Source organism: Macrotis lagotis, chromosome 5 (assembly GCF_037893015.1).
Source record: "Macrotis lagotis isolate mMagLag1 chromosome 5, bilby.v1.9.chrom.fasta, whole genome shotgun sequence".
In the NCBI taxonomy this organism is placed as follows: Eukaryota; Metazoa; Chordata; class Mammalia; order Peramelemorphia; family Peramelidae; genus Macrotis; species Macrotis lagotis.
In genome coordinates, this window is record NC_133662.1 from 186,029,815 (window position 1) to 186,101,903 (window position 72,089).

General features: G+C 35.2%; 2 protein-coding genes and 1 long non-coding RNA gene across 5 annotated transcripts in view; 1 reads left to right on the plus strand and 2 right to left on the minus strand.

The window, feature by feature from the left end:
* Nucleotides 1-1,076: 1,076 nt before the first annotated feature.
* On the minus strand, nucleotides 1,077-19,551 carry TTLL2 (tubulin tyrosine ligase like 2). Of its 2 annotated transcripts, none has more exons than XM_074188035.1 (2): nucleotides 19,498-19,551; nucleotides 1,077-3,232 (listed from the first exon to the last, which is right to left on the minus strand). In XM_074188035.1, exon 2 carries the CDS (start codon nucleotides 3,217-3,219, stop codon nucleotides 1,522-1,524), a length of 1,698 nt encoding a protein of 565 aa, XP_074044136.1. In that variant the 5' UTR covers nucleotides 3,220-3,232; nucleotides 19,498-19,551; the 3' UTR covers nucleotides 1,077-1,521. The 2 variants fall into 2 exon arrangements, with proteins under 2 accessions (XP_074044136.1, XP_074044135.1); XM_074188034.1 differs by having other exon boundaries at nucleotides 19,143-19,541.
* A 47,243-nt stretch (nucleotides 19,552-66,794) lies between these two features.
* LOC141488189 (uncharacterized) overlaps nucleotides 66,795-72,089 on the plus strand; it is a 50,106-nt gene continuing 44,811 nt past the window's right edge. Inside the window, exons 1-2 of the long non-coding RNA XR_012468608.1 lie at nucleotides 66,795-67,030; nucleotides 71,256-71,310. This is a non-coding gene — a long non-coding RNA (uncharacterized LOC141488189). The remainder of the gene's footprint in view (nucleotides 67,031-71,255; nucleotides 71,311-72,089) is intronic.
* The window catches only part of LOC141488188 (protein unc-93 homolog A-like), a 63,474-nt gene continuing 63,091 nt past the window's right edge, over nucleotides 71,707-72,089 (minus strand). For both annotated transcript variants that reach the window (XM_074188037.1, XM_074188038.1), the window contains one exon: nucleotides 71,707-72,089. This exon is cut by the window's right edge and continues 3,507 nt beyond it. The gene's annotated coding sequence lies outside the window, so the exon portion shown is untranslated.

Sequence of the window (72,089 nt, forward strand, 5' to 3'; positions counted from 1 at the left end):
AGTTACACTCATGTTACCCCTAACTAAATCGTTTTCAATGGTTCTTCATTACACATTGAACAAACCTGGAGTTCACAGTCCATTGAGCTATAACCTTGATTTACATATCCAATCTTAAATGTTCCTACCTTTCCCATACTTAATTCTGTAACAGACTCAGCTCCTCTTTAGTCTGGGAGCATTCTCCATGACATCCCATTTCTAAGCATTTCTATTCCCTCTATCTGTAAAACCCTTTTTCTTTCCTGAAGCATCACTTATCCAATTCTCACTTGTCCTTCAAAGATCAGCTCAAATGTTATCTCTTTCATAAGCACTTCATTGCATCCTTTGCCAGAATGAAATATTTTTTTCTTGAATTAGATAGTTTGGTAAAAATCATGGATTTGGAATTAGGAGACCTTTGTTCAAATCCTGCCTTTTACTATGTATTTGGATAAATTATGACTCCTTCCTGGATTTCCATTTCTTCATATATAAAAATGAAAATATTGGATGATGTGACCTTCAAGATTTTTCTGGATCTACATCTATCATCATATGATTCCATGATTTCTCATATTTCACTTGTGTAACCTAATGAAATATAGAAATATAGCTCTTTTTGCTCATCTTATGTCCCATATTGGAATGTCCATTCTGCAAGGGAAGAAGCAATGGTTTGTCTGATTTTATATCTCACACAAAGCCAAGCACAGTGCTGTTAATAGTATTTCTTTAACTATTGGTTGAACAAGTCAATGCATAAATGCTTACAATCAAATTGTATAAACAACAAGGGTTTTAGTATATAGATGCTCTTTGTTCCCACATAAAATGTAATAGGATATGATGGAAAATGATTTGTCTATTTCTTATTTTGGTAAGGTTGAGGACAGGTAATCTTTTTGTGTCCTCTTTCCTTAGTTTTGTAGTAACCATTTGCTTAGGGAAAAACTTTGCCTTATCATAGGATGTTAGAGGTGGAAGAAATCTTAGAATTCAGTGAATCCAATTCCATTATTTTTTGGATGAGGAAATTGAGTTCACGAAGTGATTTACCCAATATCACAATATAATAGTAGTATTGAGTAATTATTTGAAAGTATTTATTATAAAGAAATTGGTTATTAAGAGTCACATGAAAAGATCTACTGAAATATGGCTTGTATAAAATATTCCTTTAAGTCTTGTTTCCCTCTTCAAAGATCCTTTAACATGTTAGCTTGATTATTAACCAGTCATTTTTATTTTCTTTTAAATTACATAGGATCACTGCAGAAAGCCTTGTCCAAATACATGTAGGCACCACTTTCCCAGTGAATCTGAGGAAACCTTGTATATAATAAAATAATTGATTTAAATCCATCAAAATGTAAATGTTATCATATCTAATGAGATTGTCTTTTTATCTGAGTTTGACAGTCTGGGATAGTAGCCAAAAATCAAATACAACTTAAAATTGTCATGATTCACGTGACAAATGGAAATTTCAGGGACTGACTTGCATTCAGATTGTCCCTTAGTCATCAAAATTCCTTGTCATGTTTTCTTAATTTTGTCCTCTGCCTCTGGTTGTTTATTTATAAGCTTTTGGAGTTCACGGACTATTGTTCGGTGATCCAATTCATTCTTGGTAGCTGCAATAGTAGCTTCATTGAAAGGGAAAATGAGAACAAAATCACCTGCCTGGGAGTGTGGCCTCAAGCCCTTGCCCGACAGGAAATATGGGGTGGTGTTTTTCTTCTTTTTCTGGTATGACTTGAATGTAGTCTGTCTATTTCTTGTCTTTGGAAAGGCTGACGGTAGAGAATCTTTTGAAGTCTTCCTTTCTCTTGATTTCATAGTTAGCATTTCCTTAGGAAAAACTTTGATTTTTTTAGATAAGGGAGATAAATCTCTGTTATAGGTTTTTCCTTTGAACTCTAATAAAGAGACAATATTGGAAGAGATGAGTGGCTCCTTGCTATGAGTTGTGAATCCAGATGATTCATGAACTCTCTTTTTTTGTCCAAACCAAGAAGTATTTGTACATTGTCCTGAAGTTTCATGGTCTCTATCTTTTTTATCTTCTGTCCAGGAAATTTTACACCAATGTTTTGAAGTTTCACAGGTTCTATTTTTATTACCTCTAGTCCAGGAAATGTGAGGCTGGTGACCTGAAGCTTTGCTAGCTTTATTTTTTTTTCTTAGATGAGTTTCCTTGAAATGCATCAATTCAATGATATCATGGATAAGCTTTCTCTTCACTGACACATCAGTGGAACAGTCTAACGATAAGCCAGGGCTAGAGTTCACTTCTAAAAGCCATGGTTTGAATTTGTCATCAACCAAAATGTCAAATCCAAAGAGCTCAAAGCAATTGGAAGCAAAGGAGACAGAGGGAGTAATAGAGAGAATTGTGAGGATCACCAGGTGGCTGATTCTTTGCCACAGAAACAGGTCATCCACACCCTGATTGCGAAGATAAACAAAGAATTTACTAAGGGTCCATTTACAACCGCAGCCAACCCCTTCTTTATTCTTCTTATAGGAGGCCCCAGTTTTATTGATGCTGCTGTTGGTCAGATGAGCACAAATGTTCTTCAGGTTACTGAGATCAAACTTTTCAGTGGCAAACCGTACCAGTCCTTCCTGATAGAGGTAAATGGTTAAGGGCTGGAAACCAGCAACACAAACATAAATACGTAGATCACATTTATACCTGGCAATGAGGAAGGGGTTGGTAATATATTTCTGCACCACTGTTGCACAATCAAAGAGCAAATCTTTAAGATCACTGAAAATTATTATTCCCCTCCCACGAGATAGTTTTGCTGGCTTGCATATCCAGTAGCTTGGCTTGGTTCCAAGGGTCTCTTTCTCCCTGGAATATTCAGCCAAAAACTTATTATAGTCTCTGGGCATGATAAAACTTAGTGGAAAGAATGCATAAAGTGATGCTCCATAAATCCCTTTCATTTGCTTCAAAAGTCTTGCCAAGCAGTCCTTCCTAGTAAGACTGAAGGTCCCTGGGTGATGATTAAGTCGTTGCCATGGTTTAACATTGTTATGGTCGATCATAGGGAAACCTGTAGTCCGCCAATAGAGATTCCAATCTGCTACATCCTGCACCTGTTCATTATATTTATTCCAACCTCGTTCTAGTAGAACATTTGTTACTACTTCAGGAGTATTTTCATCTACACGAAAGATCAATGGTTTTAACAAAATCTTTGAATTTTCTTCATCTGTCATCATATTTTTTTCTTTACTAAAAGACAAAAGGGGATTAATACAATGAATTCTTCATGTCATTATTATAATCTAACAGAATATCTAAGCATAATAATACTTCAAAGTATTTTGAATTGGTTGTTTGCACCACTCCAAAAGATATCAAAGGGAACAAATGAGTCCAGTTTTACAGTTTAGACCTAAACAAATCCACCTATAACTGCATGTTGATTAGAACTTATAGAAGTTATCAAAAAGGATAGACTAACTTTGCTATTGGGTATGAATGAGAGCTTATGAGTAAATGTGACAGAGTCAAACTTTGCAGTTGGGCATGAGAGGCAAGATGTCCTTACTTTCAACTGTTGCTTTCAAGACCAGCCACACATATTGTTTCCTATTGGAATAAGTGCATAAGTGAGGGATCATGATTCAGAGCAAAGAATTAAGATGGAATTTAATGTGTAATTAGATAAACTGGTAATGGATACATCTGATGTTATTTAAAAGAAGATCCTTAGGATGACAAAATGGCAACAACTGCATTTTAATTAGTTCCAAAGGCATAAAAAAGGAAGAGGTTCATCACGATTTAGTGGGTGGTTGCAACCACCAACAGAACTGAAGAAACTTATGAAAATATAAGACATATATATATATACTTGGATTCAATAAAAAGCTCATTTTCAGGAAAAACACTAATAGAAATGTTCAAAAGTGGGATGAGGCAATCATCAGGAAATTAGTATGAGGAAACCTTTTACATTAGTTTAAGAGTTTTATAGTTCAGAAATGACTTTTTTTGACTCAGAACAATATATTGTAATAACATTATTCTATCAAACATGGTTACAAATAACTTTTGTTTATTTCTAAAATCAAGTCCCTTCTCAATGAAAATAATGTGCTGACCACTCATTAAGAATATTACAGAGTAGGAGTAATTAACCTTTTTTTAGGTCATGGATCCCTATAAGCATAATAATAATATTTTTAAATGTATGGGACCAGTCACTTACCTCCCATAGCCTGTTTCCATATGTATAAAATAGGGACAAATTTTTTCTATAGTACTAACTTCAGAGTTCATTGCTAGAAGCAAATGAATTAAGGAGAAAAGAGCGGAAATAGGGATTTATCTATATAGAGCTGGCACTATGTTAAGTTCGTTTACAAATATCTCATTTGATCCTCACACCAACCCTGAAAATTAGCACTATTACTGTTAAATAAACTGAGGCAAACAAGGGACACATTATTTGCCTTTGTCATATAGCTAGAAAATGAATGAGAATGGATTTGAACTCGTCTTCCTGACTCCAAGCCAACATTTTATCCATGTGCCACCAGCTGCCATCTAGGCCTTCACTTAGATCAAGGTATGGATGGCATGCTGAGAAAATTAAACAAAGATAAAAAGAATGGCTCATATACTTGATATAAAATTCAAAATTCAAAAACATTTAGGCAGAATAGCATATTGGGGTAAATCTAATAAGATAAAATTTAATAGAAATAAGTATAGTCATACTTGGGATCAAAAAATCAAAGATGATGGTTCCTTTGGAATGGGCAGAAGGGAGGAATAAAAACAATTAATCAATGGCATATTGTAGTGACCAAAAAATTAAATAATATTAAGTTGCATTGATTTCATGGCATAGTATTAGGACTAGGGAACTGCTTACAACACTATAATCTGTACTGTCAAATACTATATCTGAAGAATTATGTTTGGTTCTTGATGTCATACGTTTTAGGAAGGATGCTCATAAGACGGAGAGGTTTTGAGGGATAGCAATCAGTGTCATCAAAGGCCTTGAGATCATTATATACCATTATAAGTTGAAGGAACTGGGGGGTGAAATGGCTTATAGGGAACATGATGTCTATTTTCAAGTATAGGAAGGATTATCATGTGGAAAGAGGATTAAATTTTTTTCTGCTTGACTTTGGAGAGCATAACAAGGAATAACTGATGGACATTACAGAGAGAGACATATTTAGGCCTAATATAAGGAAAAACTTCCTAATCCTTGAAGTTACCCCACAGTGAAATGGGTTTCCCTAGCCATCAGTGGGTCCTCCCTTAATAGAGAGATTTAAGCAAAAACTGGATAATCATTTGTTTAGGTATTGACTGTATTAATTTGCCACTGGGATCCTCTCCGATTTTGTCATTCAAGTTCTAAATGGGGATCTCCAGGAGACATGACTGATTGAAATCATTGGTTCAGGCTCCATGCTCTGAGGTCCCTGCATAGCAGTGTGGTTAGTGGAGACTGGTAGAACTTGGGGATGAAGAAGATGGTTATACAAGCAGTTGCTAAAAACATTATGAGAAAAATATGTATATATAATTTATTAACATCCTTCACTAACACTACTGCCACTATCATCTCCATGGCAAAGAGATGGGACTATCCCATGCTCCTCTCCACATAAATGTTTTCTCCTCCCTTTCGTTCCTTTACAATTCAAGTCTTACTCAGATGCTCATCTTAACTTGATTTTTAACTACATGAAAATGGAAAGTGGGAAGTGGGGACAACATACTATGGTAATTTGCCCCAAACCTATAGTCCTTCATCCCACCTAGAAATTTCTTAGGCCTAGAATGATCTTTGAAAATCATCAACACTACTACTCTTCTACCATATTTTTTGGTTTATTTCCAACCTAATGAAATTTCTGAATTTGAAGACTAGACTGAAAGAGAATGGAAAGCTTGATAGTTGATGCAGAGATAGGTTGTATCTTTTTTCACTTTTGGCTTGTAGAAGGGGCAATTCATTTACTGGTTACCAGGGAGATGGTGTTAGAACTATCCAGTAGTTAATGTCCTGAAAGGAGCCATAAGGTTAGTAGAAATGAGGAAAGTTACTTTTCACTTAAGTTCTCTCTTCCTTTGTCACACTGCCCTGATATAAAGGATGCTGAAGAACAAATGTTAATTCTTATAGACTTATGGTAATGTTAAACACATTATGTTAAAAAAAAATTGGATTGGGGAGGCTAGGTGGTGTAGTGGATAAAGCACCAGCCCTAGAGTCAGGAGTACTTGGGTTCAAATCCGGTCTCAGACACTTAATAATTACCTAGTTATGTGGCCTTGGGCAAGCCACTTAACCCCGTTTGCCTTGCAAAAAAAAAAAAAAACCTAAAAAAAACCCAAACAAAAACCCAATTGGATAGCATGACCTTGTTTTGTAACGAGGCAATATTTTGATTTTATGTAGAATACATCAGTGACATTTCTAATTGAGAAATTATGTTCTAATTGTCTGCCTCTGGCTTCTATAGGAGAAAGTTGTGGGATAGGGGGAAAAGAATCTAAATTATTAAGATAAATTTAATGAAAAAGAAAATTTTGTTAAGTGATTCAGAGAGGTTTGAATTTGTCAAGAAGGTTGGAGTTTGAAACTTGGGAATGATAAATTTGAAGAAATTTGGGGAAAATTTGAAGAAAAATTCAAATATTCAGATTCTACCTCTAAGTTTTGTGTGATAAAGTTAAAGGATAAAGAGCAAGATCAAGGACATCTGATGAAGATTAAGGAGGATTGAGGAATCAGAACCTGAATAGAATACCTCAAGGTGAAAGACTGAAGAGAAAGAAAAGGAGAAAATAATTGAAAAGGTAGAGCTTAAGAAAAGGGAACCAAGACTCTATCCTTGGGGGACATCAGTGATGAGTGGATATGACTTGAACAGATCCTGCTAAAAAAAGACCAAGAAAGAACAGTTTAGAGGGGGTTGGAGAAGAAGCAACAGAGAATAGTGTCACACAAACTTAGAGCAAAGAGGGCACTAAGGAAAAAGGTCAATTAACAGTGTCAAAAGCTTTATCTCCATAGAATGATCTGGATTGAAAAAAAGCTACTAGATTTGGCCATTAAGTCATCATGGGAAACTTTAAAGAGAGCAGTTGAGGTCCGTGATGAAAGCCAGATGACAGAAGATCTGAATCAAATGATAGAAGAGCCAGTGGAGACACAAAATGTAGACGGTTTTCTTGAGGAGTTTTGCTATAAAAGGGAGGAGACTGGATCTAGGACATTAGCCAACAGGGATGGTAGCATCTGATGAAAGTTATAATGAGAAATGAGATACAAAATTTCTGTAATATTTACCCACTGGCTCAAATGACTCTAATCTGTTTATAGTAATGGGGTTATTTATCTGGAGCAAACTTCTGAGCTTGTGACAATAACTTGGAATTTCAATTTGTAATGAATCAGTGATTAAAATTGCTGTTCCAAAGTCAATGCATATGTGTATGTGGATATATGTTAACACATCACAGGTTTCTGTATGATTGACCATGGCAATATTAAGCCATGGCAATGACTTAATCATTCCTCAGGGACCATCAGTCTTACCAGGGAAGAACTACTTGGCAAGAAATTTGAAACTCATGAAAGGGATTTATGGACCATCTCTTTTTGCATTCTCTCCACTAACTTTTATCATGATCAAGGTCTATAATAAGTTTGTAACTGAATATTCCAGGGAGAAAGAGGCCCTTGGGACCAAACCAAGCTCCTGGATATGCAAGCTAGCAGTACTGTCTTGTAGGAGGGGCATCATGATTTTCATAAATCAGGCTAAGAAGTGTCCATATATTTTCTTTGATAGATTAGCAGTAAGATTACATGAATCTTAGATGTTTTGCAGTCACCTAGTCCCTAAGTCTGGAAGAGGTTGTTTGGGATGGAATGGCATATTTGTTTTTTGTTTTTTTTAGGTTTTTTTGCAAGGCAAATGGGGTTAAGTGGCTTGCCCAAGGCCACACAGCTAGGTAATTATTAAGTGTCTGAGCCCGGATTTGAACCCAGGTACTCCTGACTCCAAGGCTGGTGCTTTATCCACTATGCCACCTAGCCGCCCCTGGAATGGCATATTACTTCCCCTCCTTAATGAATTAAGAGGCAGTTGGGCATAAGAACTTTGAAATTAGGGCAATCTGCTTTCAGACCACATATCTGACATATCCTATTTCTGTCCCCCAGAAATTCATTGAACCTCTGCATTCAATGACCCAAGATATGTTCTAAAACCCTATAAATTGAAGAACATCCACTTTTTCTTCTTCCCTCTCCCTTACCCACCAAATCTTAATGATCCTTCTAGGAATGGAATAATTACTTTAGAATTCCCTTCAAGGATTGCAAAAATCTACTCATCAAAATGTATTCTTATATTCCTGTTAGACAGAATCTGAACTCCTGAACTCTTTTATCCTAGGAAACTCTCTACATAGCAAGGTGCCTTCAGGGGGACATACATAAAGGTAAGCATGATTGTGACCAATGCAAGAACAAGCATACATTCTAGACTCCCCAAAGGGACTTTTATTTTATTTTCATTTATTTCATTGAGTTACACTCACACTTCCAGAAAAGGATGGATAGAAATAGCTTTTGGTCATGCATCATTTCCAAGAAAGGAATTTAAAAGCAGCTGTTTTGGGGGGAAAAATTTATTTAAGGTAATGGGGTTAAGTGATTTGCCCAAGTTCACACAGATAGGCAATTAAGTGTCTGAGGTTGGATTTGAACTCAGGTACTCCTGAATCCAGGGCCGGTGCTCTAACCTCTGTGCCACCTAGTTGCCCTGGAAACAGCTCTGTTCCAAAATGCCAACTACCCAGTTGGAATGCCCAGGCTGGGAAAGAAAAGTCAAGGTATAAAACAGAAGAGATACTGTTTAGCAATACCTACTATTGAGAACCTCTGTACAAAGTCCATGGTCCATTGCCCTAAAGGAGTAGACTAAGAGTATCTATGGATTCTATTTCAATTTAACTTTACAATTGCAAGTGAACTATATTATCCCATGTTCTCCTTTTATTTTTCTGCCTCTTTAACCTTAAATATTTTCCTTTAGGGGCAGCTAGGTGGCGCAGTGGATAGAACACCAGCCCTGAAGTCAGGAGTACCTGAGTTCAAATCCAACCTCAGACACTTCTAATTACCTAGCTGTGTGGTTGGGCAAGCCACTTAACCCCAATGCCTTGCAAAAAATAAAAAATAAAAAAAATTTTCCTTTATCCACATTATTGCTTTTAAATCTTTTAATTTTAAAGGACTCATGTTAAATTTTTATATATAGAAGTGACAAAGCACATAAAGGCAGATAGAATAGTGGAAAAAGCCTCAAGGACCTAGGTTCAAATTCTTCCTCAACTATTTCTCAGTTCTGTGATCCCTAGGCAAGGTCACTTACCTTCACTTTCCTCATCTATAACATGAGTGTAAGTAATTATAGCACCTATTTTACAGGGTTGTTGTAAATACTAAAAGGGTTAACATGCAAAGATCTTTGCATACTTTTAAATGTTATATAAATGTGAGCTATCATTACTGAAGCAAGTCTCCTTTCAAAGACTCAATAAGAGGAAATTGCTCCCTCATATATAAAGTCCTTTTGCTTTCCCCATTGTGCTCTTTCAACACTTTATTTCTATATAACAACCAGAAGCATTTCCAGGATGATTCTTTGTAAGATTGTTTTTCTTTTCTTGACCCCCAAAATCGCCAAATTGGGCTCATGTCAATTGATTTCACATATTGACTCTGTCAGTCAATAAGAATTAACTGAGAGTTTAATATGTGCTAAGTGCTGTGTTGGAACTCATGGTAAATTACTATAGTAATCAAAGAAAACTATTTCTGTAGTTCACCTTTAGACTCAAGGCTCCAGTATGCTCTCAAGGCTGTTGATTAATGTTTATGGTTTTATGGCCTTCTATTTAATTATAAGCAATGTTATATAGCCTTCAGAAACAGCAATCTGAAAGACCACACAGGGCGATAGCAGTGGAATTTGGCTGAGACTCACTAAGCAAAGGGGAACCATTTAAAGATTTTTCTAATTAACAAGTCAAGAACAAAAATAATTCATAATATGGCTCAAACGATATTTTTCTTTCAATTTGACATCTCTCTTTGTTGTTAATTAGTTATTGTTATCCCCTAGCCAGATGTGATAGTAAATTTTGTAAAGTGCAAAGTAATAAGTTTTTCTACCCTGAATCTGGAACCAAAATACAGTTTTAAAATTTAAAATAGTAAGCTTTGGTCTGCATTCAGATTCCATTGTTCCTTCTCTGGATGTGGATGTCGTTTTCCACCACAAGTCTTAGAATTTTTCTTGATCCCCGAACTTCTGGGAATGGTCTAAATGCATCATAGTTGATCATTACACAATGTTTCTGTAAAAGTGTACAATGTTCTAGTTTCTCTCCACTCAGCATCAGTACATGCAAATCTGTAGACTTTTCTCAACATCCCCTTCATCATTTCTTTATTTTTTATTGTAATTTTATTTTATTTTTTCCAATAACATGCAAAGGGAGTTTTCAATATTCATCCATTTGCAAGTTTATTAGGTCCACATTTTTCTACCGTTTTCTTTTTCCTCCCCCCTCTCCATGGTGGTGAACAATCTGGCAAAAGTTGTACATTTATAATTGCATTTAACATATTTTCATAGGGGTAGGTAGTGGATAAAGCCTTGGCCATAGAATCAGGAAAACCCAAGTTCAAGTCCAGTCTAAGACACTTAATAATTACCTAGCTCTGTGACCTTGGGCGAGTCACTTAACCCTATTGCCTTAAATAAATAAAATTAATATATTTCCATATTAGTCATATTTTAAAAGAGAAATTAGAGCTAAGGGAGAAAAACATGGTAAGAAAAAACAAAAAAATTTAAAAATGAAAAACAAAATATGCTTTGCTCTGCATTCAGACCTCATAGTTTTTGTTCTCTGAATGTAGATGGCATTGTCCATAGCACATCTCTCAGGATTGTCCTTGACCTCTGGATTGCTGAAGGGAATTGCATTCATCATAATTGATCCTCTTACAATATGGTTATTAATGTGTACAAAGTTCTCTTGGTTCTGCTCACTTCACTCATCATCAGTTCATGTAAGTCTTTCCATATCTTCTCTAAAGTCCCACTACTCATAATTTCTTATAGAACAATAGTACTCTCCATTTGATGGATATCCCCTCAATTTCCAATTCTTTGTCACTACAAAGAAAGCTGCAACAGATATTTTTGACCATTTGAGACTTTTCTCATTTTTGGTGATTTCTTTGGCATATAGAGCAATGGTATTGCTGAATCAAAGAGTTTGTAGAGTTTTATTGCCCACTGGGCATAGTTCCAAATTGATCTCCAGAATGGTTGGATTGGTTCACAACTCTCCCTACAATGCATTATTGTTCCACTATTCCCACATCCTCTCCAAAATTGATTATTTTAAGGAAAATTTCATTTATTACTATGCTCTCTACTGCACTTTTAGGAATGATTTCTGTATTTTTTTCAAAATACTCAAAATGGGGGGCAGCTAGGTGGTGCAGTGGATGGAGCACTGGCTCTGGGTCAGGAGGACCTTAATTTAAATCTGGCCTCAGACAGTTAATAATAATTGTCTAGCTTTGTGACCTTGGGCAAGTCACTCTTTAATTATATTATTTTCCTAAAATTGAACCTTACCTGTCTACCTGAAATAAATCCTAACTGATCATGGAGTATTATGATAGTAATAATTTCTTGTAATCTCTTTGCTAAAGTTTTATTTAAAATTTTTTACAACAATATTCAATAAGAAAATAGGTCTATAAGTTTGTCTTTTTGACTCTTCCTAGTTTAGGTATAAGTATCATGTTGGTGTCACAGAAGGAATTTGGCAAAAATCTTTCTTCTCCTATTTTGAAAAATAATTTATATTGAATTGGAATAAATTGTTCCTTAAATGTTTAGTAGAATTCTCTTGTATTCCACCTGGGCCTGGAGACTTTTTTCTCATGGAATTTATTGATGGTTTCTTCGATTTCTTTTTCTGAAATGGGATTATTTAAGTATTTTAATTCCTCTTCTATTAATCTGGATAGCTTATATTTTGTAAATATTCATTTATGTCACTCCATATTAAAATTTTAATCTCATTTGTGGTAAGTTCATCCTTTTCATTTTTGATGCTCGTAATTTGGTCTTCTTTTTTCTTATCTATTTTATTAGTTTTTTGCATAAAATCAACTCAGTTTTATTTATTAGTTCAATGGTTTTTTTAAATTCAATTTTTAAATATAAATTAAATATTTCTCCTTTAATTTTTAGAATTTTAATTTGATATTTAATTGGGAATTTTTAATTTGTTCATTTTTTAAGCTTTTTTAGTTGCATTCCCTATTCTTCAATCTCTTCTTTCTGTATTTTATTCATATAAACATTTAGAGATACAAAATTTCTCCTAAAAATTGCTTTGGTAGCATCCCACAAATTTTGGTATAATGTTTCACTGTTGTCATTGTCTTGGATGAAATTGCTTGGTTATTGCTGTGATTTGTTGCTTGATCCACTCATTCTTTAAAATTAGATTATTTAGTTTCCAATTAATTTTTAGTTTACCTTTCCGTGGCCTTTTATTACATATAATTATTATTGCATCATGATCTGGAAAGAATGCATTTAATATTTCTGCCTTTCTGCATTTGATTGTGAGGTTTTCATGCCCTAGTATATGATCAGTTTTTGTTTAAGGGTAATGCACTGTAGAGAAAAAGCTATGTTCCTTTCTATCCTCATTTAATTTTCTCCAGAGGTCTATAGATCTTTTTTTTTTAAATTCTATTCACTTTTTAAACTTCCTTCTTGTTTATTTTGTGGTCAGATTTATCTATTTCTGAGAGGAGGTTGAGGTACACCACTATGATAGTTTTGCTGTCTAGGTCTCCCTGTAATTTGTTTAGTTTCTCCTCTAAGAATTTGAATGCTCTACCACCTGGTGCATATATGTTTAATAATGTTACTACTTCATTGCTTATGGTAACTTTAAGGAAGATGTAGTTTCCTTCCTTATTCCTTTTAATGAGATCTAATTTGCTTTTCTTTGTCTGAGATTAGGACTTGGCTTTTATTTACTTAAGTTAAAGCATAATATATTCTGCTCCAGCCTTTTATCTTCACTCTGGGTGTATCTCTCTGCTTCAAATATGCTTCTTGTAAACAACATATTGTGGAATTCTGTTTTTTAATCCACCCTGCTAGCTGCTTTTGTTTTTGGGAGAGTTCATCCCATTCACATTTAAAATTATGATTACTAACTCCATGCTATCCCCCCACCACCCCTTATACTTTTCATTTTCCTTTCCCCTTATTCCTTCTCAGCAATGTTTTGCTTCTGACTGCTACCTCTTGTTCAGCCCTTTCCCCCATCAATTTTTTTCTTTTCCATCTCCCTTTCTCCTTTAACTTTTCTTTTCAACTTTATCTTTATCTTTACGTTTACTTTTGCTCTCCCTTTTATCAGCCTATTTTTTTCTCCCTTTCTTGCCCTTCCCCCCTACTTCCCTGTAGGGTGGGATAAATTTTTTAAACCCAATTGGGAATGTGTGTTATTCGCTCTTTGGACTAAATCTGTTGAAAGTAAGATTTACTCGTGCTCATTACCCCACCCCCAGCCACCCCTTCTTTCCCTCTACTATAATAAGTATTTTTGCCTCTTCATATGGTGTTACTTATCCTCTAACAACCAACCTTCTCCTAATATATATCCTTCTTTTTGTCTTGTTTTAACTCTGTCTTGTCCCCACCATCCCTCTATCAGAATATATTCCTTTTATCTGTCCTGACAGAAGTACAATTCTCAAGGTATGATTGATTGATCAGCAACATTACCTCTTCATCACTTCATACCAATAGCCTCTATCTAAGTACATTCATGAACTAAAGTTTCATGTAAAACTATCACTTCTTGATTCATTTATACCCTCCTTTAACCCTCCTCTAATACACTCCCTCCAATTTTAGCTAAAGGATCGAGGAAAGCAAGATCACTTCATGAGCTATTTGTATTTAGATCCTCTTACATATACTCCTTTCTCCCACTTCCCAACAGAAATATAACCCTCAAGAGCCAAAGTATCATGTAAAGCAAGATCACTTCATGATCCATTTATACCCTCACCTTCTAAGTACATTCCCTCCAATTATATTTGACCCTCATGAGCTAAAGATCCAGTTAAATCATCATCACTTTTGTGGTCCTCCTTTATCTATACTCTTTCTATAAGTATGTTTCTTTTAACTATCCTAAGAGAAATACTAAAATCTCAAGAATTGACAAGTATTTTCTTCACTATGTAGGGATGTATTCAGTTTAATGTTAATGACTAGCATTTTCCCCTTTCTGTTTACTTTTTTGTGCATCTCTTGAGTCTTGTCTTTGATGATCAAATTTTCTGTTCAATTCTCCTTTTTTTTGCAGGAAAATTTTGAAATTCCATCTTTCCCCCTGAAATAATTTGCTGAATTTTGCAGAGCAGTCGATTCATTGTTGTAATCCAGGTTCTTTGCCCTCTGAAATACCATATTTCTGGTCCTTCAATCCTTTAATGTTGAAGCTGTTAAGTCCCATGTAATTCTGACTGAGGTTGCTGGTACTTATATTTCTTCTTTTTGACTGCCTGCAATATTTTCTCCTTTAGCTGAGAACTCTAAAATTTGACTATAGTATCCTTGAAGTTTTTAATTCTGATATCTCATTCTTGAGGTATTCTTGTGGATTCTTACAAGGGACTATTTTGTTTTCTTCCTTTAGAATGTTAGGTCAGTTTTCTATGCTAATTTCCTGAAAGATATTTTTCAGGCTCTTTTTTATTTGAAGATTTCAGGTAGACCAATAAATTCATAAAGTATCTCTTCTGGATATATTTTACAAGTTGGTGGTTTTCCCCTTAAGAGTACTTTGCATTTTCTTCTATTTTTTTTCAGTTTTTTGGTTTTGTTTGGTGGAACCTTGGTGTCTCATAGAGTCATTAGTTTCCATGTGTTCAAGTCTAATTTTCAGGGTTTTGTTTTCTTCAATTAGTTTTTGTGTTTGCTTTTACAGAAGGTTAATTTTACTTTTTGATGAGTTATATTCATTTTCCAGTTGGACATTTTTACTTTTAAAGGAGTTGATTTCTTCAGTCAATTTTTCATAATTCTCTTACATGGATGGCTCTGAATTTTCTTCAATTTTCTTCTTTTCTTTGGTTTCCTCTTGTCTTTGACTCTTTGAGCTCTTCAAGAAATCTTTTTAGATTAGAGGTAAGTTCATAAACTCCTTTGAGGCTTTACAGGTAGACATTTTTGCCACTGCTTTCCTCTTCTGAGATGACATTTTTGTCATCCCTATTAGAATAGTAGCTTTCTATGGTTAGGTGTTTTTTTGAGGGGGGGTTTGCTCATTTTGATTGAATTCTATTCTTGGGGCCAAGCTTTTTGTTCTGGGGCCAATAAACTCTGTCTTATTATTTTCCAAGGTTTGCCTGTGCAGAAATTTTTTCCCAATCCAGTTCTATCTGTTGCACCAGTGCTCCCAGGATTTGAGCTTTGTCTCCTAGAACCCTCACTGCTGGCTTGTTACCACACTGGCTTGTTGAGCCTTGAAGTGATTTGTACTGTGACTAAGAGCCTCCCACTGGCTTTCCCACTCTCCTGCCTATGCTACACTTCCATTTTTACCCAGAAGAGAGAGAACTTTACTGAAGTTCCTCCATGATATCTTGAGTTGAGAACTTTACTTTTTTTTTGATGGGATCTATAGCTTTAAGGTATGTGAAGAGGCCTCATTTAAAGTTTTTTGGGAAAAGTTCTGGGAGTTTCTTAACTTCATGTCACCATCTTCATCCTGGAGCCAAGTGGTCTTGAGCACATTTGAAGGTTTTTGCCATGCCTTGTCTTGGGTATTTTCTTTGGACCTAAAATCTCTTCTAATATTTTCTCCTGCACAATTGTATTACAATTATTTCATTTTTTAAAAACCCTCTTATAAAGTCAAAAATAAGAGGAAAAAAAGAGAAAAGGGGATAAAAATCTTGTTTAGTGGAATATTAGGGACAGTAGACCTTTTAATGCCAGGTTATGAATTGAACTTTCTTGGTCATTCTCAATTTTGAAATACTCAAAAAAAACAAGATTCATTCTAACTTATTTTAAAAGTACTAAAAATTATATATAGCACCCTAACTTTCTATGTTGGAACTATAGGGATCAGAAAATGGTGAGAGTATGAAATTTTAAAAGTCTTGATAGAATAATACATCACACACTATAGAAATCATTTTCTAAATTATAATCATGCAATCTATAAAACATTCTTGTTCTCCATTTCTATCTACTTTTATATTTCCAAAGTTATATACAGCAATATCATATTAATAAAGTCCCATAAAAAGTTACATGACATATAAAAATGCTTGAGTATAGCTCTTACACATATTTGAATCCCTTATAATTATCAAAATATGTGCCCATTAGCATCACTAGAAGACTATTAATGTTAATAAAAGATGAACTTTTATTTTTAATGATAAATAAAAACTTTGGGATTATTAATAGTCCTGTGAAATTTTCCAACCTTCCTAATTTATTCTCAATTCTGGGTCCAGACCAATGTCTATCTTTAATGTCCAGGATATATTTGCTGATGGATCAACTTCTTCCAACTATATATTAAATTTTGGACACTAGACTATGTTATATAGTATTTTAAATTGTCGAATGTCCCAGTGCCAAGATTCAAAATTCTTGTTTTCCCTAAGGGAAAATGGAAAGGTATATAGTGGACACAGACTGAAACATGCTTTATCAATGATGAATTATAAGAGTAAGAAATATCAAAGAAATGAATGAATAGAAAAGGAGATTGATTGGTCATGTCTGGGATCAAGATATAACATTTGTCCCTGTAAATAATTGATATCTTCATCAAAAAGAACTAGAAAATGGGAAAGAATAAGCTGAGTGGTACTGGCTCTGGAGTCAGTTTAAATACAGCTGAGTTTAAATACAGCTCTTTGATAGTTGCTACCTGGGGGCGGCTAGGTGGCACAGTGGATAGAGCACCGACTTTGGAGCCAGGAGGATCTGAGTTCAGATGCTGCCTCAGATACTTAATAATTACCTAGCTGTGTGGCCTTGGGCAAGCCACTTAACCCCATTGCCTTGCAAAAAAAAAACCTAAAAAGAAAAGAAAGATAGTTGCTACCTTTGTGACCTTGGACAAGTCACTCAATTTACCTGGAACTCTATAAATTCATCTGTAAAATGAGGGGAAGGGATAACTGACTTCCAAGTTCCCTCCCAATTCTGTGATTCTTTGAAGGTCTCTAGCATATTGGGGATGTTGTTGAAAATTTGTGGAAGGACATGAAGAAGAGTTCCTATTGGCTAATCTTCTGCGCTCCATGATCCTTGGAAATTTCTCAATCTGCAAGATGAAATTCTCTGAAACTCAGACTACCTCAGCCCTCCTTGCCCCTGGAGCCTCTCCTTCTCTCTAGTTGGAGGAGAACTCCCCAAATTCTCCATCATTTAAGGAAGTTGCCAGGATGTTCGCTTCATAATTTTTGTCTGACTGCTCTACTGTCTTCATGATCTCCAGGAAACTCATGAAATCAACTCTGAAAATGGCCTGGGGCCCTTCTACTTTTCCAGGTGTTTTTTTTTTTCATATTTGGTCTTTTCTGAAAGGATTGTGAACTCCTTGAAGGTAAGGATTGTCTTTGTATCTCTTAGTACTTAGCATAATGAAACATTCTGACCTGAAAGAATAAAAGATATAGGATAGATTGTGTTCTACTCAGCTGGAGGAAGAAGGTCACAGATTTTTATAATGAAGTGTATATACACATGATATTTCTGTTTGTGACTGAGAAATTATCATTGAAAACTTGTCCTTGGTAAAAGTTTCCTCCTGTGTCAGCTATCTCCAGACTGAACTTTATTTCATAATCCTCAGAGTACTGAGTTGTCAGTACGTCAGCTTAAATGAGTTGGCTACACCTTTGTGGGCTGCTCCAATTTGATTGAGAGCACAGTCAACCAGTGACAAAAGTTAGGAGTTAGAGAACATGGGACATATCCTTCTTTCCTTTCTGTTAACTCACTAAAAGCAGAAAGTTCCAGGCAACAGTGTAACTAAGCCGCTGAGGATGAGCAAACAGTCAGACAGTCAAATATGCTGGAATCAAGAGTCAATCCTAGTAATTTTATCCAGTCCTTCATTTCTTCACCTGGTAAATGAAAGGTAAGGTCTTTTCCAGCTTTACAAATACATGGGTCCATATTCCTTATAAATAAGCATCGAACATGTCCAAAGCAGAATTCATTTCATTTCAATCTTATTCCCCCAGCAATCCCCTAATAAATTACCAATCAACTGTATTCTTCATTGGTGCTCCCCTGAGCTCATCAACTTCTAGTAACCTTCTAATTAGTCTTATGCTTGTCTGTTTTATTCTTGCTATATCCAGTGGTTGGTGATTAAAGCAATAAAGACTTTTACCTAGGGCACAGATTAGTTGGAGAGGGGCTGAGAAGCAGCATTAATATCACAGATTAGTCTTCTCTTGGGAACGGGTAGAAACGAACAACTAGGTGTGTATCACACTGGTAGAGGAAGCTGTCTTTCCCACTAAAGAGAGAAATTATAGAAGAGGTAGGCTATCCTGGGGTGGGGTCAGGTGAGGTTACACAGGATGGTGAAAGATTGCAAAGCATGATGCATTCAGGTGGGAAATTCCCAATGATTGTAAAGAAAGAAGTGTAATCTTAGAGAAGAAGCTTTCTCCTATGATGTGCCTGATTGCCATGTTCTAGTTCCATCTCAGCTAGAATATCCAGAATGTTTTAAATGTTTAAGATGAAGGAAATAGATTGGAGGATGAGGGAGTGTAAGGTCAAGTCTAATTTAATTCAGAAGAGAATAGTGGAAACCCCTTCTCCCTATACATATAGGAACATGATTGGTAGGTACCACTTGGAGCTGATGAAACGAAATATGCTTTCATAGTGGAAATAGGAAGAGTAGTCAACTTATAATAATTATCAGTTATCTACACTAATCCTTCCTTTATGGAAAGATTTACTCATATTCTCACCTCATATCCCTTTGACACAATCCCCTTGATGTAGAAGTAACTTCTTCCTCGTCAAGGCCATCTCCTCTACATGTATCCTTAATTCCCATTCCTTTCCAGTACTATATATTATTCGATTTCTCACCCACCATCCACTCTCTTTGAATCTTCAGTTTCTCTCAATCCCCTGGTCCTTCCTTGATACCTACAAACATGGCCAAGTCTTCCCTAGCTTCAAAATAAATCCTCACAAGACCATACCATACCTACAAGCTACTACCCTTTTCTGGATGCTATCTTTGGATTTCAAGGTACTACTCTTTCTGGATGCTTTTCCTAACCACTCTTCTTTCTACTCTGTTGGGTAATGTTGTACCTCAGGTTCCTATTCTGGGACCTCTTCTCTCTTCTCTCCACCACTCCCTCATTTGATGTCATCAGCTCCCATGGTTTTCATTATGATCTCGATGCTAGTGTTTCACAGAATTATATAAACATTCTCTAAACTTTCTCATAAGTTCTAATCTCTAATCTATTTAATATTTCAAATTGTATGTCCCATCAACACATCAAACATGTCCAGAGCAGAATTCATTATATCTTCCCAAAAATCTATCCCTTTTCTAAACTTATCTTTATTGAGGATACCATAATACTTCCAATTATCCAGGTTTGAAAACTGCATTGTGTACAAGTTTATGCTATTCCTAATCAGTTACCAAATCTTTTTATTTCCACATTATTCTTTTTGGATGTACCCTTCTCTTCATTCAAATAGTCACTACCAAAAATTGTCCAACTGGACAATTGCAATAGTCCAGATCTTAAACATCCTCTATACAGTTGCCAAAGTGATATTTCTAAAGTGTGGGTCTAATTATATCTCCCTTCTAAATCTTTATTTAATCTGGGATCAAATATAAATTCCGCTGTCATTTCAAGTTTTAAAAACTTGTCCCATTGCTATCTGTTCAGCCTTATTACATACAACTCTTTCCCTTACTCCATGGTCCAGTCAATCTAGATTTCTTGCTGTTCCTTATATATGGAATGTCAAACTCAGGTAGCAGGACACAAACCACAAAACTCCCAAGAACCAGGAACCAAATATTTGACAAAAAATGCAAATCAAAAATAGCATAGTTAATATTAGATTTTGATTTTCTAATGCAAAATAAAAATAAAATAAACCATGGATAATGGTAATTTGTAGTTTTCTAGATCAACACAAATAAAAATAAAATAGTTAATTTTAATTTGTGGTTTTTCTAAGTCAATGTGACTTACAAGGATCTATTTTTTTTTAAATTTGTCACCATTGCATTTATGTGACATTCCATCTCTTGTCTAACACACCTAGAATGGATTCTTTTCTTGTCTCAGCTACTTGAAATTCAGACCCTACTTCAAGTTCAGCAAAAGTTCCACCTGCTAATGCAAAAGTTAGCTCTGTTCTGCTTGTGTTCTGGAAATACTTACATGTCAATGAATGTCAAAGATGATTCATTTTTGCCTTTGTTTCTCCAGATCTTGATCTAGAGTAAGTGCTTAATAAGTGTTTGCTGATTGATTGAAATAATTGGGAACATGTAGATGACAGAAGGCTCACAGGAAACATAACAGTGATAAACTAGTAATTGAAATGTTACTACATGGAAGGAGAATTAGATTTTTCACCAGAGGACACAACTAGGAACAACAGGTACGAAGAGTAAAGAAGGAAATTTAGGGCTAATATCTAGAAAAATTTTAGAACAATTAAAAGCTATTATTAAAGAGAATGGGCTGCCTAGGGAGGCAATAGTCATTAAGTAAAGACCAAATAAAACTCATTGAATGTGTTACAATTGGAAGTCTTTTCCTAGTTTGGCTTTGATTATATGACCATAGTGGTCCCTTGGATCTAATTCTGAAAATCTCTGCTTCTATGATACCAATTAAAAAAACTAACCAGTTTACCATTACACTATTCTGAGAAGACAAAAATTGACTTAATTCACTCACCTCAAATTACTTCTTGGGCAACTATTCTATGTTCATATCTTAATTTAAGTATATCTAGAAATATTCTAGAGAAAGAAATGTTTATGAGATGAATCTAGCCTAGATTTGTGAGAATGCCACTGTAGTTTAGTGATTTACACCAGTTAAATATTTTGGTCTTAACCTTGTTAAGTTCCTGTTAGACTAGCTGCTCAGGAAGTATTAGGTTCCTGCCGTCTAGCCTAGTCCTTACCCAGGTGGACTTTGAAGGGGTGGAAGACAAGAAAGACAAGTCCTCCAAGATCTCCTAGGTCTCCAAGATCTCCATTTACTAAACCAAATGCAAGTGCTTAAATATCCTCCCTAGTCCCTGGTCCACTCCCACTCCAGTGGCACTCTACAATCAACCAGTAAATAACGGCTCTGGTGCTAGAGGACAGGAGGTGATGAAGCTTTACAGTACTCCCACACACAAAAGTCCCTTACGTAAGCTAAATGGGAAATTAGCATTATTATGATTGTTCCTCATTTATATAGCTATCTGCATCCTCAAAGTGCTTTATAATACTTTGTTGTAATTGCTACTTGTGAGAAGAAATTGGCTTTTTGTATTACAATTTGTATAACCAAGAATTTTTGAGGTAGCGACAGAGATGAAACAATTTGCTCAGAACAACTATGGATCTAACCCAAGAACTGAAATTAGAACTTGAACCTCTGAAATGATTTCTTGACCCATAGGACCTTCTCCTCTCCTCTGGTTGTTCTGAAGTAACCAAGGACTCTGAAATATTGCCATTGAGTCTTTACTCTGAAGGATGATTTTGAACTCTTAACAGAATAGAGAAAAAAAACATTTCAGTGTTTCTCTCGGACTCTAGAGAGAGTGCTTTGGCACACTCCATTATATTCTTCTCATCAAAGAGTTCAAGAGAAAGGAGAGACAAGGCATTGATTTGGTAGGCACCTTTCCAGAAAGTGCCACAATCCCTGAAAGTTGGCTGGCCTTCTAAAAGAAGGGAAAGCACCATCTCTCAGGCACCACAAACAGGCCAAGCCAGCCATTTCCAGTTGATGACTCTGGGAATTACTGACAACTATCTTAACTGTTAGGGAGGCTTGGACTTGTGTCAAGACCAATATGGCATGTTTTGCAAAGCCAACAGCAGTAGTAGATAATGAGCCCAGACAACTGATGCTCTATTAACATCAAGTTAAATAATCTTAAATTGGCTAATTTTCAGTTTTATGCATATTTGTGAAATACATTTTTTTTAGTTTTTTTGCAAGACAATGGGGTTAAGTGGCTTGCCCAAGGCCACACAGCTAGGAATTATTAAGTGTCTGAGGCTAGAATTGAACTCAGGTCCTTCTGACTCCAGGGTCAGTGCTCTATCCACTGTGCCACCTAGCCTCCCCGAAACACAACATTTAAGGCTACTTCTTTGTTCACATGCAAGAGGTTCATATATATGGTTCTTCCAAGGATTAGAAAAAGATTCAGGGAGCTTACTGGGATATTTCTGATGGTCTTTACAGATGGAAACAGGAATGTATAGAAGCCAACTCACACCTGCTTATGAAATCTGATTGTTAAATTTTCAGTGTGAGTATCTATACCTTGGAAATGATTAAATCAGGGATGGACTGTTTTGTTGATCATCAAAACTTAAGAGTATAATGGAGAAAAAATGGTAATACAAATGGAATTTAAATTTATTTTCTAATAATTTCTTTAAATTAATTTCTATGATACAAAGATATGTCTGCCTCACAGCAACCCCAAAAGATAGGTGGTGAAAGTATTATTGTCTCTATTCTATAGAGGAAGAAATTGAAGTTCAGAGTCACATTGTCAAAAATGGGTTTAACTCATCTCTAACTGCTAATATAATTTCCCCATAAACACAGCATGAAACATACTAATATTTTGTTTAATGTATCTTAATTGAGATTCTTTATAGTACAATCCATTTATCTAGGAAATAAATTTTTTAGATCTTTTGTTTACAATATTCAGATTTGGTTAGGAGATGAATCAGCAGAATAAACCTGCATTTATTAAGGAAAGTGGACTGGATTTAAAGTCAGAAAATCTTGTTTTTATGTAATATAAAAAAAACACTATACTGAACTGGAATAAAGCTTCACAATGGGGATGAGATATTTTGGATTCAGTTCATTTTTCTCCTGGCACAAAGATTCTATCATGATCATCATCATGGTCATCCATCATCATGGTCATCCATCATCATGGTCATCATCATTGTCGTCGTGATCATGAGCATCGTCGTCATGATCATGAGCATCGTCGTCGTGATCATGAGCATCGTCGTCATCATCATCATTTATGGCTGAATTTTGAAGTGAATGCTGGGGATGATAGGGAGCCAACCAAAGAGAAGCAAGATTCTAGTTTTTTAAATTTTATTTAAGGCAGTAGGTTAAGTGACTTGGCCAAGGTCACACAGCTAGGCAATTATTAAGTATCTGAGGTGGGATTTGAACTCAGCTCTTCCTGAATCCAGGGCTGGTGTTCTATCCACTGTACCACCTAGCTGCCTCCAGAATTCTAGTTTTTATAAACAAGAATTCTGATCAATGCAATGACCATCTTTGAGTCCAGGAGAATAAGGAAAGAAGCATGTTGAAGAGAGGTGAAGGATTCAAGGCACAAAATAGGTATTTCTGGTCATAACCATTGTGGTATTTGTTTTGCTTGACTGATTTTTTTATAAGAAAAGATTTTATTTTTTAAAATTTTAGGGAGAGGGAAATTTAGGGAGGAAAGGGGGGGTGATAGCAATGCACCACCCCCCAAAAAGAAATAGTAAAAGAGATTTGAAACATTTAAAAATGGAGAAAAGAATTACACTATTCTAAGAAGACAAAATTGACAAAAATTCACTCTCCTCAAGTTATTTCTTGGGCAACTACTTGGGCTATTCAGAAGGAGGCAGAGAAGTATGACAGCTTTGAAATTAAAATAATGAATTGATTACATTTCAAAAATATTTTTCCAAGGCAAGTCCACTTGTTATCTGTTATTTCATATTCATCCTCTTTAAGTCTAAGTAGTATAAAAGGTTAGATCACCAAGATTTCATATTTTGCTATGGAAAAAAGGAACTTTATTTACCAAAATACTCAAAGCAACACTTATTTTGAAAGCAAAATTTTTAAACTTGGAAAAAAAGTAAATACTCATTGGTTGAGGAATGGGTATATAAGTAGTGGAATATTACCATGCCATAAAAAATGGTGAATATGAGAAATTCAGAGGAGCATAGGGATTGATGATGTAAAACAAGCAGAAAAAAGAGCAATAGGCATTATTAGAATAAAAATAATATAAAGAAAAAAACTGAGAAGCAATTGAACTCTAACCATATTGAATATTCTTGACCCTGAGAACAGATTATGAAACGCACTTCCTTCTCAGTAAAGAGATAGGAAACTACAGGTAAATGATATCACTTGATCTTCATTAATTATTTTTAAAATATTTCAAGAGGGTGAGGGAATTCAATGCCATAGGAGAAAAAGAGGGCTAGCAGGAAGTAGCTATTAGGTAAAAAACAAAAAAGCATCAATTAACCAAATTTGGAGACAGGTACAGTAGAGATTTCATTTCTGACCAGTTGATTCAATGGATTAGATTGCCGGACCTTGGGTCAGGAAAATGCAAGTTTAAATCTGACCTCGGATACTCACTAACTGTGTGACCCTGGGCAAGTCACTTTGTTTGCCTAGGAGGCACCTAGGTCACTCAGTAGATAGAGTGTGAAGCCTAGCATAAGGAAGAACTAGCCTCAAACTGTGGTCCTGGGCAAGTCAATTAACCTTCCCAGGGTTGATAGGAACTTCAAGTGAGAGAATAATTGTAGAGTTTCTAGTACAACTAGAACATGGTAAGTACTGTATAAACTTTAGTTGTTATTGTTGCTATTACTATTATTTTAATTATATAATTTAAAAACCCTTAAGATATTAATAATAAGAGTTTCTTAGTGAAAATGATTTTCATTCTCAGACTAAATCTTATATCTATCTATCTAGATAGATAGATATGCCTTGTGATACACTAGACTTCAAGAGATTTCTTGTTCTGGCTTACTGATATACTCCAACTCCAGTAGAAAGAACCTTTGAAAAGATTTCCCTTGGGGTTATATCTCTCTCAGTTGAAAACAATCAAATTTAGATTATGATCCTAATTCCCAGTTAGTAGAAGAGAAAGGTAGGGTAAATCTTAATCTCTTCTTGCCCATAAAGACTAAATTTTATTTATGTTGTCTTTGTTTTCTATGTTGACAGAAGATTCAGTCTTCATTTTTGTCTGGCAAGAGGAAATTGTGCCAAAATCAAGAGGGAAATGAATCTCTAGTAACTAAAAAGGTCTTTTCTTCTAAAAAAGCTTAATACCATTTCCAGTTTTGAAAGGATATTTGCAAGTTTGATGCAGTCTAGGATTGTTCAAAAAAATCTATTTTCAAATAATACCATTCTACAAAGTGGGGGAGAAGATTATTTCCTTGAGAGTGGGAACTGGGTCATACTTTTTTTGTTTCCCACAATGTGAGAAGTGTGGCATAGTAGCAAGAATGCTGAATTATAAATCAGGAAAGCTAGGTTCTTGTCATAATTCTGTCACTAATTTTCTGTTCAGTTTTAAGCAAATTGCTTTACTCCCTGATATTCATCTTCATCTGCAAAATTAATGACTTCTAACTTTAAATTCTGAACCTTATGAAACTATAGCTATTCAATAAATATGTGTTAATACAAAAGAACACAATATACCACCACTCCAATTCAGCAGAACAGCTTCCATTGTGAAGATGAGGTCATAGTTATTATAAAATTATCAGTGAAAATGAATGGGAGACCAATTTTCAGGAACCCTTTATCTCCAAGCATGAAAATAAACTCTGATTTCCTGGGAAAAATTTCTTGATAGATGACAAATCCAACAATTCACCTACTGTCTGAATGTCTTAGGAGTATTCAATAGAATCATTATTAGTTGTTCGTAAAAATTAGCAGTGTGGCCAAGGGAAAGGATTAAATTCAGGAAGGAAACCTCAACTTCCATGACTGATGACAAAGAGATTCCTTTCTTAGAAGCTTTATGGTAGGCTTGGGAGTTCCCATGGACTTGGAGAAAGGCCTTGACTGGAGTTCTTTTAGAAACAATGTGGAATTGTCTGTCTTGGCTATTTCTTGTGAGTGTTTATGTCACTAAGGTTATATAGTTTAGAGATATTCATACACGCATATACACATACATATCTACAAGCATTTGCATAATAGACATGTGGCATATGTAAATACATATGTCTATATGTGTACATATACATACATTTCAGTTCCACATCTGGAAGAGGGAAGGCTTCTCCAACCAATTACAATAGATTTAGCTTTTCATCCTTCTTTGCATTAAAGGAGGTAAAGAGGAAGAGCAGGTAAACAATTAACCAATGATCTTTCAAAGACATACAAAGTGATACAAAGCAGAAGAAGCAGAAACAAAAAACAATATGGCCACAACAAATTTCTGTAATCATGTAAGCCAATTATAATGACCCAGAAGAAATAATATGAAAATTTTCTTTCTCCCTTTCATATACTTTCAAACTTGGTGGATGTGTTGGTTAGCTTTGCTATACTGCTTTTGTTTATTTTCCTTTTTTATTCTTTATTATAAGGAATGATTCCCTAGGTGAAGGATGCTAAGGGGAATATGTTGAATAATAAAGATGATATAAAAACAAAATATCAAAAAGAAATTTTAAATGTGTAAATTGCTACTAAATAAATGAGTCTAACCCACATGATCTATTTTTAATAATGGTTAAGATAAGTGAACTTTTATCCTTTTATTTGCTTATATCTACACTTCTGAAAAAGTGGGAATGAACACTCTAACAGCTGTCAGATATACCTTGATGAACAGAAGATATTTTTTCCTTAAAGGACAAGAGGTTTCTGGCCTTAAGGCATTTGCCCACACTCCCACTTAATAACTGTTAATCTGGCAGCCAAGCAATATGTCATAAATGCCCGTACTTATTGAGAAGAATGTGAAAATAATCAAATAGGACACAGTTCTGGAATTCTTGGAACATTTCAAAGCTTTCTCATTTCTCTTTCTCATTAAAATTAACCCAAGAACAAAAACAAAGAGAGAGGGTCATTTTCACTGAGAACATCTAGTTAATATTTAGTGGTCCTATTTTCAAACACTCTTTACTCTTTGTAGTTTCTGTCAGTTCAAACAGATGCAACCACTATTCAACTTAGTACTTAGGAAAATGCTGTGAAAAGTTTGTTTTTAGTCTTTTTTCATTGATTTCAAAATTAAACCAAAATTAAAATTTTGTTCAGCCCTGTGGCTAAGAAAAGGAAAAGATATTTCCCTGTTTATCTCATTAGTCATCTGGTCACCAAACTGTAAATGCTGTAATATCCAGAGGATTGTGAGTCAGGAAACCTTGGTTCTAGTTGAGGTTCTGTTATGTACAGCCACTGAAAAGAGATGTGTGACCTAAGGCCAAATCACTTAATCTGGAGAAACAACTTTCCTTATCCGAGAAATGAAGGATGTTTAATTCTATTTCTCAGATTCCTCACAACTCTAAAATTCTAATATTCTGTTAGTGACCCAGGAGGACCTCAGGAAAGAGAGGGAGATCCAAAGAGTTAATTCTCTTGAAATCTCCAAAGTCAAATTTTAAAAATGGTCTAGAAAGTGAGAAGAAAAACATTGGAAGAAAAGAGAATTGGAACTCAAGATTTAGCTAAGTGAAAGGAAAGCAGATCTGATCTGTTATTAGTAGGGAAGGAAGAATGTGTAACAACTAATAATGGAACAAAAAAAATCCTTTTTTCCCCCTCATGCCAGAGGACGAGAAATGTCTTCTGCTTTTTTTTCCTTTCCTTAGGCAAGAGATTGCTCTCTTGTGAGAGAGAGAGAGAAGGGCCTCCAATCTAGTTCCGTCTGGGAACTGGCACTGATTTACAAGAAAATATGGAAGAAAAAAGTGATAAAAATCCATTCATTCACTGCTAAGAATATGTTTGAGTAGCTATTTATTTGCCTGACCAGTTTTCTGTGGAACTCTATAATGTTAGTAGAATAAATTCATAGATTAAACTTAGGTTAATATATCAGATCTGGTTCAATTAAGATATAAACATCCAGAAAAATATAGCTGCAGTATTCTGCTGTTACCATAAAGATAAAATGCCAATAGTTAACGTTTTTGTGGGCAGAGGGGACAGAAATATACAAAGAGAATGAAAGTACTTAAAATAGCATTGCTCTCTAACCTACTTTTTCTCTCTATCTTCTGAATGTACAAGGGATTGATGTGTGAAAGATTTCAATTCTTGCCTTCAACAGAAGAGTCAGAGAAAAGTTAATCAGGCAGCTTTGGGTATTTGTTTTAGAGAAAAGAGGTTAACAAAGGGGAAATTTAAGAGAAGCCAAATTTTTGGAGCTAGTCAATCCTGACATCTTTTTTAGCAGCATTTTGGACAAAAGAATATTTTTAGAAGGTATTTTGTACATCACCATATGAGAGGTAAAATGACAAATTTTATTCATTTTTCATAAACACATAAAAATGGTCATGGCTTCAATGTTCTGAAGGCTGATGGAATACTCAGTTCTGTGGGAAATACTAAGTCAATCATTCCAGTCAATCAGTCAACATACATTTATTAAATGTTTACTATAAGCCAGGCTACTATGTTAAGTGTTGGAGGTATAAATCAAAACAAAATTACTTTTTTTAATTTTTGCCCTAAGGAGTTCACATTCCTTTCAGGGGGGCAAGGCAAGGGGGTTAAATGACTTACCCAATGTCACACAGCTAGGAAATTATTAAATCACATTTGAACTCAGGTCCTCCTGACTCCAAGGCCCTGTGCCACCTAGCTGCCCCCAAAGGAGCCAGTGAAGCCAGGTGGTTGAGGTAAAGAGGGAAAATGATACATGTCATGGGTGATGCCAAAGAAAAGGTATAGAGTCAGGAGATGGAACATTGTGTGAGAGAACAGCAAGGTAAGTAGTTTCACTGGATTATAGAGTACTAAAGGTAAGTAAAGTCTGAGAACATGAAGTAGGAAAGGGCCAGGGTTTGAGGGGTTTTAAAAATGAGAGGATTTTCATTTGCTACTGGGATAAGGGAGCCGCTGAAGTTTATCATTTAGGGGAAGTGACAGCACTTTAAGAAAATCTCTTTGGCAGCTGAGTGAAGGATGGACTGGAATAGGGAAACACTTGGAAAAGGAGTCCTATTAAAAAACTTTTTTTTGGAGTTCAGGCATATGGTGATGAGGGCATCAATGTCAGAGCTGTAAGAGTGTAGAGAATGGGCATATATGAAAGCTATTGTGTAGGTAGAAATATTAAGACTTGGCAACAGGTTCAATTCATCAAGTTAGTCCATTAAGAAATGGATGATAACCCCAAGATGACAAACCGGGGTAATTCAGGATGCTAATGCCCCTTAGAGTAAAAAGGAAATGGGGAAGAGGGAAGGACTTGAGAAGAAAAGTAATGAGTTTTGTTTTAGTCATGTTAAATTTGAGATTTCTATGGAATATATGGTTTGACATGCCTAATAGGCAATTGGTGATGCAAGACTGGAATTCAAGAGAGAAATAGGGATTGGATAAATAATCTGAAATCATTTGCATAGAGATGATAATTAAATTCATGAGACTAAGGGGCACCTGAGGTGGTGGTGATAATGTTTGTCCTTTGTTCTTGAAGAATAAAAGATATCAGGGAGGTAATGCCATGAGCACTTAAACTGAATTTGAGTGAGGGGGACTGTGCTAACTTCTCACCCTCACTTTCTCCTCCAGAGTCATCTGGGTCCAGTAGCCAGATATGAATCAGGATGACTGGAGATGGCTCTGGATGTGAGGTAATTAGGATTAAGTGACTTGCCCAAGTTCACACTACTAAGAGTCAATAGTCTGAGACTGGATTCGAACTCCTGTGATCTATCTACTTAGATACCTAGCTGCCCACCTGAGGTGATACATTGCAGAAGAGAAACTGAGACCCAAAGTGGTTAAATGACAGGCCAGTAGTCATTATAATGCATGTCTAGGATTGCCACATGACTAGTATGTAATTCTGTAATATCAAGTATAAACAATGGTACCTCTTTATTTCTCTTTGACTATAATAGCTCAGTCTAGCAATTATTTAAGTACTCATATTTTATTATCTTTAATTAGCTCTCCATCTTGAATTGTGGTATTTAGCCAAGTTTGAATTTGACTCATTTTTCTTATAATTTTCAGATGATAATAATAAAAAAGAAAGTTTTTGACAAATGGTTAAACTAAATGTGTTAAGAATAGCTGCTATTCACAGTGTGGCATATTCTTAGAACATCCATCTTCCTCCTTTCTCAACTGTTCTCTCCCTTCCAGAAACTCTACAAACTTTGTGGTGTGTGGATAAAAATCTATCCATCTATCTACTTCTACATTTTCCAGTTTGATCTTTTAAAATCTCTTATTTTTCACCATCCATATGACTGAAGAGCCCTCAGCATACCATGCTGCCTATACTTGGGCTAGCAACCTCAGCAGTATCAGTCCCAGTCAATACTTTAGACTCTGCCATAGGGTCCCTGGCTCTGGTAGTTGAGCTCTTATCTCATTTTGCTAGAAACCAAGTTTATGTATCTTCACCTTATGATCCTTCCTTCTTTACTTTGTCCCCAATCCCATTCCCCATCCTCTTTTGGTTCCTCTTTGTATGTCATCTTCCCCTATTAGAACTTAAGGTACTTGAGGGCAAGGATTTTCTTGCTTGCTTCTGTGTGTGTGTGTCATACACACACACACACACACACACACACACACACACACACACATATAATATTCACCCATTCACCCTCTCTCCTCTCTCTCCTCTCTCTCCCCTCTCTCCCTCCCTCTTCCTTTTTTCCTCCCTCCATCTAGCATCCATCCATCTATGTATCCATCTATCTAATCTATCTTCCATTGCAAGCCTATCTTTCAAAGGGTTTTGTTAGTTATACAAACTTGAGAACAAAAGTGAATTCAAGATGAAGAAAGGGACTTATTGTTAGTTTGCATTTGCCAAGTGTTGTCCTTGTGTAAAGAAGAGCAAGAAATAAGAATAGAACTGACTGATTTGCACTGAGGTTTCCAAAGCAAAAGGACAATTATTGCACCTGTGTGTTTGGAGAAGGAAGAAAGAAAAATAATCACTGTAAACCTGAGAAAGAGCATAAATTGGAATTAATCATTTGACTTTATAGATTTATATACCATATCCTTAAAATGTTTTTCATTTTCTAATTTTCCTACCAAAAATTGTACAAATTAAAGTAAATATGTCACTGCATATAAATTAGTACTTTTTTTTAAAACAAGTATACTCTTTGCATTGAAACAGTATAAAGTATGATGAAAACAGAATTGGCTGACAGTTTATTTTTAAAAAGTTTTATAGATGTGTTTTATTTTTACATCTCAAATATTTATAGATTACTCCCATTCTGACTCAAGGATATTATGAGGCTCAAATGGTAGACTCAATAAGATTGGGTATCTAATCTAAATTATCTTCATAGACACCATGATGTGAAGGGCTATAAAAATCTATGACTGCACATGGAAGTGAATGCAACATTTCATATTTTAAATTTAGAGTAATATATTTCCTCTACCTCCTACCTTCATTGAAAAGGAAAGGAAAGAAAAACATTTTCTGTAACAAATTAGCATAGAGAAGGGGCAGCTAAATGGCAAGTGGATAGAGAACCAGCCCTGGAGTCAGGAGGACCTGAATTCAAATCCAATGTGGCCTTGGGCAAGCCATTTAACCCCATTGCCTTGCAAAAAAAACCCTAAAAAAATAAAATAATATTGAAAAAAGAATAGTGCTGACAATAGTTATGATCCAGAAATGGGTACCTAGAGTAATAGTAATAGGAGCTGTAGGACAAGAATAGGCAAAGCAAATTCTTTATTGAACTAAGGAAGATTGAGGTAACTGGTCTCTGTCATGAAATTGGTCAGCTGTGGTGAGACTAGAGGAAGGTGACTCAACCTCTGGATTTTCCCACCACCACCACCACCATTTTATCCAAGTGCTGATTGACTTGATGAGTTTTTAACATGAAATCCATTATCTTATACTTTTTACTATGCCACATGACATAAATGTGACTTAGAAACAAGCTGTCTTGTTAAGTTACTTTTTTTGTATGTGTTTGTTTTTCATGAAATCACATAGTCATTAAAAAGTCCATTTGTCTAAGTCTAATGATTGAGTCATTTGGTTGTGGGTGGTTTCCCTAAGGCAAAGTGTGAGTCTCAGAGTAGAAATGAAACATTTTTCTACTTTGAGAATTTTTTTAGTAACTTCCAGTTCACGTATCTGGATTTTTAAAAGTCTAGGGCTAGTTTTGCCACTTAAAAATAGCCATTGTGAAATTCACTGAGAATCATCTGTCAGAGTTAAGAGACTGGAAGCCCAAGGATTCTACTATCTGGTGGTCAAAATATATGCTATTGTCTCTAGCTGGTTGATCTATTAACTGATAGCCAGGTTCTATATAGGTTGAAGAAAACAGAGGTATAAGTCAAGTAGAGATGGTTTTAGCTTTTGTAGTCCCACATGTACACCTATCAATATTTCCAATATAAATTCAGAATTAGAATAAATGTCATCAGTGATCCAGATCCTAGTTCAGCAATATAATCTATAAATAAAGGACACTGAGTCCCATAAAGGCCTTCATCTAAGTTCATATGTTTGGTAAATGGCATAGCACAGATTCAAACCCAAGTATCACATCTCATTTCAGCTAAGGCCTTAGTATCAACCTCCTAGAAGGCTCTACAAGCTTTATGGTCTAAAGGCAAAATCTGCTTATCAGACTCTAATCTTTCAAAGTTAATTCTTAAAAATTTCATCTTTTTAAATTGACAAAATAATCTAGTGTTTGATAAACCCAAAGAACAAAACATTGGGGGTAAGAATTGACCATATGATGGAAAGTTACTGGGAAAAACTGAATAACAGTTTGGAAGAAACTAGGTATAGATCAAAATGTCAATATTATACACCAAAATGAGTTTAAAATGAATAATTGATTTAGGCATAAAGTAAAATGGGGAGTGAAAAAATATAGTTTATGACCAAATGGGAAAGGACAATAGTAAGTAAAAATGTATTGCTTGGATCACATGAATTTAAAAAGATTTTGCATAAACAAAAACTAATGTAGTCAAAATTAGAAGGAAAACAGGAAATGGAGAAAAATCACAGCAAGTTTCTCTGATAAAGACTTTCTCAATTCACCTCAGCTCTAAACCCTTTGATCCATCACTACCACTATTATATCTGTATCTCAAAGATCAAAGAAAAGTAAAAAGGGCCTATTTATTTAAAAACTTTTTTTCCAGCTCTTTTTATGGTGGCAAAGAATTTTAAATTGAGAGGATGCCCATTATTGAGGAATGACTGAACAAATTGGGATAATATGATTTTGATGGAATATTATTGTACTATAAGAAATTATGAGCACAATGGTATCAGAAAAAAACATGGGATGGCTTATATGAACTGATGCAAAGTGCACTGAGAAGAACCAGGAGAACACTGTATATATTGTAAGAATGTTATAAGAATGAGCAACTGCAAAAAGTTTAGTTACTCTGATCAAGACAGTAATCCAATACAATTTCAAAGAACCCGTGATGAAAAATGTTATCTACCTCTACAGAGAGAACTTATGTACTCTGAATGCAGATTGAAGCATGCTTTTTTATTTTCTTGATTTTACTTGGGACTTTTTGTCTGTGTTCTTTTTTAATATGGCAAATATGGAAATGTGTTTTGCATTCACATGTATAATTAATATCAAATTGCTTTCATTCTCAAGGAAGGGGAGAGGTGGAAAAGAGGAAGAGCATTTGGTATACAAAATTTAAAAATGAATGTTAAAATTTATTTGCAAGTAATTGGGAAACCTATAATGAAATAAATTTTTAAAAGGCTTTTAAAATTTGCATATTCATCCCATACAATATTTATTAAATGGGTTATATTAAGAAAGCAAAATCCATGTTGGTGAATGAAGCTTACACTTTCCAGTTCTCTATAAAATGTAACATTACCTACATGCCTTAGTTTTGAGTTTCTTTATTCATCTTATATTTTAGACATCAATGGGATATCTGTTTCCCACCCCCAAAGTCCTTACTTATCATCATTCATATTAAGCTTTGTTCTTCTCTCTCTTGATCTCCAAGAGAAGACATTATTTTAAGGTTAAAATGAAGTCCATGAAATTTTAAACCTGAAATGATTAATTAATCTATATGGCATATCAAGAACTTGCTGAAAAGGAAGCAAAGAAGGAAGAAACAAGTATTTATTAAGAGTCCACCATGGACCAGGAATTTTGCTAATTGATTTACAAGAATTGTCTTATTGATCCTCATAAAAACCCTGGGAAATAGGTACTATTATTATTATTATTATTCGCATTTTATAGTTGAGGAAATGGCTGTTAAATGACTTGCCCAGGGTTCCATAAGTTAGTAAATGTCTGAGGCAGGATTTGAACTCAAGTCTTCCTGACAACATCCAATACTCTATCCACTGTGATGCCTAGTTGCTCCCAGATGAAGTCAACCAACTGCACATACAGTGAATATAATTTTGTAATAACTATTTTAATGATAGCATATTAATAAATTAATCAAGTGGAAAGATGACAACTCAGATCAACACTAATTTGTAATATAAACTTGTTTGTAAAATCTTTTGGAGAAGGTGAAAAATTATAAGTAGTGTCATCTTGCAAACTAATGAGGAGCAACAAAAGAAGAAAAACAGTTTAAGGCATGCTATCTACATCTGAATAGAGAACCTATAGACTCCTTTCATGGGGGAGGGAGGTGAATTTGCTAACTTAGTATTTGTTTTACATGACTATACATCATTGTAATGTTTTTCTTACCTTTTCAATAGATAAGGGAGGGGGAAAGTGGGGGGGAAAAGAATTTAGAACTGAAAATAAATTTTAAAGGAAAAGAATATCAAGAATATTTAGTGGTAGCACCATCATCTTAAAAAATAAGGAGGAAACTTGAAGGACAATAAAGACATAAAAGTTAGAAAATATTTATATATAAAGATTTTTATAACATACTATCAAGGATAGTGGAGCTATCACATTTAGGTATTGAAACATAAAACACAGAAGTACTTTTAGAGGAAGAAATGAAACAAAATAAAAGAGAATAGTGACTAGATCAATTATATACATAAGAGAATCAGGCTTGAATCAACATAATTTTAAAAGCATTGAGGTATTTATTCCAAAGTTGTGTGCAGTCCCTTTAATATATCACATATAACACATTCTCTTGTGGGGTCTTGTCCTTTAGTAATCTACTGAACAGTCTCAGTCCTAGGTTTTTACTGTCTTCTAAAAACCAATGAGTCCAAGGCTACCTGGAGTTGATTTAGAAAAATATGATGGATTATATTTGTGCTGTAAAAATGAGGAAAATAATGATTTTAACAACATGGAAAGATTTATATGAATCCATGTAGAATGAAATGAGCAACATCGATATTACAAGTGTACTTCATATATTTTAATGTGAAAGGAAGGAACTGAAAGCATGGAGAAAAATCACAGATCTTATACATACAGCAAAAGGGAGACTAAGAGAAAATAACTTTTGATCTTTTATTCTATTTCTTTCCTCTTCTTTCCTGCTGAACTCCCTGAGAAAGCATTAAAACTTTGAATTCCTACTCCTTTTCATTCTCTATTAAACTCTTGGCAATCTGACTTCTGACCTCATAATTCAACTGAATCTGTTCTCTCCAAAGTTACATATGATCTCTTAAGATAAATCAAATGTCTTTCAAAATCCTCTTTCTTCTTGACCTATCTGTAGCATTCAAAACTGTTGATCAGCTTTCTCCCTGGATAATCTCTCTTCTCTAGGTTTTCATGGCACTTCCCTCCTGTGGTTCTCCTCTCTGTGTTCACCTGTCTGTCTCTTTTCTTTGCTGGTTCCTCCATGCCATTCCCATTAACCATTGATGTCTGTTAAGACTCTTGATCCTTGGTTGTCTGCTCCTTTTGCTCTATACTATATCATTTAATGATCTCATCAGCTTCCATAGGTTCAACTATCATCCCCAAAAGGATGATTCCCAAATCTTTATATCTAGCCCTAATCTTTTTCTTAAGCTTCAGTCCCATAATAACAAACTGCTTTTTGATATCTTTGATATAAACTGGGATTTTTTATAAATCTCTCAAACTCAACAGGTTCAAAAATAAATTCAGAATCTCCTCCCCTACCAAATTCTCCCTTCTTAACTTCCCTATTTCCATCAAAGACACCACAATCTTCCCAGTCATTCAAACTCCCAGTCTTATTTGTCATTCTCAATTCTTCACTTGTATTCACCCTACATATATTTTATATATATATATATATATATATATATATATATATATATATATATATATATATATAATCCATTCCCAAATCTTACCATTTTTACCCCTTCATCTCTTTTATTCACACAGTTATAACTTTAGTTCAGTCCCTCATCATTCCATGCCTGGACTATTGCAATAGCTTTCTGATTAGCTTCTCAAGTTGAAGTCTCAGTTCATTCCAGTCCATCTTCAATCAGTTTCCAAAGTGATTTTTCTAAATCATGTTTCTCCCTCCCCATCTCAGTAAACTCCAGAATTACCTTTAGGATCAAATATGAATTCCTCTATTTGGCTTTTTTAAAAATATTTATTTAAGGCAATGGGGTAACTGACTTGCCCAAGGTCACACAGCTAGGCAATTATTAAGTGTTTGAGGTCATATTTGAACTCAGGTTCTCCTGTCTCCAGGGCAGGTGCTCTATCCACTGTGCCACCTAGCCGCCCCTATTTGGCTTTTCACAAACCCTGTCCCTTCTTGCCTTTTCATTTTTTAACACTCTCCCCTTCTCTATGTGCACTATGATTCAGCTATACTTGCAGTTCCTTACAAATGATATTCTATCTCTTATCTCTATGTCTTTACACTAATGACCCCCCATATTTGGAATGCTTCCCCTCATCATCTCTTCCTTAGTTTCCCTAGTTACCTTAAAGTCTCAGCTCAAATGCTCTTTTTTTTTTTCATCTAGGTGGACTTTCCTGCTCATTTCTTTCCCCCCCGAGATTACTTTTCATCTATCCTGCATTTATCTTATAAGAGCTTAGCTATTTTCATGTTATTTCTCTCTTTTGAATATCATTTCCTTAAGGGAGGGAATATTTTGCTTTTCTTCATATCCTTAGCACTAAGCATAATGTCTGACACACAGTAAAAACTTAATAAATGTTTGGTTGATTTCCTACCTGATATGACTACTTTTCCAGAGACAACTCTTCTAACAAATTGTATCCCCAAGACATAGATGACATATGTCTACAGGGAAAAGAAACAAATAGCAAATTTATGTCTGCACTAATGATAATCTTCCCTTAAGGACTGAAATTTGAAAAGAAGGCAGGGCTTAATGATTTAAAATTTTGATGAGGATGTCTAAATTATGCCAAACTCATTCTGCCATTTGATTACTGTTAATTTTACTTCAGTTTTCAGCAACCAGAGTTCCAGGGACTATGCTAATCTTTGCACATGGAATCTTTTAAATATAAAGGGAAAAAATGTGCTGAATTTAGGATTTACTCATGCTTTCATCCCAATTTTCCTTCTGTGTATATATACATCAACAGGGAAAATCTATTTTTTTCCACAGTATCTGAATTGCATGATGGTTGATGGGGCCAATCATTTTCTATAGGCTTGTTCAGTGATAGGATTGATGAAATCCAATGATGAAAATGAAGCAGTTTCAATAGCAAGTGAGAGATACAAAAGGGCTTCTTGCCAGAATAAATTTACAGGATTTTTGAAGGACTGTTCTTATAAACTGATGATGTCTCTATCTCTCTGATGCTCATTTTAACTTTTCTCTCATGACATTCTAATGAAGGAAACAAAATCAAGGGCAGTCTCTGGATAGTGTATTTAGGGACTAATGGTTTTAACAACTTAGTGGTGGTCTGATGGGCTATTACTAATTTCAGACTTGCAAAAACAAATAAAAATTCTATTGATATGCAAGGGAATGGGGTTAAGTGACTTTCCCACGGTCACACAAGTAAGTATGTGTCTGAGGTCACATTTGAACTCAGGTCCTCCTGACTCCAGGGTCAGTACTGTATCCACTGTTTCACCTAGCTACCCCTAGTCAATAGAATTTTAAAAAGTTTTTGACCTTGAGAAAGAAGAGAATTGGGATAAATTAAGTAGGTCTCAAGGTTTTTAGTCATAGGATTAAGAAGGGTATTCTGAGGAGAAAAAATATTCAGTTTAGAACTGGAAGTATTCTCAAAAGTCATCCAGTCCAAACCCCTCATTTTATGGATGAGGACATAGAAGCCTAGAAAAATGAAGTCACTGGGCTAAGGTTAACAACATCAGCAGCTTTTGACCTCAGGTACCCTTATGTTAAATTTGCTACACATTCCATCTCTCCTATTAGATGTCTCAATTACCATTCTAAAATGTAATTTGGAAGGTTTTTAAAGCTACAGGTGAATAATTTTGATTTTTATATCTTCAGAAATTAGATTCAAATAAGTTGAAGAAATCATGTTGGGAAAAATCATGTTTGTGTCTCAAATGGTCAGGAACAGGTATTGTGGTATAGCAAAGAGAACTGAATTTGCAGTCAACTGTCTTGTGTTAAAAATCTAGTTTAGATATTTATTAGTTGTATAGACAAGTCACTTCAGCTTTGCAAGAGTGTTAATTTCCTAATGTTCCAAATGACTACATTAATACTTTTAGTTCCTATTTCAAGGGTTTGTTATGAGAATTGTGTGAATATGCATAAATCTTATTTAGGACATATACATATCAACTTTTTATTCAGACTCCTGAGTAAAGGACAGATGCAACAGCACTCTGATGAATTAAAGGGAAAGATGGAAGTAATAGGTTTGATCCCTGTGAGGGTCAGGTACAACTTGATAGAAGCCTGTCCCGTTCCCTTTACCTAAGCAGTATCACTTCTTCATCCCCATTCTCATCTCCATTCCCACCAGCCTTGAGTTCCCTGATGATGGAAGAGAGGAACAAAGAAAGAGTTCAGGAGGCAAAACTTAGTGTCAGAAGATCTAAATTGAAATCATCTCTCTATTGATCTTAGACCCAGCCATGTAGCTTCTCTAGGCCTCAGGTTTCCATCTTTAAAATGAGGGGTTGGACTAGATGACCAATGAGGATTCTTCTTTGATGACCTTTAAGATTTATAATCATGTTACCTCAAAGTTCCCTTCTGGTTTTAGATCTTATAACTAACAACTATAACTAATAAACTTATGTAACTTATAAAATGACATTTTAGTGTTATTTTATTTCTAAAGTTTTTCTCTTTTCAAATATGGAAAGTGTATTGGTTTTTAAGTGATGTCCCTTAAAAAGAAAAAATACAACCTATAAGAATATTATGACTTACATTTAAAAGTTAAATTTTAATGAACTAATCAATAATAATATACAAGATGGGGGGACAGGATTTGAGAAAGTTCATTGATGAAAAAAGACAGGAAGAGCAAAACTGCATCACTTTCAGAATTTTGTCTTGGTAGTTAGAAGGTATAAAGAATAATATACTGTTCCAGGACACTTTGAACTTGATAGGATATAATTTCAAATTGAATTTTACTTTATATGGCCAAGTAGAGATAGGAAAGGAAATTAGGCTGTTAATTAACTATTGTGAGTCCACATGCTAAGAGTTTCCATGTTGTTGCTATGATTTCTGGTAGCAATGTGTTGGTAATACATATGATAATAATAAAATATAATAAAATATAAATAAAAATATAATAAATGCAACATAATAATGATAATCTAGCAGTAAATCTTCCACCTAAAGCTAATCTCAGACCTATTACATTTTCTGTAGAATGTGTATCTTCTGAACTAGCTACTCTGTATCTGCAAATTTACTGTATTAAAAATGTTCCAACTTAGTTTCCTTCACCTGGTTTGACATAGTAGTTACTACTATTGATATTCAGAAAAGAGAGAAAATCAACAAAATCTAATTTTCTTCTTAAAACAACCATGAACCATGTAAATTACCCTCCCCATATAAGTGGGAGCTACCAGCTTTAAACTATTTCTTCATAGATTATAATGGAATATTTTTTCCTCATAGAATGTAAGTTCCTTGAAGGCAGGGATGATATCATAAACACCTAACATCTAGTAAGCATGAAATAAATACTTTATTGAATGATTGATAGAACTAGATTCAAATCCCTACTTGGTTACTTATTGTCTAGGTGACTTTTGGATAGTCACTTTAATTTTCTTATCCTCAATTATCTTCTCTTTAAAATAAGAATTGGGCTATCTACTATGAACCCTAAAATTGTTAAAACCTTAAAAAATAGGGTTAAAATAACATAACAGGAAAAATATAGATTTGATATGAAGCTTTATTTTCTGGCATTTACCAAATCATTCCTTGGAGACTGTCCCATGATGGTCACAAGGAAACTAGGAAAGAAATCAAACTTTATATCATTTGAGAAAGGGGGGAATAATTAACTTTCTTGGTGGCCTGTACGTGATGATGATGTTTGTCCTTCATTACTGAAGAAGAGGCGATGCCATGATAAACACATGAATTGGATTTGAGTGAAAGGGTACTCTGCTAGGTCACCAGTCTCACTTTCTCTTCCAGAGTCATCTGGGTCCAGTGACCAGATATGAATCAGTGTGACTGGAGGTGGTCCAGGATTTGAGGTAAGCAGGGTTAAGTGACTTGCCCAAGGTCACACAACTAGTAAGAGGTAAGTGTCTAAGACTGTATTTGAACTCCTATTCTCCTGTCTCCAAGGCCAGTTTTCTATTCACTGCACTATCTGCCTACCCATTGTAATATTTCTATCCAAAACTGATCCACAAAGATTATCATTGCTATCTTTTTCTGAATTCTTCTTTTCCTGGGAAGATGATCTGCTTACATCCTGAGCATTGTTCTCTGAAATTTATAATTAACACAGAGAACTCAGTTTCTAACTAGTGAGACAAGGTGATCTGATAAAGGTCTAGTAGTCTCTAAAGGAAATCAATCTTCTTTCACTATATAGTTATGAGAAATTCTTATTGCTTTCACAATATCTTACATTTTGATCACAACTGACATTATTATGTCAGCTATAGATAAACCAAAGAAGAGTAGACCCAGGGGAAATAGAAGAATGGCCTGTGACAAAAATAAGAATAAGAAGGGGGAGCATAAGGGGAAGGTTATAGGGACCAAAAGAAAAAGGGGCAGTCTCCTTTGATTATATCACTGTATAAATAATATAAAAGGGAAAGAAAATATAAATAAATTTCTGATCCATTTCTTCTGAAGACATCTGAAAGTGATCCATTTCTTCTTTCTTTTGCAGACATCTGATGTCTTTTTGGATCTCTGGAGTCTGTCAATGACCAGGTTTTTCAAAAATTCGTTCAATGTACTTGTAGATATCTTCCTTTGTACTAGGAAATAAAACTATGGAACTTCTTAGATTTTGACAATTTATATTCAGTTACAAATAGAAATCAATCTACTTCTGTTTTTGACATTATCTTATTTCTTTTAACCATTTATACCCCCACTTGGAGGATAATACTCAATTTAAAAATCTACTAAATTAATTTTGAATTTGTAACATATATAATTGATAATCACTTTAGAACAGAGAGTATCCAAGTGATTTTAATATTGTTTTTATAAAATGGTCATTATTTAAAATGAATAACTAGATAATGTATTTGCTCTTAAAATAATTTAAAATAGACTACAGCAACATGTGACTGATAACAAATGCTAAGCTATATAATAACCTAGCTTGCTATTAGAACAAAGATGTAGACCAAATGACTTAAATTTTTATACCTAATTTTAATATTAATCATTTGACTTGATTGTAATTTACCATAAAGATCAGGGACATCAGAAAAGGGAAATTCCTTATTTTATTTGGATGTCCATTTTCAGGAAGAGGTCATGTAGGTAGACAAATGTCTTAAGCCAGACTTTAAATCTGCCAGGTAAGACATTTTCTAAATGTCACATTTGGGAAACAGATCATACAACCTCAGACCACACTGAAAAGCTATCCCAAAAAGTCTTTCACCTGCAGTGTTCAACTCCCATTGAGTTTCCTGACTTCTATAGGCCATGGCCCATCCACATTTCTTTAATATCTAGATTTCAGATTCAGGGTAGAAGGCCAATTTTCAGTCCCATGAAGTATTTAATAGCAATTTCCTATAATCAGACAGAGGGTTAACTCTAAACTTTATAGTTTTAAGAATCAGAAAATGCCACCTAGTGATTATAAGCATATGGTGGTACCAACAAGAAAATGTCACAGAAAAATCACAAAATTTTATCCAAGTCATCCATGTGATTTTGCAACAAAAGATTTGGGATGTATCAATAACAATTATCTTAAACTGCATATCAAAACAAATTTTATAAAAACAATTTTCTCTATTAATATGCTCACTAATTATCCCTGTTCAAATAAGCATAAGCAATAAACCATTGCTTCTAGGACCCTTTTAAAATGACATCTTTAACTAGTTCTTAATTTGTATATATTTCTACAAATGTTCTGAATTTCAGATTAACAAACAACATATACAATGGTAATTTCTAAATATCATTGCAGAGGGGGCGGAGCCAAGATGGAGACAAGAAGTGATCCCATCTTAGGCGCTCTGTGATAAAACTTGAAACTAAGGACTCTAACTAAACTTTCAAGAGACAGAACCCACAAAGGGACCCAGGGAGGCAGTTCTCCTACTCAAGGTAACCTGGAAAAGAGCAGAAAGGCTCTGCTCCCCGTGGTCGGAGGGGCAGCCCGCCAGAGGGGTGGCCCACCAGAGTGAAAGAATTTCAGCCTCCCGGAGGCAGCCCCAGGGTGCTGGGAGCCGCGGCTCACAGCAGCGGGGGAGTCTCCTGAGCTACACCCCAGGGAGCACCGGGCACAAAATGGGGGAACAGCGGGGACCTCTGCCAGAGCGAGCATGTGGAGCCCAGCCTTCAGGGCACACAGCGAGCAACCGTGGTCTTTCCTCAGCCCTGATCCGGAAACAGAAGCAGGCGGAGCTGGTAAGCAGGAGCCCCCAGGGCAGGAGACCCCAGCATTGAGCTGAGGGAGGGGAGTGAAGAGAGAGAGAGACTGCCAAGCTCTGCCTCTGGAACAGGACTCTGGGGCTCTGACCACATTCAGATCCTGATTGCAGTCTAGCCCCCCCCCCAATAGAACAGCAGGGCCCCCTCACCTCAGCCCCATGGCAGAGGGGGACGCTTATGGTCATTCACAGACCAGGAGGGAGGACACTCTGAGATACTTGTGGGAGCATCCCAAAAGCTCAGGAAGCACCCCAAAACCAGTCCCAGGCTGGGAAAAATGAGCAAGCAAAGAAATAAGAGGAAGACCATTGAGAAATATTTTGCAAATGAGCCTAAGAAGGATCAAAATACTCAGTCTGAAGATGAAGAAGCACAAGCTCCTGCATCTAAAGACTCCAAGAAAAACAGAAATTGGTCTCAGGCTATGACAGAGCTCAAAAAAGACTTTGAAAATCAAATGAGGGAGTTGGAAGAAAAACTGGGAAAAGAAAGGAGAGAGATGCAGGAAAAACATGAAAATGAAGTCAGCAGCTTAGTCAAGGAAATCCAAAAAAATGCTGAAGAAAATAGCATGCTAAAAACCAGCTTAGGTCAAATGGATAAAACAGTTCAAAAAGTTATGGAGGAGAAGAATGCTTTAAAAAGCAAAATTGGCCAGATGGAAAAAGAGATAAGAAAACTCTCTGAGGAGAATAAATCCTTCAAACAAAGAATAGAATTCAGGGAGATTGATGAATTTACCAGAAATCAGGAATCAATACTTCAAAACCAAAAAAATGAAAAATTAGAAGAAAATGTGAAATATCTCATTGAAAAAAAACAACTGATATAGAAAACAGACTTAGGAAAGATAATTTAAAAATTATTGGAATACCTGAAAGTCATGATCAGGAAAAGAGCCTTGACATCATTTTCAAAGAATTACTACAGGAAAATTGCCCTGATATTCTAGAAGCAGAAGGCAAAATAGAAATGGAGAGAATCCACTGATCCCCCCAAGAAAGAGATCCCAAAAAACCAACCCCTAGGAATATTATAGCCAAGTTCCAGAACTCCCAAGTCAAAGAGAAAATATTACAAGCAGCCAGAAGGACACAGTTCAAATATCGTGGAGCTGCAGTCAGGATCACACAGGACTTAGCAGCAACTACACTGGAAGCTCGTAGGGCTTGGAATACAATATACCGGAAGGCAAAAGAGCTTAGAATGAAGCCAAGAATGAACTACCCAGCAAGGCTGAAAGTCCTCTTCCAGGGAAAAAGATGGACTTTCAATGAAGCAGGGGAATTTCAAAGGTTGCTTTTGGAATGGCCAGAGCTGAACAGAAGGTTTGATCTTCAGATACAGGACTCAGGTGAAGCATGGAGACTGGAGGAGAGGGGGGGAAATATGAGGGACTTAATGATGATGAACTGCATGTATTCTTGCATAGAAAAATGATACTGATAAAACTTATATGAACCTTCTCAGTTAATAGAGCAGGTAGAGGGAGCTTTTATAGTTGAAGCACAGGAGAAAGCTGAATTCGAAGATAAAATATGGTGTAAAAATGGAGTCAATAGAAAAAAAGGGAAATGTAATGGAAGAAAGAAAAAGGAGAGGGAGAATAGGCCAAAATATTTCATATAATAAGATTTCTTTTATTACAATGAGCTATTGCAATGATATGGAAGCGGGGAGACAAGGGGGAATGAGGGAACCTTTGCTCTCATCAGAGGTGACTAGGAGAGGAACCAGCTTATATACTCAATGGGGTATAGGCATCTGGAGTAAGAAGAGGGAGACAGGGACAAGGGGTGGGGATGTGAATAAAGGAAGACAGGCTGGACCATGGCGGGAGAGTGGTCAGATATAACACATTTTCTTTTTTACTTCTTGCAAAGGGCTGGGATTGGAAGGCCTGTCCAGGACCATAGGGCCAGGTGGATTCTGGGCCTAAGGGGTGGTATGGGGGCTCAGGGCTTCTTGGCCCAAGAGCTGGGGATATGTCTGCTGCACCACTCAACTACCCTACAGCAGAGTCAGAGTGAAAGGAGAGAGAAAATATAGTACATGGTAGTGGAGAAATAAGAAAGGAGGGAGTTGTGATCAGCAATGGCAACGTTGGAAAAATATGGAAGTAACTTTTGTGATGGACTTACCATAAAGAATGCGACCCACCCATGACAGAGTTGTTGGTGTTGGAACAAAGACTGAAGCACATTTTTTTGCTATTATTATTTGGGGGAGGGTGCAGGGCAAATGGGGCTGGGTGGCCTGCCTGGGGCCACATAGCAGGGTGATCTTTGGGTGTCTGAGGCCGGATTTGGACCCGGGTGATCCTGGCTCAGGGGCCAATGCTCTGTCTGCCACCCAACCACCCTTACTATGATTACTATTTTATTTTATTTTGGGTCTTTTTCCCCCCCCTTCTTTTTGGTTTTTGCAGGGCAGTAGGGATCGGATAGCTTACATATCACACAACTGGGTGATTGTTGGGTCTATGGAGCTGGAAGTGGGCTCGGTTGCTCATGGCTCCAGGGCTGGTGCTTCGTCCATTGCACCACCTGGCCATACCTACAATTATTACTATTATTTTTTTTTAATTTTAATTTTTTTCTCTCCCCTTTACTTTATCACCCAAGCAAGTCTATATTCATGGGGGGGGGAGGTGTATTTTGTTTACTCTTAAACAAGAATATTTTATTAATGTAAAAAGAAAATTTGTTCAAAATGAGAATTAAAAAAATAAAAAAAAGAGTAATATTCCTAGTGAAGTCCTTGCAGGATTAAAAACTCATTAAAACAAAGATAATTGCTCTTAGACTATTCTTAGAAGAAAGAGGAAGAGAGGCCTTGCATTCCCAGTCAGGCACCTTCCCAATTCTGTTAGGGAGGGAAATAGTGGGCTATTTCCAAAAAGACCTTGCATTCCCAGTCAGATACCTTCCTGATTTTGTTAGGGAGGGAAATAATGGAATACTTCCAGAGAAGAGAGCATTCTTAGTTAGCCACCTATTTGGTGACAGATTGGGAGAACAGTAGACTGCCTTCTCTTATTTGATGATAATTACTAAGAAGACTTTGCATACTCAGACAATAATTCATTTAGATAGGCAACAAAATGTCATTAAAAATCTTCTTCTGATGCCCTCATCATCTGGATGGTGAGATAATATTCTATGAAAACAGTTTATTCTTCTCTTTGTTACCGGGTAGAATTTTCACATAAAGATTGTAACTCTGAAAACCTTAACCAATCAGGTTGGAAGAGAGTGGGCTAGGGAGGGGGGAATCAAGCTAGGCCATATAATCTTGCTTGACTGTCACCTTGATCTTCACTACCTTTGTGAGACTTGGAGTATTCCCTTTTCTCGAGAAAAAACAAAATAAACTTTTCTTTTTTGCTGAAAAAAAAATGTCATCGCAGAAATGGAGAGAGGAGGGGGCAGCTAGGTAGTGAAGTAGATAGAGCACTGGCCCTGGAGTCAGGAGGACCTGAATTCAAATCCAGACTCAGACACTCAGTAATTGCCTAGCTATTGTGACCTTGGGCGAGTCACTTAACCCCATTGTCTTACAAAAATAAAAAGAAAGAAAAGGAAATGGAGAGAGGATAAACAATGAATAATTAAAATTTAAGAATTATATTTCTAAACACATATATAAACAGTTTGAAAATATCTATAATATGATTGATTATCACAGAATTATTACTACCCTGTTTTAAAATGAAAACCTACTGTTACAAAATTATACCAAAAATCATACCAAATATTATACCAATCTTTCCAAATAGTATACCAATGCCCCAGTTTGATTCAAATGGGGCACATAATGACACCTGATGATCAAAAGAAAAGGGCCATTGAAAATTTATATTTCTTCAGAGGACAGCAAAGGAAGTCCTTTAAAATATTCTTCATTTGATCAGGGAGCACTCATTTCTACCATTTGATTGATGATGACTACAGATGTCATTGTCTTATTCAGCAGGCTAGTAGAACATTTTTGGGTCACAAGGTTTTTCACTTCTACTCATAAATATTTATGTCAGTTTTAAAAAATGTGATTGTTAAGGAACTTAAACTTATACAGGATAATTTCAAAATGCCAATATAACTCTTACTTATGCCATGGAATGGCCAAAACTTTTCTACTTGCAGTTATTGTAGTAAATGCTTTTAAAATTAATTTAATAGCTAATTGTTTCACAAATAGTAACATTAAAAAATAGAAACTTTTCTATGATAGCTATAAGCAATATTATCACATTATTGCATAAATTAGCTTATAGATTTGAAAATTTAGTAGACCACATACAAAGCATTTAACAAAAACTTTTACAAAACTTGTCTTTTTTTCTGAATTTTTTTTAAAAAGCAACAATGGAGGTGTGGAAGGCAGGAATTTCCAAAAACTCATTCCCCAAAAACCTGCAAAAGCCATCAAATTATGACTCTAGCCAAACTATAGAGGAGCAGAACCCACAGAAAGACTGAGATACAATTTCCCAGTCCAAGACAACTTAGAAGTTCCACAGAAAAGGTCTGTTTTACCGGGCCGGGGGGTGGGGGTTAGAAAAAGTCACTGTGAGCTGTAGTCGCAGCACAGTACAGTGCATTTGGGCTGGAGCACACCAGCTCATGGGGTGTTTTGGTCCCTGGGGGTACCTGGGCCCAGACAGACAGGGCAGTTTCCATTGGCTCAGTGATCTTCAGGGACAGCTTGAAGGGGTGGTGAGAGAACAATATCAGAGTGAGCATGGAGTGGAACTTTGGCCTCAGAGTAGCTCTGTGGTGAGCACCTGCAGCGGGAGCTGACAGAGCCACCCAGCACTTCCAGAACTCCCAGCTCACAGATGGTAAGGAGGTTGGGGGAGATTGCAGAAGTCTCTCTGCTCTCCCTGGGGCAGGACTCTGCTGTTTGCCCATACTCAGATACAGTTTATAGTCTGGGTCCCCACAATACCACCATGGCTCCACCACTCACAGCTCCAGGGCAGAGGGGAGGGCCTGAACACAGCAAAAAGAGCAGTCAGAGCCTTTCATAACACCTTGGAGGAATCAAGGTCCCTGTGAGTTGTCCCCAAAAGCCCCTCAAAACTTTGGAAGTGAGGTAACAGTCATACGCTGAGGAAATGAACAAACAACAAAAAAAGAAGAATCTGACAATAGAAAATTACTTTGGTCCCATGGAGTATCAAAATACATGCTCAGATGACAACACAATTGAAGCTTCTGTATCCAAAACCTCCAAGAGAAATAGAAAATGGGCTCAGGCAATAGAAGAGCTCAAAATAAAAAAGATTTTGAAAAGCAATTAGGGTTGTAGAGGAAAAATTGGGAGAAGAAATGAGAATGATGCAGATAAATCATGAAAACCAATTCAGCAGCTTGGTGAAAGAAATACAAAAAAAATACTGAAGAAAATAATGTTAAAAACCAGTTTAAGGGGCAGCTAGGTGGCACAGTGGATATAGCACCAGCCTTGGAGTCAGGAGTACCTGAGTTCAAATCTGGCCTCAGACACTCAATAATTACCTAGCTGTGTGGCCTTGGGCAAGCCACTTAACCCCATTTGCCTTGCAAAAACCTAAAAAACAAAAACAAAAACACCAGTTTAAGCCAAATGGAAAAAGCAACACAAAAGGTAAATGAGGAGAGAAATCCCTTAAAAAGCAGAATTGGCCAGCTGGAAAAGGAGATACAAAAGCTCTCTGAAGAAAATAACTCCTTCAAATGCAGAATGGAATGAAAGGAAACTAATGACTTTGTGAGAAATCAAAAACAATACAACAATACTAAAAGTGTCAAAAATTAGAAGAAAATGTGAAATATCTAATTGGAAAAACAATTGATCTTGAAAACAGATTCAGGAAAGATAATATAAGAATTATTGGGCTACCTGAAAGTCACAACCAGGAAAATAGCCTAGACTTCATTTTTCAAGAAATAATATAGCAGAGATGACTAAGGTGGTGTAGTGGATAGAGCACTGGCCCTGGAGTCAGGAGGACCTGAGTACAAATGCAGCCTCAGGCACTTAATAATTGCCTAGCTGTGTGACCTTGGGCAAGTCACTTAACCCCATTGCCTTGCAAAACCCCCCCAAAAAACAAATTAAAGAAATAATATAGCAAAATGCCCTGAAATCCTAGAAGCAGAGGATAAAATAGAAATTGAAGGAATTCACTGATTACCCCCTGAAAAAGACCCCAAAGGAAAAACTCCCAGGAATACTATAAGACAAATTCTAAAACTCCCAAAATAAAGAGAAAATACTAAAGGCTGCCAAAAACAAACAATTTAACTATTGTGATTCTATAGTTAGGATTACACAGAATCTGGCAGCATCTAATTTAAGAGCTCATAAGGCTTGGAATATGATATTCCAGAAGGCAAAAGAGCTTGGATTACAACTGAGAATCAACTGAATGTGCTCTTTCAGGGGAAAAATGGGCATTCAATGGAACAGGGGACCATCAAACTTTCCTGTTGAAAAGACCAGAGTTGAACAGAAAGTTTGATCTGCAAGTACAGGACTCAGGTGAAGCATAGAGGGAGCAGAAGAGAAGGCCTAGCTATGATGTTGAACTGTTTATATTCCTGCATGGGAAGAAGATACTGATAACTCATATGAACCTTCTCATTTATAAGAGCAGTTAGAAGGAGCATATATAGACAAGGCATAGCAAAGAGCTGAATATAATGGTATAATATAGTATAAAGATGGAGTCAATGGTTGATAAAGGAAAGTACTTAGAGGAAGGGAAAGGAGAGGAAGAAGGAACTAAAATATTTCACAAAAAAAGAGTCAGGAAAAAGCTTTTACAATGGAGTGGAACAGGCGAAGGCGAGGGGTGGGATGAATGAGCCTTCATTCTCATGAGAAATGGCTCAGAGAGGAAATAACATACACATTTAATAGGGTATAGAAATCTATCTTACCCTAGAAAAATGAGAGGAAAGAAATGGGATAAGGGGGAATGGGGGGGGAGTGGGTGATAGAAGAGAGGAAAGATTGTGGGAGAAGGTACTCAGATACAATATACTTCTCAGCAGGGACAGGGAGAAAGGAGAGAGAGAGAGAATAGAAAAAATGAGAGTGGGGAGGAATAGAGTGGAGGGAAATATAGCTAGTAATAGAAACTGTGAGAAAACTATTGAAGCAACTTCACTGGTGGATTTATGATAAAGAAGGCAACTCATCCCAGAGACAGAGCCATTAGAATCTGAACACAGACCTCTCACTACTCTTGAGGTTTCTCTACCATTTTTAGTGGGGAAAGAGATTTATGTTTACTCTCATAACAAGATTATTGTAATAATATAAAATAAAGCAAATTATCACTAAAAAAGCAACAAATATTTGCAATTTTTAAAGGATAATACATTAATTGTAGATTTGTAAAGTGTTATCTGTCTTGTCAATCTAAAAGCAAAAACAACCCTCCCCTAGATCCTTTGATCTTTACAAACAGAAAGACCTATTTGCTTAAATAGGAAGATGACATTCAATGTCAAAGTTCGATCAGTATAGTTTTCTTTATCTTAAATGTATAACTAGCTATAATCTTATAGCTTATAGTTATAATCTTATAGTTTATAGTTATAAATCTTAAATTTATAACTAGCTGTAATATATAAATCTTTAAATTAACCAATATTTCTTAAGATTATTACATTTAGGAATATCACAATACACCATGATCACAATGTGCACTTTAAAATTTACAAATCTTTTGAAATAGTACAGCATATGTAACATATATTGTATTAACTCTATATTTATATGCTAAGATATACATTTTAGTAATGCACAGAAAATCAACCCATACATAATTAACTAATTAAAAAGTGATCATATAGTTTTACTACTTTTCTTAATTTATTTTCTTAATTTAAGTAGACCTGTTCAGTTTCCTTTCAGAACTAAATTTTGGATGAAGTCAAACCAAATCTGAACTTATAGGTCCTTAACTCTTGATAAATATATTCCTCTTTTTTCCCTACAAAACAAAGGAAACTTTTCTTTCTGCAGGTTCTACTTGAAAAAGCAGTTAATGCCAAAATAATATTTTAAAAATCACAGATTTTCAGCTTCCATTTTTATTCTGAAACCAAATACTTAACTAGTTCATGATGTTAAGATTTAGTATAACTAAAACATGTGCATATCCTATATCATGTCAATTCTGGGTTACACCTTGCTAGAAAGGTTTCATTATTTATTTTTTGCATATATATAGACACAGGCATAGGCACAAGCATATATAAACTGGTTCACTATGCTGCAAGATTTTAGGAGGCTCTGGCCTAGCCTCCCAAACCCTAAGAAAAACCCAGTGACCTTTTCTCAGTTCTCTGGGTCAGTGGAGAGGAGAATTGGGGGAAGTAATACACAGACATCTCTTATTTAAAATATTATCATTATCATTATTATTATTATTATTATTCCTGCTAATTAAGACAGCGAATTTAGGTCAATTATAATTTTCTTTAGGTACCCTATATCGTATATTAAGATTTTTAAATAGCCAATTAGTAAATTAAATAAACTTATCTATCACACTAAATTTTTCTTTGTTATAACTCAGATATCCCTTTCTTAATCCTTTAAACTAGGCATAACTCAGGAACAAAACATTTTCTTTTTGTTTTCTTTTTCTTTTTTTTTTGGAATTATGAAGAGTTTATTTATTTTGAGTTTTACAGCTTTCACTTCCTCCCCTCCCACAGAAGGCAATTTGCCAGTCTTTACATTGTTTCTATAGTATACATTGATCCAAATTGAATGTGATGAGAGAGAAATCATATTGTTAAGGAAGAAACATAAAGTATAAGAGATAGCAAAATTACATAATAAGTTAACATTCTGGTGATGTTCTATGGTTTCAAATCTTGTTATCCTATAGTCTCTTAAGAATTAAAGTCACAATCGTCTGGATGGAGAATGTTGGCGTTCATATTACCTGCTTTTCTCTTCTTCCTCTCCCTATCTTTCCTTCTATCCTCTTCTTCCTCTCTTAACTCCCTCTCCCCTTCTTCACCTGTAGGCTGATAGAAGTTCTTGCTTCTTCACTTAAATACAGCCAGACAGAAAAGAAAGGACCTAGGAGGGGGATACAGAAATGGGAATTTTGCTTTCTTATGTTTAGGCTTCCTTTAAACCAGAGTACTGTTCATGGAAACTTTTCAGTATCTGGGTGATGTCCCACTTTCTGGGTCTCTCTCAGACCTACAGAAACATAAGTGACCTTGGACCTGATAGAAGGTCATCATCATCATCATCATCATCATCATCATCATCATCATCATCATGGCTAGCATTTATATAGTGCTTTAAGTTTGTAAAATGATTTATAAATATTATCTTATTCTATCCTTACAACAACACTAGGAGTAAGTCCTATTATTTTTTCTGGTTCTTTTTTATTTTTAATTTTTTTTTTACGCCAGCTACATGAAAAAGCTAGTTTCAATATTTACTTCCCAAACCTTGAGTTACAAATTCTCTCCCATCCTCCCACCTCACTCCCCACCATTGAGAAAGCAAGTTACTTGGCATAGGTTAAAAATGTGAAGATATGAAACACATTACAGTTGTCATATTGTAAAAATAAACAAAATCCCCCCACACAAATAAAGAGAAACCTCAAGAAAAATAAAGTGAGGGGAAAAAGTGTGCTTGGGTATATAATCAGATACTATAAATTCTTTCTTTGGGATGGATAACATTATCATAAATCCATTGGAGAAATTTCTTTAATTTTTTTTCCACAGTTGCTATTGCTAGCTGTATTTCCCTCCATCCTATAACCCCTCACCCCCATTTATTCTATTTTCTCTCTCTTTTCACCCTGTCTCTGCTCAGAAATGTGTTATATCTGACTACCCTCTCCAAGATCTCCCCTCTCTTCTATCACCTACACCCTACCTCCTAACCCCCATCTCCTTTCTTCCATTCCTTTCCTTTCCTTTTTTCTCTCAGGAAAGAAGATATCTATATACAATTGAGTGTATATGCTATTTTATCTCTGAATCACTTTCAGTGAGAGTGAATGTTCACTCTCTCTCCCCTTCACCTTCACCCTCCTCCATTCCACAAAACCTTTTTCTTGCCTCTTTTATGTAAAATAACTAACCTGATTCTACCTCTCTTTTCCCTTTCTCCAGTACATTCCTTTCTGACTCCCAGTTCAATGCTCCTTTCATTGTGCCACCTAGCTTCCTTAATAGATGTTACCATTTCTTTTGGATTTCAGTTTTCCTCTAAGTCTAGTACTCTCTCTACTGTACCCTATCTGCTCTACCCCTCAACTGCCTGATGTTTGAATAAGGAAGGAGTCTTGTCAAGCCTTGGAAGTCATTGGGGGGGGGGGGTTACTGAAGGGCATGTTTTTTCAAAGTAGGTTGACATGATTTATCCCAAAGCCAAGCTTGGCCATCTAAATGCAGCTATAATAATTATTAGTCCTGACTACATAAATTGATGCTGGAGTGTTTAATTAGAGAAAATTCTATGCCAAAAAGAGAGGGTTATATAACAAATATCACCTAGAATACCCTTTACCTACTTTATCCACATATTCATTTGATCCTATTAATCAAAAAGGTTTCTAAGACTTTTTTCAGTTATACATAGAACTCTGAAATTTGCATAAAATTGCATATACTTTCACCTTTTTCTTCTTGAAACTATCTTTTGGCTTAATTTCTGAAATAGTGCAGTTTCAGAGAGGTTTCCTTAACCTTTTCCAGCAACTTCTCTCTATTATTTGATATAATTCCTTCCACAAGACCCATTAATTGTAGAACTCCCCTAAAACTCTATTTGGCACATATAGCACATATAAAGGTACTTGATAAATATCTTTTGATTAATTAAAATTGTGGTCAGAAGTACATTTCCACAGATTAATTGTTGAAATCACCAACAGAAGAAATCAATAATATAATCTGTATTTTCAAAACATTTTAAGCTTTCCAATGCATTTCTTATAACTCTGAAAAGCTAAGGTATTTCGATTCCCATGTTACAAAAGAGGAAACTAAGGCTCAGAAAGTAAAATTATTTGCCTAGGGTCACTCAGTAAGATTCATCACTGTGCTTTCCAGCTTCAGATTCAATGTTTTTTTTTTCCCCATTATATCATTCTATATCATTTCCCATTATATCATCTTCAGGGACTTTTGCCAGTCTTCATTTATTCCATTAAATATTCTGAGTAGAATCAGAAAAAGTTTGTTCAGACTTTAAGTCTTGTTTGCATATTCATGAAGCTTTTCTAATAGGCTCATCCCTTTATATGCTACTGCTAATGAAAACCCTGAAGCATTTCATTACAGGAATATTTATTCCCTGCCCACAAATCTACAGCAAATTTAAAGTACTCCCTGAGTCTTAGATGATGATTAGAACTTCTAATCTTTCCTGAGGCTAAACCACCTGGGTCCTTTCTCTCCTTAGTATTTTTGGTTTGGGGCTTCACAGCATGAGTTATCTTCTTGATTAGTGGCATGGACTTCCTAAATATGAACTATCCATCCTGGTTCATAAAATCCTCCTGTTTACTTCATGTAAACAGCCATAACAAACAACAAAAATAAGCTGACTGGTGAGTCAGAAAAATGATTCCTTATGCTCAATCAGGATTTGGAGTTGGAGGGTAAGTTAGAAACTGTCTAGTTCAATTTTCTCCTTTTACAAATGAGATAAATGAAGACTAAAGAGGACATCTACAGATGCCAAGTAGCAGATCTAAGATTTCATTCCAGTTCTTTTGACTCTAAATTTATTCTCCAGTAATTTGAAAGGGATATCAGGTAATTAAATTCCATATTTAGCAATTGCCTACCGTGTTAAAATTGTTCAGGTAATATTATGTAATTATGTTACATCATTCACAGTCTCAAAGGAATTAAAATTACTAGTAGTAAAAATATTATTTACTCACATTTTATAGCAAGGTTAAGTGACTTTCTCAGTGTCTGTAATTAAATAACTTGATACACATTAGCTAGGCAGTATGGGCTGTAGCAGATAAGAGTGCTGGGCTTGAAGTTGGGAATAATAACATTTAAAAATGTTTTGGGGGTATGGTCTAGTTTCCAGTTTGAATGTGTGAAGAATTCACAAAAGAACTAACTCTGATCCAGAAGTATTTAAGGACAAAAAAAATTAACAAATAACATTCCTGTGGTTAGCAACAGCTAAAGGAAACAGATATAATATAAGCAGTAATTTTATATAAAATAAAGACAGTGTGCTGATCCCTTGAGGGAATGAGCAAGAAAGAATGTAAAGACAATCTGCCAGAGGAGGAGCAGCAGCAGCAAAAGCAGCTGCTGCCAAGAGGGAGAATAGTATGAGGAAGAGAAATTAGAGACAGTGGCAAATGCAGCTGGGCTGATCAGCAGCCCCATTGGGGTAAAGACCCTCAATGAATGCTGTACATGCTGGGGAAAGGTGAGAAAAAGGTAAGGGTTCAGAAAAGGGATTGAAGTTATTCGTATTATTTCATTGGATTTACATTTCAGAAGAAGTTGAGTTGATTCCCATCAAATATCTCAGTACCCATTTCCTTTGGGGTGGTCCTCGGGGTGAGTTTGAGAAAGATGCTCAAACATTTACATTTTAGTAGCATCCAGGTGACCCACAATGAGGTTATTTACCTAGTTAACAATGGGATAGAAATCAGAGGCAAGATAAACACAGATATTATATTTCTCATAATATTTCCTCTCCAGAATAATAATAACTTAGCACAACACCCCTCACTCAAATCTAATTCATATGCTTGTCATGGCATCACTCCCTGATGTCATGGTCTTCTTCAAGAATAAAAGACAAAACATCATTATCACTTCAGAAAGACTCAACTTCCTGACTTCAAATTGTACTTCAGACACTTAATATCTGTGAGACCCAAGGCAAGTCACTTAGCCCCATTTACCTCAATTTCCTCAGCGGTCAAATGAACTAGATAAATAAATAACAAACCATTCCAGTATTTTGCCAAGAAAATTCCAAATAAGGTCACAGAGTCAGATAAGACTGAAAAATTACTGAATTATGTTAGCTCTTTAGTAATGTTTCTTGAATAAATGAGTGTGAAGCAAATGATTTAAAATAAAAAATATTGAACATCATTACAAATATTTAAATTCCTTTTAACTATTTATTTCACTACTGCAACATTGAAGTAGTTATAAAACATCTTGCAGTAATAATATTCAGTATTGAGTAGAACTCAAGTATTTACTGTTTAATTAATTTCACTACATTTAAAAACTTTTCAGATATTCCTTCTAAGTCTCCATCAGAATTCTTTGTTGATGTTAATTCTATATATGCTCTTTCAACGAATCTCAATTTATTTAATGATTTCTCCATCATTGGCCATTCACATTATATCCATATGCTTGTGGTTTTAAAAAAAAATATTGTGTCATAATATATGAGAAGTATCTTTTTACATTTTTATGTTTTCTTTCAGGGTATATACATAACAATAGACCTGTTCGCTTAAAACGGTATGGTTATCTCTCTAAGAGTCATCTTGAAGCAGGGCACACAGAAATGCCACATTGGACTTGAAGGTCATACCCTTTGGGACATGAAAAACTAGTGTGTAGGATTCTATCCATGTGCAGCAAGTAGTCTTAACCTCTCCTTGGGAACCACCCCTATGGTAGAGGTATTAGAAAATGCCTGGGGAGCTAAACTACTCCCCAAGCACCAAGTTTGTCCCACCAATCATGGAAATGCATTTGAGCAAGGTCCTCTTGATGCAGAAAATTATGAGAGAGTTATTAATGTAGCAGAAACAAATTCTGTAATTTTTTAATGCTGTTAAAATCTCATTAATTGTGGAATGCTATTTGCTCCTCTCTCCTATTTTTTCCTTCACCCAACCCTGGCCATAGACCTGGCATGACAGGAAATGACATGTTGAACTTCGGAGTTTTGCACCTTGAACAGGAAGGAACAGTACATAGCTTGCCACTGGAAGACACCTGGCCTGATGAGCAAGACCACTTCTCAAATACCATCCCTTGCCCAACCTAGCACAGAAGGGTATTTACCAGGAAGTGCCAACCCTTCTTTCTTTTTCTAACCTTTATCTTCTACCTTGCAGGATGTCTGCATCTCTCTTTCTGTCCTAGGCCATGAGATCCCATGCTAGACCATGGTGTTCCACCATGGACCCCCATGCCATGTTGTCAGACTAAGCCAAGTCTCATGTCTACCTGCCCTTCTCTCTCTCTCTCTCTCTCTCTCTCTCTCTCTCTCTCTCTCTCTCTCTCTCTCTCTCTCTCTCTCTCTCTCTCTCTCTTTTGACCTGCCCATTCTGCTCCCTCTGGTCCAGTTAACTCTTTGACCATCTTTATCCCTTCCTCTCTTTATCTCCTTCCCTCTGTCTCACTGTCTACCAGGCAGCTGTGCCTAGCCTTTTGTTATTCACCCTTTCCTAAAGTGCTTGTTGACTGTTCTGGAGGGGAAAAATTTTTTTAACATGTCTACTTTGCTATATTCCAAATAAAATCCTGAGCAGTTTTAACATCCCAGAGAGCACACAAATTCTTTCATCCTTTTCAGTGGCTCTCAATTTCTTGGTTACCCCAAATTCTATCTTCAATTGGTGACCCCAAAAATCCCAGTGACAACACTCTGGGGTGAACCTCTCTTTCCTCTCTCGATTCCTGTGGCATCTCTGCCACATTTCTTCTTCTCTAAGCTGGTACCACGTGTTCCAATCTGGAGCAATGTAGTCTGATTTATGTTGATCTAATCTTTTCTTCTCTCCTCTTCTGGGCTCCCTGCCATTTCCCTCCCTTCTTTCCTCTAAATTCTTTCTTAGGTCTATGCTATTTTAAGTTTAATCTGTGATCTGCTTGTGCTTTGAAGGCCTGTGATGAACTTTGCAGGCTTGTAAAATAAAGCATATGAGCTTTTTTTTAAACCTCTTGGGTCAATATCCTGAGTTCTTCATCTAAAGACCCCTAATCTCTGGTTTCTGTAGATCATTTTGCCCTACAAAGTGTTCTACAAGTTCTCAATTTTACCATCAATTAGTTAATGAGTGTAATTGCTTTTTCTCCTCACAAGATTGATCTTCATTGCATTGTTATCAGTTTGATGCATTTTAGATGACCATATTTCTTTAATTTTCATTTTTTGATCAATTAACAATTTGTGTTTTATCTTTTGCCATTCTTTGGCAATTAATTTGTCATTTACCAGGAATTATCTTTGTAAAATTTTAACAATTCTCTGTATATCATAGATATCAAGTTTTTATGTTATATTGGCAAATGGAGTTTCCTAATTTGTTTTTATTTTGATTATAATTTTTGTTTTTATACTTATTTGTATTTAGATAATTCTGTTGTGCAGTTGGTTACTTTTAATGTAGTTCCTCAGATTTTGCTTATCTCAAATTATCCCTTCTGTATGTTGTATTAAAATTATCTCTCTACTATGATTAAGATAACCAAATTATTCCATTTATATCCTTTATATGGTTCTCTTTTTAATGAAATATTTTATTATTTTAAACTTTTATCAGTGAAAATTACCTTAGAGAAGAAGCATAGTACCTGAAATCTTTCAAATGTGTTGTATCCCCATTAGAATGTGAACCCCTTTAGAGCAGGGGCAATCTTATTTTCTATTTGTTTATCCAGGACCTACTACAATGCTTTGTACCTAGTAAGCACTTAACAAATGCTTTCTATCAGATAGACAGAATTCACTGAAGTTCATTATGTGAGACATGGGTCAAAATACATTTCCACAAAATTGACAATTTTCCTAAGTATATTTGGAAGATTATCCTTTCCTTGGTTTTAGTTTTGTTAGATATATTTTTAATACATTTGATTTTATCAATGCATTCTATTTCATTGTTTCCCCTTCCTCTCCCTCTTCTTTCCTACCCACTCCCATTCCTCCTCTTCTTCCTCTTCTTCTTCCTCCTCCTCTTCCTCTTCCTCCTTCTTCTCTCTTCTCTCTTTTCTCTTTGCTCCCATGCTTTAATGATAACTTCTTTGTAATATATTTTAAGGTCTGATGGTATAAAATATCCCTCACTGGGTTTTTTTTGGCATCCCTTTGGTATTTTTATCCATGTTTTTCCATAGAAATTCTTTACACTTTTACCTAGTATGAGAACTCCTTGCTAAGGCATTATATTAAATATATAAATTAAATTGGAAAGTATTTTAAATGTTATTACATTAATCTGATTCATATATATATATTTGAAATATTACTTCAATTATTTAAGTTTATTTTTTTCAATCATTATTTTTTTCCTTTTATAGAGCCTATATATTTTGGACTATGTTAATTCTGAGATATTTTGTGATTTCCAGTGTTGTGAATTATATTTCTTTTTCATGATTTTTAACCTGATGCTAATAAATGTATATCTTTTTTATTAATTTTTAAAAGTAGAATTTTATTTTTTCCAATTACAAATGAAGATAATTTTTTATATTCATCTTTTTAAAATTTTGAGTTCCAAATTTTCTCCCTGCTTTCACCCATCCCTCCAAGTCAATAAACAATTTCCTATGTTCTATATCTGCAATCATCTAAACTATATTTACATTAGTCATGTTGTGAGAAAAACAAACTTAACCAAAGAGAAAAAAGTGTGGGTTAATCTAATATCCTGTGATCTTACTGAACTCATTCTCTCCATTCATTTTATTATTAAGGCATTGGGTTTTCATGCTACAGTCATAGGTGACATTCAAATGATGAGAGGAATTATTAGACAAGATCAAAATTTATTTTCTTTTTATTCTGGGCATATGATTTCTATCCAATTATTGCCTAGCTTCTTAACCTCTAACTCTTAACTTCAATGTAAAAACTTAAGTTTCTTTCTCAAATCCACCCAGAGTACCCCACAAAAATGAGTACTGAAATAGAAGGTGGGAATCACCACAGCTGTTTCTGTGATATAAATCCAAAGAGATGATAGAAATTGTCTCAAACACCTGTCCCCAGTTCCTCATTTACCTTTTTTCCCATATTACATGTGGGGCTCTCCTATATAAACCCAACCTTTACTGAGGGTGCTGCTGTTCTTGGCCCAGTTGCAAGCATCTTGTATCTGATCCTAACTTCTTTTCTTCATGCACTTCTCCCTCTATATGCTATGTATAGCAGTTGTTGCTGCAGCTGCTATTGCTGCTACTGTGCCTGCTAACTGTCTTACTGTCCTGCTACTCATCCCCTTAGGGGATCAGCTATTCCCAACTGCCTTTACTGTCTTTATCTCTTATCTGTCCCTTAAGTTCTGCCATCCACAGTAATATTTCAATATACTTTTTTATCCCTGAATACAACTGGGTCAGAGCTGATCCTTTTATGAATTCAACCCATATTCAAATCCAAATGTAGCACTCCAATTCATTTTTATTTATTTATTCATTCATTCATTTATTTATTCGTTCATTCATTCGTGTATCTCTTTGTGTGTTTGTTGTTTATTTATTTGTTTATTTTGGTTCTTGCAAGGCAATGGGCTTAATTGATTTGCCCGAGATCACACAGCTAAGTAATTATGAAACTGGATTTGAACCCAGGTCCTTCTGACTCCAGGGCTGGTGCTCTATCCTCTGTACCACATAGCTGCCCCTCCAATACATTTATAAACATTTTGAAGCCTCATTTTAAAACTTCTTCACAAATATTTTTTATCCCTTCATTTTATATTCTCTGATGTTTTTTCTCTTATTGCAAATGCTAGAATTCAAATATTTTTCATTGAATTCATTGAATTCATTTCATTGAATGTTATGTTGAATCTTAGTTTAAGATGGATAAAATTTTATTGTATTAAGGAGAAAGGTCCCTCTATATCTATTTTTTAGTTCCTAAAATTATTGAGGCTTTGTTAATTTTCCAGCATCTTTTGGATCCTGAAGAAGCATTGAAGACAGGAGGAAAGGACCTTCAGGAAAGGGGGATTAAAGACTGATCTATGGATATCCCTTTGGGGTGGGGGGGTGGGAAGGATTCTCCAACCTCTGACTCAGGAGGATGAGAAAAGGCAGAGACTTTAATTCCCAGATTGTTTGTAAGTTTACAAATTACTACAAAAAGTTCACAGGTTTCTACCAAAGGGTCACAGGTTAAGTAAGTTCTTTGGAGAAGCAACAAGATAGTGAGTTTCTTAAAGGACAGGCTGATTAGGAAAAGACGAAGTTAAAAAGGTTAAAGGACAAAAGATAGAAAAGAACCTTAGATCAACATAGTTTCAGCCTCATGGAACTGGGGCCATATTAGTAGGGGGGAAAAGCTGGGAAAGGAATAGTCAAGTTAAAATGGAAAAGAAAAGAAGCTTAGAGAAGAGAAGAAAGAGAGGCAGCTGACCAGAAGTCTAGGAGAAAATCTGCCCTGGTGGATTTTTGCTTCTGTGGTGGTTTTGGTGCTTGAGGAATGGTTTAGCACCTGGCTCCAGGTATTCTCCAATGTGCATGTCACAGGGGTGGTCCTCAAGAAATGGCTAAGTCAGCACTCACTGCTCTTCCCCATATACTACATCTTCTCCTGCCCCAAAGGACATGACTTTGGTTGTGGAGTTATGGAGTTTGAACTCCTCCCACAGTACAGCTCTACGTCCAGAGTTCCCCAGCTACAAGATATCTTGGTGTTGTCACCCAGCCTTGGAATCAGGAATACCTGGGGTTCATCATGCTTCTAATATATACACTAGATGTATGACCCTGAACAAATCACTTAACTTTGCAAAAGTACTCTAGGAAATTCTCTAAAACTGTCATTTGTAGAAATCTTTGTTTTTAGTGGAAGTTCCTTATGAGAGCTCCCTACTCTGACAGTTGCAGTCCTCATCCCCCTCCAATAATTTTATTATATTATTAGCTTTTCTGAAGCTGAATCATTTTTTCATTGTTATATTAGTTGCCTGAGGAAAGATATACAGTACTATGGGGATATGGATAATTGCATCCAATTATCAGAAGTGGAGAAGTTTATATGAATTATTCATACTAGCTAATTTACACAACTCTGGTTTTTATATATAAGACAGCCTGCTGTGGTATGGTAAGCTGGCTTGATTTTTCTTGAAGATAAGGCTATTTATATGAATTTTATTTTTTATATTAGAAAACAGTCCCAGTCCTAAAGGAACTTAACCTTATATAAGAAGAATATTTATGTAAAATTTTCTAAGTTCTTTGATTTTTTTCCTTCCTTCCTTCCTTTTTTCTTTTGCTTTGTTTGAGTCTTCTTGAATGAAATTACCAATTTGGAAACATATTTTACATAGCTACATATGTATAACCTATATCAGATTGCTTACCATTTCAAGAATGGGAGAAGGGACGAAGACAGAGATATAACTTGGAACTCAAAAAACCTCGAAATTTTAAAATTTGCTTTTACATAAAATTGGTGAAAGATGAAAATATTATTTTTTAAAAATTTGCATGCCCTTTGATCCAGAAATGCCATAATTAGATTTGTATCCCAAAGAGATCAGAGAAGAGGGAAGAAGATATATATGTACAAAAATATTTATTGCAGTTCTTTTGTTGTAACAAAGAATTGGGGAATGACTGAAAAAGTTGTGGTATATATATGATTGTGATGTACTATTGTGGAGTACTATTGTGCTGTGGGAAATGATGAAGAGGGTGGTTTCAGAAAAACATGACAACATCTTTAAGGAGCTAGGAGGTCATTGTGCACAGTACAATTGGCATTGTAATAATGATCAACTATGAAAAACTAGCTACTCTGATCAATACAATGATCCAACACAATTTCAAAAGACTCAAAAAAATGCAATCCACATCCTGAGAGAGAACTTATGAACTCTGACACAAATTGAAGTATAATTTTTTTCTCTCTTTTTTTCCTGCTCTTTTTAGAAATAAGACTAATATGAAGATATGTTTGTCATTATTTCACATGTATAATTGATGTTCTATCCCTTACCTTCTCGGTAATTGTGGGGGGAAGGGTGGGAAGGAAGGAGAGAGTTTGGGAAAGAAAATAATGTTCAAAAAAAATAATTAAGTTTGAATAAAAGATGTTTTCTAGATCTGTGTGAAGAATTTTGAGGTAAAACAAATAAACATTTGCTTACTGCTCTGCCATCTTGACTCCACCTCTCTTTGTTGCTATTGTTCTTTCCCTTTATGCATGCTGTCTGCTTGAGATCAAACAATCAATACATTACTTGTATACCTACTAAGTGGAAAGCACTTTAATGTAGCCCTCCTTTATTTTCACCTTTCTTTGGCAAAATCCAAGGAAAAAACTAATTATACTCCATTGGATCCTATTCTCTTATATCTCTATACTGTCTCATTTATTAACCTCATTGGTTTCTGAATTATTTAATAATCCTTGCTATGCAGATGATTTCCTAATCTATATATTCGGCCCAGATCTCTTTCTTTGATTCTAGTCCCATATCACCAATTACCTACCAAACAATACAAAATGAAAGTGCCTTAGATGTCTCAAATTCAACATGGCCAAACAAAAACTCCCTATCTTTTTTTCCCAGCTTCTCCCCGCTTCACTGACAATCCCTCTTTTTATCAAGGACACTACTCTTCTTTTAGGTTTCTTAGTTCCATTTGTCATCATTATATTCAAGGGAAATATGATAAGTTTGGTTTTAGAGTTTGAGTTAATGGCAAGTCATTCAAATGGAAGGCATTTAGAAATGAGACTGGGAAGTCAGGGCTGAGGATCCAAAATTGAAAGTTTTCTATATAAAAGTGATAATTGAAAACATAAGTCCTTCAATGATGAAAGGGTTCAGAAAGTAGACAAGAAAAGTAAGTCCTGAAACTCAGGAATAGAGAAGGAAGAAGAAAAAGCAAACTATAGTAAGAAAAACAAATGGCTTTGATCTCAACCATCAATGGACATTGATTAGTATTGACTAAAGAATTAAAGACATTTTCAAACACATGTGTTATACCTAACATTTCTATAGAAGTTTGTAGTATAAAGGTACAAATATGTACTTTTCAAGTACAAATATCAACTTTTCAAGCCTAGACTTTCCTTAGCTTTCTTTTTTCCCCCTTAGCTTTCTTAAATGGTTTTTGAACACAATCTGATTACCTAACTAAAATCATGACTTTTAATATCAGTGGCTTTTAGTAACTTCAAAGGTCTTACCCCAAATCATATATCATGAATTGAAAAAAAAATCTATATAAACTAAGAAATCTAGGACCTGAGTGTAGCATTTGACATTTCAATTGTGTAACCTTTTCTCAAAAGCAGTGAAAGGAATTTTCAACCTCAATCTGTACAATTGATTCACATAACTCATGTCAACACAGCACAATACAATGATCTTATAATAAAAGAAGATTTTTAAAGTGTGCTTCTATATGAATATTTGAATGACCATTGCATGATATGCAGAAGAATAGTCTATTATTTTATGTAGAGTACTTCAAATTTGACCTATGAAATTATTTTAAAGTTTATCTCAATGTAACCCCGAGATCAAGATGTATTTCTAACTCAAATCTGAAAAGGCACTAGAGAGGCAAAGTGGAGAAAAAAAATGTCTTCAATCTGAGAGGCAAAACTTAGAGCAGAATAAAGAAGAAAGTGTTATTCCATCATGAGAAACCTTTGAAGCTCTCCATATAGTATGAGGCACAGGCTGCCTTGTCCAAGTCATATTGTTTAATACTATTTAACGTTTAGATTCAATTTCTGTTTTTGTTTGTATCCATATACTTAATCTCCTAAAATAGATAGCTCCTTGAAAGCACAACCCTATTATATGGTTCTTTGGGACTTGCAGCATTTCTCATACCACTTAAAAAATATATTGTGAGTCTTTTGAATAAATGAGTTTTTCATGTAAGTTATTTCTAAAGTATCTAAAGCTATCTTGTACTGGTAATGTTATATTTCCATCAAAGAAGTAGACTAAAGTTCTCCAAAGTTCAATTATCATTCACAGGCTACCTTTGACTGGGTCAGATCACCAGCCTGCAGATCTCTACTTCACCCCTAAGAGAAGGAATGCATCTCCTAGTCCTCATTCATCTATAGAAAGGATGTTGGGGAAAAACCTGGGTAGATGGGTTTTAACATCAAGAACAGGAAGGAATCATCTAGACTAGGGGGGGTCTTAATTAGGCATCCATGAACTTGTTTAAAATATATGTATATGACTTATATAATTATATATAATAAATATTTATATAAATATATAAAATAATATTTAAAACACATATAAAATATTAGAAAATGTATTTCTAAAATATATGCATTTGTATTTACACATATATGCATACATATATATAAACATACATGCATATTACACACACACAAACACTCTGCAATTCTATGTATATCCCAACCCTCATTTTCTGGAAACCAGGGGTGTTATATTTCATCTATCCTCCAGCGTTCTTCAGTACCCTTAAGGGGGATTGGGATATATAGACTCTCTACAATAAACTCAGCTTTCATTGATGGTATTACTATCAATGTTGAGCAATCTTTGTACCCCAAATCTATTTAGCCACTAACAATTGAAGCAGTTTTTACAAGAAATGATTTACTCAAAACTATAACCACAAATATACAAACTTCTCCAACATGGAGGAGGAAATTGTGCTCCTCCTCCCATCCTTGTACTACTTCAATCTCTAAGAAAAGGAGGAAATTTGGAGGTTTATTTGGTTCCTATAGGGCCCATTCTCAGTTTCAAATCCATCCATTTTCACCTTCATGCTTGAGCCTCAGACAGTGTGAATTCACAGGATTTCCCCTAACAGACTGGCTGAATGCACCAGGCTACCTGTTATTCTAGCTCCAAGGTCATTATGGCTTGAACTTCCATGTTGAATGGGGATCATTCCTGGAACCAGAACCTGGGGAAAACAAACAAAACAGAACAGAGACAACCACACCAGCTCATTTCTTGGAATTGGGTTAAAAGGAGAAGTGGTGGGAAGATATTCTCATTGACTGTGACATCCATCTAAAATGAATAGTGATCACCATTTGGAAAAAAAATCTTAGAGGCCATATTGGAAAGAAAGAAAGAAAGCAAGAAAGCAAGAAAGCAAGAAAGCAAGAAAGCAAGAAAGCAAGAAAGCAAGAAAGAAAGAAAATTAAAGAACACCAATGACTTAAATCAAGGAGTGGAACCAAACTACTCAAAATAAAAGCAAGATTTTAGAAAACTAAGATCTATAAATATTCACAAGTTCAGTTGATGGCAGTTATGTTAATATAATAATTGTTTCTAAGTAGATGGTTGACAATAAATGCTTTCAAACCAGATTGACAGGAATGGGAACAGGAATGGGAAACCTGTCTCCAGATGGTCATTTAGACACTGAATCATAGGCATCATAATGGTCAACATTTCTGAGGCAACAGTAGACAGAATCCTGAGCATGGAATCAGAAAAGATGAGTTCAAAAAGCCATTAGCCAATTAATCTCAGGCAAATTATTCTCTTATTCTCAGTTTGTTGTTACTTGTCTGACTCTTCATGAACCTGTGGACCTTATTGTGCATGGACTTTCCTGATAAAGATACTGAAGGGGTTGGCCATTTCTTTCTCCAGTGGTTAAGTGACCTGTCCAAGGTAACAAAGCTAATGAATGTCTGAGGCCATATTTGAATTTAGATCTTGTTGATTCCAAGAAGGAGAGCAAATAATATTTATTAATCAAAACAAATTAGTTTTAAAATGCATTTAATATTACTCCACAACTAATGTTCAACTGGTAGCAATGAATCTGTCAATGGGATTTATTTCTTGATCTTTGTTATTGTGTAGTTAAATTTTTCTTTACCCAATTGGTAATGTGTTCTGTTGTTTATAACTTTTCTCAAGGCAAAAATCAGCCTGCTGAAAAGTAAAATTGGATCATTCAGAAAATCTCTTTAATGTTTTGGACCTAGCCCTTGTTGTAGCAACTAGTCAACTCTGCTGAAGACTTGCAGTCAACCTTTCCCACCCAATGTTCTGTCTTTCTTGTAAATCTCTCTAAAGAGATAAGAAACCAATATTGTAGAAAACATAAAGCCATGATCTAATCAATAGTACAGTTAGCTATATTTAGAACAGACCTGACCTAAAGAGTGGCTATTAATGACCCCAGGTCAAGTTGGAGGAATGTCTCTAGTAGAGTGCCCCAAGAATTGATGCCTGACTTTGTTTAACTTTTTACTAATGGTTTGGAAAAGGGGACAAATAACATTCCTATAAAATTTGTAGTTGATGCAAAGTTAAAAGGGATTACTAACATGCTGCATAAGTCCATAAAGAATTTGACAGACAAGAAAATTAGGTTGAACCTAATTGATGAGATTTAATAAATAGAAATAAGAAACACTTTTTGAGTTACATTTGAATTCTAGCAACATACATCACAATTGAAAGGAGAGGGAGAGATGTATAAATGACTGGTAAATAGTTCGTCATTTTAAAAATAGCATGGAATTTTAGTCAATCAGAATTCAATATGAGTCTATAATATGATTTGTTGAGGCTGTTGTTGTTATTTAGTCATTTTACTTGTATCTGACTTTTCATGACCTCATGTGGGATTTTCTTAGCAAAGGTACTGGAGAAGCTTTCCATTTCCTTCTCTACTTCATTTCACACATGAGAAAACAGACAAACAATGATAAGTGACTTGCCTAGGTTCACATAACTGGTGAGTATCTGAGATGAGATTTAAACTCCGGAAGATGAGCCTTCCTGACTCTAGACTCAATACTTTATCCACTGCCTGACCTAGTGATTCTTCAATAATGTGAAAGGGCAGCCAAAATAGCCAGTTCATTTTTAGACTACATTGAGAGGCATTATTTCCAAGAAGAAAGAGGTGATAGTCGTGCTCTTCTCTGCCTTGGTCAGACCACCTCGGGAATATTATGTTCAATTCTGGACATTTCATTTTAGAAAGGACATTGATAAATAGCAGAGGATAAGCAAAATGGTAAATAGCCTGGAGTCCATGCTATATCACAATCAATTGGAGAAAGTGATGATGTTTAATACAGAGAAAAGACTTGGAAACAGAACAGCTATCTTCAAATACTTGAAAAGCTGTCAGAGGAAAGAGAGGTTCGATTTTTTTCATGTGAGATTCCACCTGATTTTCTAGCCTGTCAAAATCATTATGCATCTTAAATGGGTTAGTGATTCCACTTAGCTTTGTGTCATCTACAAATTGGATAAGGATGTCATTTATTCCTTTTCTCTTCATCACAGGCAAATGTTTGGTCCCAGAGGATATAAATAAAAGCAGGGATGGAAGTTAAAAAGTGGTAAATTTGGGCTTAATATAAGGAGAAACTTCCTAATGATTAGAGATATCACAAAATAAAATGGGATTTCCAGAGATAGCAAGTTCTTCCTCTTCAGGTAAAGTCTAGATGACCACTTTTGGGGTGTATTAGAGTAGTTATTCTTTTTTCAGGTCGGAGTTGGACTAGAAGTAGCTTCAGACTCTGAAATTCTGCAATTCTAAACATCTGATTAAAACAAGTAATCCCTATATATTTCAATATAGTAGAATTTTTTTCTAGATCTAAAGTTCAATTGCTTTCAGTGAATTCAAAATAAAATCATAATAATTATGTCAACCAATCATGCAAGGAAGACAAGGAAAGTTACTTCCTTTTCTTATTCATGCCCTATGCCCCAAGCTATGGATACTAAAAAATAAAACCGCTGGTTAAAGTCAGGAGACCTACATTCTAGGTTAGATTCTGCCCTATATACCATCAAAATGAACACATGAAATTTTTTGAACATTTACTAAGTGGCCACTATGTGGCTTGAACTAAGGTGCTGCACACAGAAAGACAAAACTATCCTATATATTCAAGAACCTTAAATTGTGTTGGGGGGGTGCAAGTTGGAAAAGACAACATGAACACATGAGTAAATAGAAAATAAATAAAGATTAATGGAGGGGACACAGAGCACTAAAAAGTAATAGTAATGGGGTAGATCTTGTAAAGGACCTGACTCTTGAACCTTTCAGGAAATTAGGAATTCTGGAAGGCAGAGGTAAAGACAGAATGTTACAAATGTGAAGGACAGCTTGGACAAAGACATATGAATAGGAAATAGAATGTTGTGAAGGAGGAACAGCAAGTTGTCTAGTTTGGCAAAAATGTGGAGTATATATTGTGTAATAAAATTGAATATTTTGACTTAAATGATTTTGAAATGAGGTTTAAATACCTCATTATAAGATTGAGAAAAAAAGCTAATGTGAGTCCTCTTGGGATCCATGTCAAATTAAGATAAATACCCCTGAGAGTCAAAGGGAAAAATTGGGAAAGGAAATATGGAAGGGCCTTTACTAAGACTTAGAAATTATAATAGTTCTTCTAGCTCTGCAAGACTTAACCAAATGAAAAGTGTGTAGATTTGACTGGGGGGGGTGGGGAAGCTCTACAACTTGAGACAATTTGTAACCAAAAAAAGAAACCAAACAAAGGAGAGAAAGGGGACCTCCTTTTCTCCCCACCCCCAAAAAACTAAATTTTAAAAAATGTATCATGGCAGGTTGGGAGGGAGAGAAGTCTGACTCCTGATCCTATTTCAACTGAGGTTAGGAAAGCCATTGTCTTTTAAAATAAAATGGAAGACAAAATTCAGGTGAAAATCCATCAAAATGAAGATTTGGGAGGACAGTTACAAATTAATTAATTTCCTGTGGAAGATAACTTATACATGGGCACTCAATAATATTTTGGAGACAAATGAGTGAGTAGATTATCTTTAGATTAATAAATTGACCTTATACAGTTTTTTGTATGTAAACATCCAGAAAATAGTCCATGTATTTTGTCAAATCACCATGGAAACTAGATGCCAGTAGTTAATGTTACTGTGGGCAGAGGAGACAATCTTGTAAAAGGAAAATGAAAGTAAACCTAAAATAGTCCTGCTCTCAAGTCTACTTGTCTTCCTTATTCTTTTGGATGGACAAGGAACTGAACTGTGAAAGACTGAATCCTGCCCTGAAGGATGGGGACAGAAGAAAGTTCCTGAGGAAGGCAAGCTTTGGTTAATGGTCCCAGTGAACATAGGTTAAAGCAGCAGGCATTTAAAAACAATCCAATTTTTTGGAGTCTGCTGATTCCGACAAATCCCCTTTAATAATTTAACAGGCAAAGATTTATTTTTAGAAGGCAACATTTTGTATCTTGAATGAAGCACATCAGCATGCTAGAACTGCCATAACAATTTTTCCCATCTTTGATGAACTGTCAGAGTGAATAAACAGATCATAGTTGTTTTCCCTGTCCTCACTGCTCAAAGGGTTGAAAGAATTCTCAGAGCCTTGAGGGATAAACAACAATGCAATAGGGATAATCTTTCTACTTCTTTATTCTTTTTTGCTTATTGCTGGAGAAATGTGTCTCACTACTTATAGTTATGAATGACAACTAAAAAGGCAAATGCATAACAACAGTGAATATCATCTCTTTAAAGACAATATGGTATACACTTGGGTGCTTTTTAAGGTATTAAGAAGGGAAAAGGTAGGATTGTAAATCAGATCTATTGATTGTAATGTGCAAAGATGTAAGAGATTTCTTCACAAGTCCGGCATAATGGCAAAGGATATGTGCAATTTTGGGTGCCATGAATCTATTGATTTCTAAAAATTAAATTCATACTTATAAATATATCATGGTAGATAATGGAAAAATCAAATTATTATTTTTCATAATAGTAAGTAGCCTTTACATAGAGGTTCAAGGTTTAAAAATGCATCACAAATTCCAGATCATTTAACCCTTACAACAACATTGAGTTATTATTTCCATTTTTACAGATGAGGAAACTGAAGTTGAGAGAGGTTAAGACATGTCTTCAGAATCACATAACTAGTAAGTACATGAGGAATGATTTGTATACAGATCTTCCTTATTCTATGTCCATATCGCTATCTGCTATACCATCTACTGTCTAATCATTATTGAAATAACACCAAGATCTAAAAAGAAAACAAACCAGAATTATTACATTTTTGACATTTAAAAAATAATTATCTGATTAAAAAAATTTGCATGACTTATCCACTATAAAAAACAAAGATAGGAAAGACATATTCAGTTCCAACAATTTATGAAACAAAACAAAACAAAACCAATTTTATAAAAACCAAGGCACAATGATTCTCTACAGTGGGATCAAAATGATTCTTCTTTCCATGGTCAAGCTTTATAATTCTTTCTTCTTTGTTTGGTCTCTTTATTTTTGCAAGCCCAATGGATGTTCGAGGGACTGTAATCCATAAAATGAATAAAATTTAGAGTAATTCAGATAATTCAAGGAAAAGAAATTTAAAAGTTTTGGTCTAAATTTTGTGTAGCTAAGGAAGTGAATTTCAAGGACCTAAATTTGCCTCAATTCCCAATTTATCTTTTTCTGTATAAATACCCTTGAAAAATAAACTTAAAGAGATTCAGTGAAGTATTTTTTTACCCATATCCTCTCTTACATAACTGCTAGTACATAGTTGTATATGTTGAGCATTTCCAATAAAAAATTTCTATTAATTCAAGGATCTGATAGGTCACATTAGAGCTTATGAAGCTGATGGTGATTTGAAGAACCTTAACAATCAATTTCTTAAACCCCCTTTTGTCAGAGTTGAAAAACTGAG

Coding starts and splice junctions, on each gene's coding strand:
- TTLL2 (XM_074188034.1), bottom strand. CDS start 19,231: ATGGGAATTAAGGATACATGTAGAGGAGATGGCCTTGACGAGGAAGAA. Junction 3,233..19,142: donor TTGTGTCAAAGGGATATGAG/GTGAGAATATGA, acceptor TTTGTCTTTTAG/TAAAGAAAAAAATATGATGA.